This window comes from Panicum virgatum, chromosome 1K (assembly GCF_016808335.1).
Source record: "Panicum virgatum strain AP13 chromosome 1K, P.virgatum_v5, whole genome shotgun sequence".
Taxonomy (NCBI): domain Eukaryota; kingdom Viridiplantae; phylum Streptophyta; class Magnoliopsida; order Poales; family Poaceae; genus Panicum; species Panicum virgatum.
The window spans coordinates 35,041,904-35,093,647 of NC_053136.1; the positions used below are offsets into that span (position 1 = coordinate 35,041,904).

The window sequence follows — 51,744 nt, forward strand, 5'->3', positions numbered from 1 at the left end:
CCAGCGCCCCGGCGACCTCCCGGCTCTTCGTATTGCCCGTTGCTACTCGCCGGTGGGTTTTGACCGACAACACATTCTGGCACGCCTGGTGGGACATTCATCAACAACAACACCCGCCGCAGAGATGACTGGACCTCAAGACCAAGCTCCCGTTCTGCCGGTCACCAAACCTGTCACGTATGAAGAGCTGACTCCAAAACACAAGCAAAAATACGATGAGGTCAAAGCTCAGTTCGAAGCCGATCTCATCAGCTCTTTCAAGAGGACCCGCAACCACGGCATTAGGTGGAAGGGGTTCTCACCCGAGGGCGCTCTCGACAACGTCGATCTATCCGTGCCATCGGAGGAGCGCACCAGGGCCCTACGCTAGGAGATGAATTATATGGTGGCTCACACGCTTCATCGGCACTCAGAAAGCCTGATGAACGAGCTCGAGCGCGTGGCATATCGCGTTGTCCAGGAGGTGATCAAGAACCAGTACTCCCCATCGAGACCAGTCCTGGGGAGCCACAGAGGGGAAGCTGCATTGCAATCTAGGCCGCCATTATCATACTCGCTCACAGCAGCAGGACCGCAGAGTTCGCCGATCTACATCGTCTACAAGATCGGTGGTGACCCCGGGAAGGGATAGTTCCTGAGCGAACCGCCCAAGGAGATCCTGCACGGCTACACGTGCGTGTACATACCTGACAATATCAACCCAACACGCGCAGGGCAGCTGGTGAGTACAGGGGCCTCAGGGGCAGACACGGAGAAGCGGGCATGGCTGGCGAAGTACGCTACTGGACCGAGTGCTGAGCCCTCGGCCCCAGGAGTTCTTAGTGTGGAGAAGTCAGTGCAATACTAAGGGACCAGTTCGGCATCTTGCCCAAGAGAAAGGCGATCGGCTATTCTAAGCTATATCCAAGTGACTACGACTTGATCCCGTTGCCACCCAAGTATCGGCTCCCGGAGTTCACCAAATTCAGCGGATCAGAAGGAGCCAGCTCTATCGAGCATGTAAGCCGATACCTAACGCAGCTCAGGATGATCTCAGTGTCGGATCCTCTAAGGGTCCATTTCTTCTCCCAGTCTCTCGCGGGTTCAGCTTTTGGATGGTATACATCACTGCCCCTAGATTCGATCCGTACTTGGAGGCAGCTGGAAGATCAGTTCCACACCCAGTATCATTCAGAGGCTGCTAAAGCTGGGATTGCTGACCTCGCCTAGGTCAAGCAGAAGCGAGGGGAAAGTGTGTCAGAGTATGTCCAGCACTTCAGAGAAGTTAAGAATCGATGCTACTCATCGCGCATCACAGAGAAGGAGGCAGTCGATTTGGCTGTCCTGGGGCTCGCTAAGCCGATCAAGGATCTGGCACTTCAGTTGGAATTCACCTCTCTGGCACACATGGTGCAGAAGCTTACGGCGTATGAACACTATCACCCTGAGCTGTACCAGGAAAAATTCAAGCGCCATGTCAATATGGCACAAGCAGGTGATTTCGATGATTCTGGCGAGGAACAAGAAGTGGCTGTGGCAGAGTGGACCTGGGGGGCAAACCCCGTCCCGTGCAAGTGGGTCAAAGAGAAGGGGCTTGTGAAGGGCTTTGACTTTGACGTGGTCATAGCAGAGCAGATATTTGATCTACTGCTCAAAGAAAAGCAGTTGAAGCTCCTAGAGAATCCCAAGCTTCCAACGGCACAGGAGCTGTAGGGAAGCCTGTACTGCAAGTGGCACCACTCGTTCACTCATGCCACGAATGACTGCAAGGAGCTGCATCGGCAGATCCAATCGGCTATCGAGCAAGGCCGATTAATTCTGGCCCAACACACGATGAAAGTGGACAGTCAACCATTCCCACACGATAACATGGTGGAACTGTCAGATCTTGGACCCGAGGGCCAGAACTTGGCGTTCCAGATCAACATGGCGGGACCCATGTGCCGCCGTGTCAAGCAGAGGAAAGCGGCCGCTTCTGGCAAACGGCCCCAGGATGAACACGAGCCGGAGCAGCAATATGTCACTGAAAGAACAAGTGCGTCACATCCGCAATCAACTCACAGCTTCTAATCGGCTTCTGGAAAAATACCAGTATCGGTACAAGTTGCGCCGCCGATATGAATCGGAAGAGGAGGAGTATGAGCATCGCACAGGGAGAATGCTGGGGAGACGCCAGGCTATACGCGACCACTGGCATTGCCCGTTCTTCAGGTACTGTTGGAATTCCGGCATGAGCTGATTGCCTACTATCGATGATTGCTTGGAGTGCAGGCCTCGGGGACGCCATCCAGGTGAGACGTCGGTGTTCCAGCGCTTAGGGCCCAAAATACGTCATGATGATCATATTGAGTGGCAATCCAGGGACGATCTTGAGCTAGAAGAGGAAGACAAGTATCATCGTCCACGATGGTGTCCTGACGGGCTCCGCCGCTCACAGAAGCGCCGTGTGCAGCGTCTACGCAATCTCGAAGAGGCAGAAGCAAGGTACCTCGACGTGCTGAGGAAGGCGCGTCCGAATCTTGCGAAGCAAGTCAGGCACCCGCGAAGGGTGGAAAGGCGTCCTCCAAGGAGGGAGTGGTGCCCCAAGCAGCCAAGAGCCGATGAAAAGCCATCGGCTGATGTGAATATAGTGTTCGTGCTCCCGTCGGAGTTTCGAGCGCCCCAACCGAAGGAATTGGCCATCGCGCAGTAGGATCTCGGCCCACAGCCGATCATCTTCGAGAAGCCCAAGGAGAAAAGCTACAAGCACCTGAACGGATTGTATCTCAAGGGCCTCATCGACGGCAAGCCTGTGAATAGGATGTTGGTCGACACTGGCGCCGCAGTCAATCTGATGCCGTACTCAGTGCTGCGCCGATTGGGCCGTTCCGCTGCTGATCTTATCAAGACTAATGTGATGCTCAATGATTTCAACGGTCAGCCGTCGGAGGCACAGGGTGTCCTCAATGTGGAGTTGACAGTTGGCCGCAAGACCGTCCCAACTTCATTCTTCATCGTCAATAGTAAGAGTACATACACAATGCTGCTTGGGAGGGATTGGATTCATGCCAATTGTTGTGTTTCTTCCACGATGCACCAGTGTTTGGTCCAGTGGGATGGCGAAGAAGTGGAGGTGGTCTGTGCAGATGACTCCAGCGAGGTTTCGCTCGCAGATATGAATGCCTGGGACGCGGAAGGGCAAGAGCCGATTTCAAGGATCGCGCTGGAAGACTGTGATCGGATTGAAGTGACAAAAAACGGGCTGAGGCTGGTCTTATCCACTGGCCTCACAGAGTAAAAACATCCTGGCAAGCTACGGAATCCAGCAAGATTAGAGAGGCCGGTCCCAGCGACCGGCCCCAAAAAATGAGTAATATATGTTTGCAGTTAAAATTGTTACATTATGAACAAACAATGGCCTGCTCCGGTAGTTGGTCAGTTGCTGTGCATTCAGTTTTGAATGATAATGGAAATACAGGAACGGCCAGCCCGTGTGGTTGGTCGGAAAATTTTTCTTGTTATCTCCCTGTGTTTGTTGTCGATGTCAATCTTTCAGACGGTGGCAAGTTAGGGTACGGGTTTACGTCAGCTGACGATTTGGAGGAAGTTGATATCGGTCCCGGGGATAAGCCGCGACCGACGTTTATCAGCAAAAGGTTAGACCCAATCTTGCGTGAGTAGATGATAGCATTGTTGAAGGAGTACCGGGACTTTTTCGCATGGGATTATACTGAGATGCCCGGCCTGGATAGAAACATCGTCGAGCAACGGCTTCCGCTTAAGAAGGGATTTCGGCCGTTTCAGCAACCAACATGTCAGATGAAGGACGAAGTCCTGGAGGAGGTTAAGAAAGAGGTGCAAAAAATGTTAGATGCAGGATTCATCAGGCCATGTCGGTATGCGGAGTGGATCTCTAGCGTGGTCCCTGTACAAAAGAAAGATGGCCGATGGCGAGTCTGCGTGGATTTCAGAGACCTTAACAGAGCAACGCCAAAAGATGAGTATCCGATGCCTGTTGCAGAAATATTGATCAACGCAGCGGCAGGTCATAAGATGATGAGTTTTATGGATGGTAATGCCGGCTACAACCAGATTTTTATGGCCCAGAGGATATACACAAGACCGCGTTCAGAGTACCAGGCGCGGTCGGATTGTTCGAATACTTTGTTATGACCTTTGGATTGAAAAATTCTGGTGCAATGTATCAACACGCTATGAATTACATTTTCCATGATCTCATCGGCAAATTAGTAGAGATCTACATTGATGATGTTGTGGTCAAGTCCACGTCGGCCGGGGGATATCTGGAAGACTTGCGTCAGGTCTTGGAGCGGACTCGAAGGTTTGGGCTCAGAATGAACCCAAAGAAATGCGCCTTTGGTGTATCGGCCGGTCAGTTCTTAGGATTCCTGGTGCACGAGCAGGGAATCGGGATCGGCTTGAAAAGTCAAGAAGCTGTAAGGACAATGAGGCCGCCTACTACGAAGAAAGATTTGCAGAAGCTCATCGGCAAAATTAACTTTGTCAGACGATTTATCTCCAATCTATCAGGGCGCATCGAGCCGTTCATGGGTTTGGTGAAAATCAAGACCGATGCTGAGTTTCACTGGTGGGTAGAGCAACAGCAGGCTTTTGATGAAATCAAAGAATATCTATCGAAGCCTCCAGTGTTGGTTCCACCCCAGCAAGATAGGCCTTTCTACGTGTACCTGTCCGTGGGTGACACTTCCATTGCTTCGGTATTGGTTCAGAAGCACAACGGCCAGGAGAGGGTGGTTTTCTACCTCATGAGGCGCATGTTAGACGCCAAGACCAGGTACCTCGAGATCGAGAAGCTTTGCCTCTATTTATTCTTTACATGCACCAAGCTTCGTCATATTTTGCTCTCGGCGAAAACGATTGTATTCTGCAAGTCGGATGTCATAAAGTATATGATGTCGGCTCCGGTTCTGAAAGGCCGGCTCGGGAAATGGATGTTTGCATTGTCAGAGTTCGATATCCGATATCAGCCTGCGAAGGCAGTCAAAGGACAGGTACTGGCGGATCTCGTGGCAGACAGGATCAACACCGATGTGGCTGCACTGTTTATATGTGCCTGGGCCATGTTTTTTGACGGATCGGCATGCGATGATGGGTGCGGCGTGGGAATTCTGTTGGTATCACCTCGAGGGGTTACTTATTCTTTTTCCATCAGGATGACTGCTCCATGCACCAATAATTTGGTGGAGTATGAGGCCGTTCGCAAGGGGATGGAATTACTCCTGGAAGCTGGAGCAGAAGCAGTGGAAATATTTGGGGATTCGAAACTGGTGATTTCTCAGTTCACGGAAGAATATAAATGTAAGATCGAGGCTCTTTTCCCAATAAGGATGCAGTGTCGTGAGTTGATGTCACAATTCAGGTACATTAATTTCCACTGGATACGAAGGACTTTGAACAGTGAAGCCAATGACTTGGCACAGATGGCTTCCGGTTACAAAGAAACAGCCGATGGGGTCAATGTAGAGGTTCGGTTTCTAGAACCTGGAGACTGGAGAGCCGATATCTTCAATTATTTGAAGGATTTGGCTCGGGGGGCACCCAGAAGGATAAGATTCAAAGCTATGAAGTATGTTCTGATTGGGGACGACATGTTCTACAGGACTTTGGAAGGACTGCTACTTAAATGTCTGGGACCTGCAGAGTCGAATCGGCTCTTGCATGAGGTTCATGAAGGAGCCTGCGGCACTCATCAATCGGCTCATAAGATGAAATGGCTGATTAGGAGATCGGGATATTACTGGCCAACCATGCTTGAGGATTGCTTTAAATATTACAAGGGATGTCATGCATGTTAGAGATTCGGCAAGATTCAGATGGTGCCGGCATCAGTAATGAATCCTATTATTAAGCCATGGCCGTTCAGGGGTTGGCCCATGGATATGATTGGCCAGATTAACCCGCTATCTAGCAAAGGCTACCAATGGGTGTTAGCCGTTACAGATTATTTCACAAAATGGGTAGAGGCAGCACCCATGAGATCGGTGGCGTCAAGAGATTTGATCAGTTTCGTTAAAGAGCACATCATTCATAGGTTCGGGATTCCTCAAACCATTACGACTGATGGAGGATCGGTCTTTATATCGGAAGAATTTAGAAAGTTTGCCGATGACACAGGGTTCAAGCTGATCAGATCGCCCCCATATTATGCCTGAGCTAATGGACAGGCTGAAGCATCCAACCAGAGCCTTATCAAGCTGATCAAGAGCAAGATCGATGAATATCCTAGGCGATGGCATGAGGTATTATCAGAAGCTTTGTGGGCATATCGAATTTCGTGTCACAGATCCATCAAGACGTCACCATACCATCTGGTCTACGGTCAAGACGCTGTGTTACCATGGGAGATCACGGCCGGATCAAGGCCTGTTGAGTTTTAGAATGATCTATCGGCTGAAGAGTATGCAGCCTTGATGAACGATAATGTGGAGGATCTTACAGAGCTAAGACTTTGGTCACATGAGAAGATTAAGGAAAACAAGGCTAAAGTTGCTCGTGCATACAACAAAAAGGTTAAGCCGAAAGAATTCCAGGTTGGAGACCTAGTTTGGGAGGCAGTGTTACCTTTGGGAACTAAAGATAGAAAATATGGCAAGTGGTCTCCAACTTGGCACGGACCGTACAAGGTTGATTAGGTTTTGCCTGGAAATGCATACATGCTTGAGGAATTGGATTGTGTCAAGTTTCCTGTGGCGGTCAATGGCCAACACCTCAAGAAGTATTTCCCAAGCATGTGGGAAGGCGAGTGATAAGAGCCGATGAGATCCATCTGGCTGCATTATAAAAGGCCAACACGTTGAGTTGGCCAGTAAAAAAAAGAAATAGGCCAACACGTTGAGTTGGCCAGTAAAAAAATAGAGAAAGAAGGAAAGGCCAACACGTTGAGTTGGCCGGTAAAAAAAAGAGAAAAAGTATATATGAGAAGCAAGATAGTCGATATGCAGCCATCGACTTAAGATGTTTTTAAATGAGTACAAGTTTCAAGTTTAATAGGCAACATTAAATGTTTTCTTAATTGTTCTACTAGTTCAGGAACTCTTCTATGGCATGGATGGCTTCTGCGCGTACGGCGTCGGCTCTTGCGATGATCGCTTCGTCATCCTTGTCATCGCCTGTTACTATCTGTTGACTCAAGGTCCTTATCTCTACAAACTCTGCCCGTATCTGCTCGGTCAATTCTTGGGCTTCTTGCATGGAGTTTGCAATCGAGGCTTTCTCCTCTTGGATCAATCTTTGGGTGCTGCGGACCTTTTCTTCGAGTTCCATCAGTTCCTTCTCCAGGAGGTTGAGTCGCCTTGTACTCTCGGAGATGTTAGCTTTAGCATCCAGAGTTGCTTTCTTTTGGTTGAGCAGTTTGCATTTCTGAGCAATGTCGTCTTTCAGAGGGATCTGAGAATGACGTAACTCTATTCTCTGTTGTGCTGCTTTCACCTCTGCCCGAAAGAAAGGAAGATGGCCGGTTGGCCAAAGCTTGACTCGAAGTGACTCTGGAAGTTGGGATTCTATCTGCTCAAGGATTTCTTTTATCTTGCTGGAATCATCAACCAGAGTATTGATTGGAGCAGAGAGCAGATCCTTGATGAGTTGAAGCTGATCTGCCAGGCTAGCCAATTGCTGTAAAGACGGTACCTTTGCTCCAAGGGCATTCAGACCCATTGATGCTGGGTCAAAGGAGAGTAAATCTAAAATGTCAAAGCCCTGTGGAGATATTTGGAGTTAGTTTCGGGAGCAAAGTACATTGATGAATTATCGGCTGATTTAAAATTGATTTTTGTAGTGTTACCTGTTCTGAAAAAGAAGTAATGGTCGGTCCACATGCGATCGTTCCAGTTAAGTTTGAGGCAACAACAAGAACATTGGTTGTGTCAGCTTGTTCGTAACGCGTCTCCACCAGAGCATCAGGAGTTGCAGATGATTCATGTTGTTTTGGGCTTTCAGTACTGGGGATGTCTTCGGCTGTGTCCTGAAAATAGAATTACGGTCAACCAGGATATATATGCATAAATAAGAAGTTTCAGGAAAGGTAGCCTGGTTGGAGTTAGATTCTGATGGACTCGGGGAAGGTTGTGCTGTTTTCTTGATGATTCGTCTCGCGATGATCTTCCTTTTCTTGATCGGGACTCGGGGGGCAACATTTGCAGAAATTTGTTTCCGCTTCGAAGCCGACAGGAGTACGTCTGGCTGAACAGTTATTATTACTTTCTTCATCGGTGGTGATCCCTTACAAAAAAGAACATCAGGAGCAGTTGGAAGAAAGTGGAATGGCTCCCCGTTATTGGCTACAGGTTCTGGACCATCTTGTTGTTGTGAGCAAAGTAAGTAAGGATTAGCCAAGAAAAGGGGTAGAGGACTCAGAAAGAATAAGTGCACAGATTCAGTACCTCTTCTCCGGGGATTGCATATTCAGGATCAATTTGCTGCAGTCGAGGACCTAAAGCTTTTCTAAATACATGAGTTTTCCACATTCCCCACCAAGTGCTAAAGTCGATTGATGAGGGGGCAAAGGATAGATCGGCTGGTATTGGAATGTGGAGGTGGTCAAACATGTTGTAGCATCTTGAGCTGGTGAGACCATCAAGCAGATCAGCTCTGCTCTCCACCAAGTGGTGAATATGGATGTGGGGAGGGACTTTTCCTAAGCCAAATTGCCGAGCTGCTACGACTGGTTGATAAGCCTCATAACCTGGTTTGATGATTCTGTTGGAAGTGCTGATGCCAACAGGAAGGAAGCCAGGTCGGATCATTAAAGAATATAGATGCCGAGTGCTGTCGTCATCGGCAAAATTATCCAGTCTAAAGGCAGTTGGGTTCTCAAAGGCTTCAGATTCAGTAAATGGAAAATAAAAGGGATTGTCTAGGCCTTTGTAGAAAATTCTAAACCAGCTTGCTGCATCTGTTGAGTTCAGTTTACTGCCAGGAATACTGAATAGAGCTTGGCCATAGCTGGTACATCTAATTGGCTTGCCATTTTAATCAGAGAAGGAATTCTTGGTTAGGCTTTGAAAGTTTGGGATTTGATGCTGAAAGTAGAGTTGTGCCCATAACTGAAAAAACCACCAAGGGCCTCCAGTTTTGAGTTTCTTTTGGTTGAGCAAATTAGTTGTCATCAAATGGAGATATCTGTATGTTTCTCCAAAGAAAAGTTTGCCTAGGCCGGTGCGGTTGCCATGGGCCAGATGGTAGGCCAAAGGAAGGTAATTCTTAGTTGGAGCTAAGGAAGGACCACAGAAAATGAAATGTTCTAGCCAGAGATTTAAGAAGGCTGTGTGTTCTTTTTTAGTTACTGAGCATTTTGTCTTCATGTGCTAGTTCATGTAAGTGCTCCAGTTTGTGCAGTCTGCCTTGGATGAGAGTTTGAAGGGGACTTCTATCATTCTGTGAGCAGCAGGATTGGGAGATTCGATATCAAGGCCAGTGATCATGGTAACGTCTAGCAGAGTAGGGGTTATGGGTCCGTGACCATAGAGAAAGCAGTTCAGAGCGTCAGGCCAAAAATAGCCGATGGTCTTTAGAAGGTTTTCAACTTTGTCGAGAGGAGACAATGATAAACTAAGTGCATCAGCTATGTTTAACTCCTGCCACAAAGGCATATGAGCTTTTGCTACTCTGCTATACCATGTGGTCGAGCTTTCAGGTGGATTGGGCCAGGCTCTTAGGCAGTCGGCCCAGGAATTCAGATCAATGTTTTGACTTATGAAAGAAATCCTATTTGATTCACAGGAGATTAAATCTGTGGGATTTTCATAAGTTCGTGGGCCAAGACAAAAGGATTTGGGACCGGATGGATGCGGTAGAAGGATGTCTAACACCTAAATTTCAGAGATTCAGAAATTTACATGTGGTGTCATATTCCAGAGTTTAATTTGTTGGAGGCTTAACGAGCTGAAGAAAGTTAAAAAAAAGGCAGGCTGAATATTACCTTCAGGCCACAGAATGTCGCATCATCGGTTGCAGAATTCGTTGTCGGAGCTGCAGAGTCCGCCATGGTTCAGATTTGCTGACTTAGGGTTTGGTTGTTCTGCGAGCTCTAATTCGAATTCTGGACGCTTGGAGAGTCCTTGCTCGAACTTATAGAGTGGGATTTTCAAATTGCCCTCGGATTTGGAGTATCTATTTCGAGTTGGGTTCAAAGTGGAAGTAGTGTTCTGTTCTTATGCGGGTTGCTTCCAGTTTGAATTCTATCGGCTTTTGGATATTAATGAAGCCTGATGTGGTGCCATCGGCTTTTTTGGGTGATGATTCAAACAAGTGAGATTAAGGAATAATAAACTTCATTAAAAGTTGGATATTTACAGAAGAGCCGATTTGACAAAGGAAGAATCCTTCGGCTTTACAATACTACTTCTACACTACTACCTACATCTACCGCTCGTAGGTACCTAGTACCTACGGCGCTTGGGGCTTCGAGCCGGCGCGTCTCCGCCGTCACTGTCGTCGTCGTCGTCGCTGGCGCCGTCAAAGGTGCTGCTGCCGCCGTCGGTCTCGGCATCGCTGCTCCGGCCGCTGCCGCTGCTACTGTCTTCCTCGCTGTCCTCCTCGGAGGACCCGGGAAATCGGAAGGGCTTTCCTCCCATCGGGTCGTCGTCGCTGGAGGAGGAGCCGATCTCCTCTTCCGAGGAGGAATCGGCTCCATCCCAGGAGGAGCCTTCTTCGCTGCTGCTCTCCAACTCCTCCTGGAACAGGAGTTGGAGGTCTTCGCCTTCAGTTCGGGGCTCGTCGTCTTCGGAGGCGATCCCGAAGTCGAACTCCTCTGCATCCGAGTGCAGAGGAGCGAGCACTTCGTGCACCGCCACCGGGTTGTACTCCGGCGTCGGTTCCCGACTCTCAGGAATGGAGTCGAGGGAGGAGGCAGAGAGGTTCGAAGAAGAAGGGGAAGAAGGAGGGGAAGAAGAATAGCCGATGGAGTTGGAGTCGGAGGAGGAGGAAATCGCCATGGCTAACGAAGGTTGGGGTTTTCTGTGCTACTTGGCTTCGGGAGGAAGATGAGTTTGCCGTGAAGAGAGTCGATTCGGGATGATATTAAATAGTAAAAGAATGGAAGATGGATCGGCAGTTTCACATTCTACGAGGAGCCTGTTGCAGAGACGTTGCGTCTTCCTTAGTGGTTGCAGCGGTTTTAATGAGCATTAACAGGAAGATGAAGCGACGGAGTGGTTTTGGAATTATCATTGCCAAAACCAAGGGGGCATGTATTATCGCCATAAATTAACAGGGTTAATTAATGGGCCGCAAGCGAGTTGGGCTTAAAGCAAGGATTAAAGAAGAATTGAGAATCGGCTCCTGCGTGAGTATTTGGGCCGTGCAGGCCATATATCTTTAGATTTAGTTCAGTTTGGATTAGAGATAGAGTCTGATTTGGTCCCTTTAGGTTTAGTTTGTTTCCCAAGTCTCCGGACTATAAATATGTACCCTGTGATATTCGTAAAAAGAGAACGTCATCACATTTTGCAACAACACCTTGGCGCAACGCCGCCCCTAATTCTAGGGTTTTCATCCAAGTAAGCGTCATGCTGCCCTGATTGTCTTCTTGCGATCAAGGCAGCGTTGTTCTTGCCTTTACCTTGGTATTACTCGTACTGAAGCATTTTTGATGGCGAGTAATGCTAGTTATCTTGATGTTCGTAGTATGATTTTTAGTAGATTTATTATGCTTTTATTGTTTACCATCTACGAATATTATGTTTTCTCTATGCGTTCATGCTTGATCTTAAGCTAATTCTCGTCACAAAGGATTAGTTGCATAGAGTTAACACCTTGCTTCTTTTCTATCTAGTATATCCAATCTGTTATGGTTTGTTCTTATTTTTATAAGGATTAGCTCAATATCTGCTAGGTTAGGCCTTGCAAACGGATTGGATGTTCCGGTGATATAATAGATGCTCTGTTCTAGCCTTGATAGGGATTGTTCCGGGAATCGACTCTTGCTAGTTCTTAGGCCTCTGTTTTTTTTTGTTATGGTTTAGTTATCTGTTACACTCGCTAGGGCTAGTTACGTGTAGGATGTTCCAATCTAGCGGTGAAGCTTTTACTGTCGTGGGTTGGATTAACTAGATTCAATTGAAGCAAGTTTTCATAATTATTTGCTTTATCCACTGATATCCGGATATACAGATCAGATCTGACACCGGAACTTGATCGATTCTTTGAAAGCCGATGCAAGAGTCGTCCCGGGGAGCCGACTACGGTTCGGACTAATATTTATACGTATTTATGCATGCAGGCAAATCGTTTGAAGCACGTTCCCACCTTCCTGATCAGGTATAGGTCAGGTGGCCCGCCTTACATTCTCCGGAATCTTCGGCGTGTGCCGGATTGCGGGCCGTTGTCCGAGGAAGCAGTGCCTTCCACCGCCCCGGCGACCTCCCGGCTCTTCGTGTTGCCTGTCGCTACTCGCCGGTGGGTTTTGAGCAATATTTCCAGCAAAACTTTGTCGCAAACCAATCTGAACGAAAAAAGTTATGCAAAATAATATTTTTCTAAAAGAAATATATTGATATAACTTATGCAAAAGAAGCAAAAAAGGTTATATAAAACTAATGTATATAACTTGTGCAAAGAAAAACAAGACAAAACTTATATATAAAAGAAAAGTTATATACATAACTTCTCCAATACAAAGAAGTAATATTGATATAACTTATGCAAAAGAAGCAAAAAATAAGTTATATAAAACTAATGTATATAACTTGTGCAAAGAAAAACAAGACAAAACTTATATATAAAAGGAAAGTTATGTACATAACTTCTCCAATACAAAGTTATGTGTCTGTTGCATTAACTTTATGGAAGAAAGAAAAGGAAAGAAAAAAAAAAGCACTCCCACCTCCACAAGCTTGCCAGGTTCCTGCCTTTTCACCTGGTTCGCCACTCTGCCGAGATAGTGCGTGCGAAGCTCCGGACCGCACTGCACCAACCACCGTGGGCAGCGTGCAGGGCTGCAGGCCTCTGTACCCGCTGTGGCGTTGTGAAGGATAATGATGAAAAAATATATGAGAAAGATATAAGACACATCCAGCAGAGAAGGGGAAAACATAAATACAAGCTGGTACTTAATAGGGTCCATGCCTGTGGAGGCTGGTCGGGAAATCGCGCACTGGAACGCTCGCTAGCGCTCGCGTGTAAAATTAGATTTGTCTCGCTAGTGCTTGCGTGTAAAATTAGATTTGTGATGCAGCACCCTGGCGAGTGCCACATGACCTTTGAGTTGTTGGTCCAGCTTGTTCGTCACCCTGTACTGGAGCTCTGCAGATAGATTAGGAGATGTTTTTGGAGCTGGGGGCAACCTCCGGGTGCCATACCGAAGGTCCAATCCCCAACGGGAGGACCAAAGATGCTTCAACCGTGGTTGGCTGATAGCTGCAGAAAAATCGTATCCATGGTCAATAGCATTATCCTCTACGTTAATCAGCCAACTCTATCTACACTACACTGAAGGCTCCGGAGCTTCTTTTTTATTTCTTCTGGTGACGTGCTTATACGATGTGTGCGGCCGGCTTGTTCTGCAAACTAAAGCGACTTGGTACAAAATTCCACCCTGTCGATGGAGTAGAGTGAGTCTAGAGACCCAGTAGAGACGGCGGAGTATCTAGTACGAGAAGTGTCGCATGAATCCCGCTGGTTTGTTTGTAGTCGAAGGATCCGGCGGGGATATGATCCAGATCCACGAGCTGAATTCCGGACCAAGGAAAGATTAAAGCTCGCTCGAACCATCACAGCTCGATCGAAAGCATCATCATCTCGCGGAACAGTCAGACTAAAGCAAAGGATCCTTGGCATCCTGCTAATAGTCGACTCGACGACCGGCTTCCCCGGCTAGCTAGCCTCGCCTGCCACTGCCAGCGACCAGTATGGACGGTATAGCACGATCCGGCTTGTCTGCCGCGCTGAAGCAAAGTCAGCAAAAGATACAGTAAATCGTGTCTGTGTGAACAGTAGCCTACCGTTAGTACTGTAGTGGAGGTACTGTGCCGATCTCACTGTTCACAGATTTACTGTACCATGCTCTCTGTAGCACTGGATCTTATCTATCCATCCGCAAATGAACGGCCGGGAATGAATCAAAAGTTACCGCTACAGTAATTCACTGACTTGCTGAACCTTCAGCAAGTCAGTGAATCCCGATTGGGTATAGCATCGGCTGCTGTGCGATGCGAGTGTAAGGATCGATGGACCAAGAGGGGGGGTGAATTGGGCCTTTTTCAAATTCTAAAACAAAGTAAAGCAACCTTAACCTATGCAATGCTAGTAGGGCACCAATTCACCAACCGGATAACTAAGCTTCAAACACAAGCTAAGAGAGCTAAAACAAAGTAAAGCCTATCAAGGTAGAGCTAAGTTATGATCTCTAAGTCAAGCACATGAGTAAATTGCATGAAAGAAAATGCTTGAATAAAAGGAATGGACAAGAGACAACCGGATTTTTTCCCGTGGTATCGATGTGTTGGCACACACCCCTAATCCACGTTGTGACACTCACAAAGAGTATTGTCACCTCCCAAGTCACCGAGACGAGGGCGCTCACTAAGAGTCTCCGTTCACCATCCCGGCGTGGTGGAGATCAAGCCACGTACAATCTTCTTCTCCGGGCTCCCACAATCCTTGGCAAGCTCCGCGAGAAAACACCTCGATCACCAAGATCGCCTAGGTGATGCCAATCACCAAGAGTAACAAGCTAAGGCCTTCACTTGAGCAAGAACCGATCACAAAGAGCGGATGCACACTAGCTTCTCTCTACTCAAGTCCTTAATCTTGCTTCTTGATTGATTGAATACACAAGTATGTGAATGATGAAGCTCAAGGTGGTTCTTGACTATGGTATGAGTGTTTGGATGTTGCCTGGTGTCAAGAGTGGGCGAAATGACCCATTGGAGGGCTATATATAGGCAGCTCACACAAATAGAGCCGTTGGAGAAAAGCTGCCAGAAAACTGCGTAGCGCCGGTTAATCCGACGTACCCCCCATTGTCATCGTCGGTTTAACCGGTGAATGTAAACTGCCTCTTCTGAAAACTAGCCGTTACAACTGGGGCAGATTAACCGACGTAGCATCGGTTTAACCGGTGAGTGTAGTTGTCCACTGAACCACTGAAAAATCAAGTCTCTGGACAACTGCACCGACGTTAACTCAAACCTATCGTCGGTTTAACCGGTGAGTACAACTTTTGAATTCCTCTGAAAAAAAAAACATTTCACTGGTCAATTGCACCGACGTCTTGATTCAAACAGCGTCGGTTAATCCGGTGAATAGAACTTGAATTTCCCTGGAAAAACCAACTCTGGACCAATGCACCGACGTTAAATTCAAACACGTCGGTTTAACCGGTGTATTGAATTTGTCCAGACTCTGCTGACTTCGTTTAACCGACGTATGGAAAATTGAGAGCGTCGGTTAAACCGGTGTATAGACTTTTTCTGATTTTGTCTTTTCTGATTTGAGTCTTGAATGAAATCCAAATATTCTTGAGATATAGTTTGAGAACCACTTATTTGAACTTCTAGAAACCTGAGTGACCATAGTGTGCATCCATTTTCAAATGACCATGTCCATGCTCAAGTTACTAAGCTTTAACCCCTCTTAATAGTGCGATCACTACAAAACAATAAAACCTATACTAACCTAAGTGTCCTTCTCAACCTTGTGACACTTAGGACTAGAAAGATCCTTAGCCTTGACATAAAATTGAGTTGAATACCGAGATCGCCTTTTTGAATAATGAAATTTGAGGGGCCTCTTTTGACATATGACCAAATGAGCGATAATGATCTTTTAAGCTGCACAAACTCATTAGTCACAATAATGGTTGTCATTAATCACCGAAACATACCTTGAGGGCCTAGATGCTTACAATCTCCCCCTTTTTGGTGATTGATGACAACACAAACATAAATAACGAGAGAGCGAGAAAGATAAAGCAGGATAAACACAAGCAAACTCGAAAAGAAGGACCAAAAAGCTCAACGGCTCAAACGAAATTCATAGATATGTCTCAAAGCACGGCATACTCAAGCGACAAACGTACATATCCATGAACTAACACCAAAAGAGATACAAAGAATCAAAAGAATCAAAGTCCTGATAACTACGAGCTCTCTCTAGCTCTACCCTCCCCCTAACTCTGGTGCTCCCCCTAACACCTCTCCCCCTTTGGCATCAAAGCACCAAAAGGCGAGCTACGGGTCGTGCTGTCGTGGTACGGCGACGAAGCGGTCCGGGTCGTCGTCGTCGGACGGAGAACTCTCACCCTCGGTGACAGACGGAAGCTGCTGGTCTGGGTCTGAGCTCACTGGGGGAGTAACTGTCGTGGAGGCTCTCGTGCTGGCACTGCCTGGTAGAGGATCCGTAGAAGTCGTAACCGGGTCAGCAGAAGAAGTATCAATATCTGAAGAGGTGACTGCTGAGGCTGCCGGCTGCGTCGACTGTGGAAGCAGGGACTCCTCTACTGCTCCTCCCCCTGAAGGTGCTGCCTGAAGTGAGGAGGGGAGGGCGACCGACTGAACCGCTGGCGGTGAGTCCTGAAAGAGTGTGGTCGCCGGCAGTGGTGAAAAGAGCGGACGACTGGCAGACCCAAAGAGTGCTGACATCGAGAACGTGGTCTCCGGTGTCGCTGAGGTAGCTGGAGCTGCAGTAGGAGCTGGAGGAGGAGGAGCTGGTGTGACGGCAAGCTGAGGTGCTCCAACACCCTGAAGGCCTGACTGTCCTGGCTGCTGCGGGGCGAGTCCGGTGTGAGAGTAAAGCTGTGAGATCATCCCGAACATCGCCATCATCCCCTGCTGCATCTGCTGAAACTGAGCGTCTGTCCTCTGTGAAACTCTGTCGATAAGCCCGACAAAACGCTCCTCGGTCGCAGCCCGCTCTCGGGCGGCCTCTCTCTGTATAGCAGCAATCTGGGCCTCATGGGCTCTCCTGGCCTCCTCCTGAGCAAGCCTGTCCTCTCTCTGCTGGGTCACGAGCTGCTGTAGTAGTGAAGTGAGCTCGGACGGCTGAGTCACCTGAGACTCAGAGACTGTAGCAGCTGCTGAAGTCGGAGGTGCTGACTGTCCTGAACCTCCTGCCTCGTGATCGTGACTGGCTGGGGCAGCTGAAGGAAAGTACTCAACGTCATCGGAGGAGTCTGACTCAAGCTCAGACCAGTGAATCTCATCATCTCCCCCGGGAAGCTGTGCCTCTGCTGCTAGGAGTGCCTCATCCTCCTCTGCCACTCGTGCCTGAACCTCCGGTGACAGTCGAGCCATCGCTGCTCTATCTGCGTGTCTGCCCCTCCTCCTGTCCTGTGGAGCTGTGGGTCGGTAGACGGGGAACCTGGGAGCCTCGTCGTGACGGTAAGGAGCACTGATGGGTGACTCTGCTGGCACTATCATAGAGCATATGTAACTGATCCAGTGCGCATAGGGAAACTGTCGCACCACACCCATCCCGTCTGTGATCACATCCTCTATCTCAGCCAGAATAAAGTCAACTATGTCAAACGGCTCGTGAGTGAGGATGTGTAGAAGCAGGAGCTGCTGCAGTCCCGTAAACCCCTCTGGGTAGCCACTCCTCGGTAACAGAGTCCTCCGGAGTGCCATGTGAATAGCGTAAGCCTCTGGGGTCAGCAAGCTCGGCACTCTGGCGTAAGAGGCTGGGAACGGCTGGCGGAAACACTGAGTGATCGCCTCGTGAGAAGGAGCAATCCCGCCAACCATCGCCCTGCGGGGTGGATCTGAGTCCCCGTAAACCCTCTCGTGCAGCGAGACGTCGACCAGGTCAACTCCAAGAATACCAGCAATGGTCGCCCTCGACAAACCAAAGTCCTGCCCTCCAAACATGAAGTGTACAGCTCTGCGCTCGGGGGCTATCCAAGCTGTAGCGTAGAACACTCTGACCCAGTCCTCGATATAACGGTTCTGCTCCATCTCTAGCAGTCTAGGCAGACCTCTGAAATGAGCAAAGTGTGCTCTCACATCTGCTCCCCCTGCGGCTGTCCTCAGTGAGACCCAGTCAAGAACCCTGTGCTGAAAGATCCGGTGGCCCCGCCTCTGGTAGGTCTCGTAGAAACTGGCCTGTAGCAAAGTCCAGAACCTCCTGTCGACTCTGCTGTCTCGGGTCACCGGGAACCAGACCTCCTCGTCAACACTCCACCTGAGTCTCTTGACCTTGGCCGCATTGGCTCGGGTCAAGTTCTGGAGCAGCACACCTGGCTCCAGACGCACAACAGTGTCCATACGGAACACTGCGCGCTCGGCCTCTAGGGCCTCGGCTCTACGAGCTGCTGCTGCTGCAGCTGTGGACCTGCGAGGCTCCTGTGGCTGGTGACCTCCTCGCGTCCTCGGTCCAGTGCGACGCTCGGTCGCTGGTGAAGTCTCTGCTGCTGGGGATGTCTGCCGAGTGCGGCCAGACCGTCGTAGAGTCGGTGACTCCTGTGTGCTATGCCCCTGAGACTGCTCGGACTGCTCTGCCTCTGAATCTGAATCTGCAGCTGTATCTGACTGATCTGACTCTGCTGCTGCTGCTGTCGCGGCTCTGGTGGCCCTGGCACCTCTCACTCTGCCCATGCCCCTGCCTCTGCCTCTGCCTCTGCCTCTGGGGTCCTCCCTGATCTGAAACGGACGAGCACGGCCTGATGCCTGCTCCTCGGCGGCTTTGGCCACCATCTCGGCCCTCTCGGCCTCCTTCTCTGCACGAGTCCGCTTGCGAGCGGGCTTCTCGACCACAACTTCTTTTCCCTTTCTCTTTTCGCGACCCATCTCGAACAAGCAAATTGTCGAGCACCTGGTGAGCGCTGATCGGGTGCTGCTGCGACGTGGGACAGCAGCTGCGGCGTGGGGCTGCGGCTGCGGCGTGGAGGCGTGGAGCACGGCGGCGCTCGGCAGTGGCGGCGTGGAGCGGCGTGGAGTAGCGTGGAGCGGCGGCGGCGGCGGCTACGCGCGCAGGCGGCGGCGCAGGCGCGCACGGGCGGCGCTGGGCGAGCGCGAGGGCGCGGCGGCGGCGACTTCGTCGTGCAGGCGAGCGGCGGCGCGGATGGCGCACGGCGGCGCGTGGGCTGTGGCGGAGCGGCGACGGTGGTCTTGCAGGCGAGCGGCGGCGCGGATGGCGCACGGCGGCGGTTCGAGATGGAGGGACGCGGGTGAAACAGAGAAGGAAGAGAGGCGGCGGCTCGAGCAAGACTCATATATGACAGACGGGCCCCACGAATTTCCTTAACACCGGTTAATCCGATGACTAGGTTTAGAACACCGGTCGATTTCATCGGTGTAGTTCACCCGACACTCAGCACAAAATCCTTCTGAACGCCGGTTGATCCGACGATACCAAAAGTGTACTCGTCGGTTGATTGATCAAAACACCGGTTGATTGCTAGGTCTGATTTGCATTTACTATCACCGGTTGATCCGATGCTCTGACTTTTGTATACGCCGGTTGAACGCCTGTAACTTGACTGAGCTGAGACAAAACTTAGTAACGCCGGTTAAACCGATGATGATGCTCCATTGAACGTCGGTTTAACCGGTGAAGCCAAAAACCCCACACTCAGCTCACTCTTCTATGCTAAGTCCAATAAACTTATAAAATTCAAATAAACTCAAGTTAATGGACTTGCATAGGCGACTTTACCCCTCAAAATAAATAGGATAGCACACTTGCTTAAGTAAATTTCTTTTCAAACACAAGGAAAAGCCGCAAGAGAGACAAAACGCCAAATAAAATGTATGACCCATGTCATAGGAATATTGAAGATAGAAAGCTTCAAACTCATCATGACATTGCTCACTAGGCAATAACGCACCTAACACTTTGCTCTTTTCACTTTTCATGAATTAAGATCTTGTATATGAAAACAAGTCTCATTTTCATCAAGTGATCTCCTTTGTGACCCTTACGCATGCAATGATGATGCAAACTACAACCACATGCGAAAGTATAGTAAACATGAAGTGCACATCTAGATGACAAGAAATGCATAACAATAAATTAAGATCTACTTGTCAAGTTTGAACCCACGGGAAGCTTCTTCATGATGAGCCTTTCTACAAGCCTAGAGGAAAAACAAGTGGACCACCACCTCTAGCTAAACCCTTGCTCATCACTATCTTACCATGGTTAGACAAGTGTCCTATATGTATGCATTTTTCTATATGACATGGCAACTTACATGACGTTTGCCGCATCTAACACATTTAGCTCATTTCTTAGCCTAACAAAGGTACTCTCGTCTAAAGGTTTTGTGAATATATCCGCCAATTGCTCCTCGGATCTCACACCTTGAAGGGAAATGTCCCCCTTGGCTTCGTGATCACGAAAGAAGTGATGGCGAATATCAATGTGCTTTGTGCGAGAGTGTTGAACTGGATTCTTGGCAATTTTTACGGCACTTTCATTGTCACAAAGGAGTGGGATCCTATCTAGTTTCACACCAAAGTCCAAAAGGGTTTGCTTCATATATAGGATTTGGGCACAACATGCACCGGCCGCTATATATTCCGCTTCCGCGGTGGACAAAGCCACGGAATTTTGCTTCTTACTCGACCAAGAAACTAGAGAACGCCCAAGCAAGTGGCAACCCCCGGAGGTACTCTTGCGATCCACACGGCTTCCGGCAAAATCCGAATCCGAGTATCCCAAGAGATCTAAACTAGCGCCTTTGGGGTACCACAAGCCTATGCTAGGAGTGTGCTTGAGATACCGAAGGATCCTATTCACAGCCGAAAGGTGTGACTCCTTTGGGTTAGCTTGAAAGCGGGCACACAAGCACACACTAAACATTATATCGGGCCTAGATGCGGTAAGGTAAAGCAAAGACCCTATCATAGAACGATAGAGAGATTGATCAATCGGTTTACCGTCCACATCCAAGTCGAGATGCCCATTGGTTGCCATGGGTGTCTTGATTGGCTTGCACTCATCCATCTTGAACTTCTTCAAGATATCTTTAGTATATTTTTCTTGATGGATGAATGTCCCTTCCTTCATTTGTTTGACTTGAAAACCAAGGAAGAAGGTCAATTCGCCAATCATGGACATCTCGAATTCCCTAGACATCATGGTAGCAAACTCATGGCTTAGTAAATCATTAGTTGAGCCAAAGATAATATCGTCAACATAAATTTGACAAATAAAAAGATCCCCGTTGACGTCTTTTGTGAACAACGTGGTGTCCACCCTCCCGATCTTGAAGCCTTGCATGATTAGGAAGTCACGAAGCCTCTCATACCAAGCCCTTGGAGCTTGTTTGAGCCCATAGAGTGCCTTGTGCAACCTATAAACATGGTTAGGATTCCTCGGATCTTCAAACCCGGGAGGTTGCTCAACATAAACAAGTTCGTTAATAACACCATTTAAGAATGCACTTTTCACATCCATTTGATACAACTTAATGTTATGATGTGAAGAGTAAGCAAGAAGGATACGGATAGCTTCAAGTCTTGCGACCGGAGCAAAAGTTTCACCAAAATCCAAACCTTCGACTTGAGAAAACCCTTTTGCCACAAGTCTTGCTTTGTTGCGTACCACCACCCCATGTTCATCTTGCTTGTTCCGGAAGACCCACTTGGTGCCGATGATGTTCTTGTCTTTTGGAGGAGCTTCGAGGACCCAAACTTCATTGCGGGTGAAGTTGTTCAACTCATCTTGCATGGCCATCACCCAATCCGAGTCCTCAAGCGCTTCCTCTATGCTAGTGGGTTCAATACAAGAAACAAACGAGTGATGTTCGCAAAATGAAGCATGTTTAGAGCGAGTTCTTACTCCCTTTGATGGACTACCAATGATTTGACCAATTGGATGATCCTTGGAGATGCGACCATGCTTCACTAGCGGTACTTGCGTGGATGCTTGTTGGGGTGGATCATGGGTGACTTGTGCTTGTGGTGGAACGTTTTGCTCTTCTTGTTCTTGGACTTGGGGTGTTGGCGTTGGCACATCTTCTTGAGGTTGTGTATCATCTTTTTCTTGATCTTTATCCATTTGGGGTGCCGTGGAGGTGCTTGGTGTAGATGAGGAAGATCCTCCCCCTTGATCATTGTCTTCATGCACCTCTTCCGGCTTGATATCCCCAATGGACATCTTCTTCAAAGCTTCATCAATCTCCTCATCACCTACATTTTCATAGCCAACAACCTCCTCTTGGGAGCCATTAGATTCATCAAACTCCACATCACATGTTTCTTCAACTAACCCGGAGGTTTGATTGAATACTCTATATGCTTTGGAGTTTGATGCATAACCAAGAAAGAAATCTTCATCACATCTACTTTCAAACTTACCGAGCCTTTTCTTCTTATAGATGAAGCATTTGCAACCAAAGACTCGAAAGTATGATATATTTGGTTTCTTCCCGGTGATGAGCTCATATGGAGTTTTCTTGAGGAGTCGGTGAGGATATACTCGGTTGGATGCATGACACGCCGTGTTGATTGCTTCCGCCCAAAACTTCTCGGACGTGCCATAATCATCCAACATTGCTCTAGCTAGGGTGATGAGAGTCTTGTTCTTTCTTTCCACCACTCCATTTTGTTGAGGCGTGTAGGTGGCGGAAAACTCATGCTTGATGCCCTCTTCATCGCACCATTCTTCAATCTTCATGTTCTTGAACTCGGTGCCGTTGTCACTCCGGATCTTCACAATTGGGGAGTTGTACTCCCTTTGAGCTCTTCTTGCAAATGTCTTGAAGAGTTCCGGAGTTTCACCCTTATCGCCTAGAAACATAACCCAAGTGTAACGTGAAAAATCATCAACAATTACTAGGCAATAGAGGTTACCACCAATGCTCTTGTATGTAGTTGGACCAAAGAGATCCATGTGAAGTAGCTCGAGCGGCTTGGAGGTAGACAACATCGTCTTGATGGGATGATGTGTTGCAACTTGCTTCCCGGCTTGACATGCTTTACATAGCTTGTTCTTGTCAAAGGTGACGTCCTTCAAGCCGGTGATCATCCCTCTCTTGTGGGCTTTCTTGAGGTTGCTCATGCCAATATGAGCAATTCTTCTATGCCAAAGCCACCCAAGAGAAGACTTGGTGAAGAGGCATGTCATGGTGCTTGTTTGCTTTGAAGAGAAATCCACCAAGTAAATGTTGCCATGCCTAAACCCCGTGAATACCAATGACTTGTCTTTTTCATGAGTTACTACAACACCATTCTTGTCAAAGGCACACGTTAGTCCAAGATCACACAATTGAGCAATTGAAATAAGATTAAAACTAAGTGCTTCTACAAACAAAACATTAGAAATAGATAAATCTTTAGAAATTGCTATTCTACCCAAACCTAAAACTTTTCCCCTTGAGTTATCACCATAGGTGACGTGTTCATGATCGCCGGGGTCTTCAAGGGAGGTGAACATGCTATCATTGCCGGTCATGTGTTGAGAGCAACCGCTATCAAGTACCCAATGTTTTCCACCGGCTTTGTAGTTCACCTACACACATGAGAATTCACTTTTGAGTTTTAGGAACCCAAACAAGCTTTGGGCCTTGCACATGTGTGACAAGAGCTTTTGGGACCCAAAGTTGCTTGGGGAGCTTCTTCTTTGACTCCTTAGTGAGTTTGCCAATGAATTTGGCCTTCACCTTGCCCTTCACTTTACTCAAGAGAAAATGGTTATTTTCAAACATTGAAGAGTAATTCTTGGGTAATTTAGGAAGAGGACGTGATGGTAAAGTGCACTCCCTAGTGTGGTGCCCGGTGACTTGGCAATGTTGGCAATATGATCCAACTTCCTTGATGAAGCTAATCTTGATCTCCGGAGAAGGAGTAGTGCCTTGATTTGGCTCCGGAAATGAACCAAGACCTCTCTTGCCATAGTCACGTGCATTGTTGAAGAGAATTTCCTTGTGGATGTATTCTCCTCTTGAGAGCTTCTCCACACTACTCTTGAGGCTTTCAACTTGATCCATCAATTCCTTTTCCCTAGAAGGTGCAAGCTCGGGCATAGCATTAGTAGCATTTGCATTAATGAGTAGGTCATCACATGAAGTAGAAACATTGACCTTCTCAATAGTTTCATGAGCAAAGTTCTCAAGACTTGGGTCAATTGCTTCATAGGCAAATTCAAGTTCTTGATACTTGTGAGCCAACTCCCTATGCTCTTGTTTAAGCTTTTTGTGGCTCTCTTCAACTTGCTTAGCAAGTACAAGTGACTCATTGTGCTTTTTGAGCAAGTCATTGTACTTGCCAAGCAAATCGGAGTGGGCAAGCTCTAACTTGGCACGAGTGCTCTCAAGAACCTTGACTTTGCCCTTTTCCCTCTTGATGACGGATGTATACTCATTAATGAGATTAGCAAACTCATTAGGGTCAAGCTCATCATCACTATCATTTTCACTCTCACATACCTTAGAGTTACCTTTGGCCATGAGGCACATTGGAGGTAGAGGTAGTGATGGTTCTTCATTTGTGAGAGCGATGGTGACTATGTCTTCTTCATCACTTGATTCTTCGCTTGATGAGACATCGGTCACCCACTCTTGCTTTTCCACCAAGAAGCTTCTCTTGGTGTGCCCTTTCTTCTTTGGGAAGAGCTTGGTCTTCTTGTCATGGCTCTTTTTCTTCCCAAGTCTCTTGTTTTTGTTCTTCCTTTCTTCTTCTTCATCATCGCTTGAATCATGGCGATGCTTGCTCTTGTGATCCTTGTTTCTTTTGTCCGGCTTGGGGCAATTTGGACGGATGTGACCTTTTTCTCCACAATTGTAGCAAATTTTGTTCTTGACATCCATTGGCCGGAACATTCCCTTCTTAGAGTCAAAGTTGAACCCCTTCTTGTTGATCTTGTCATTCAAGCGGGTGAACTTTCTCATCATAAGAGCAAGCTCTCCATCATCTTCAACATCGGATGAGCTTTCATGATGATCATCTTCTTCATTGCTTGAGCTTGAATCTTGCTTGATCATCTTGAGCTTGCGGGCTTTGTTTGCCTTGGTCTTTAGAGCAATTGATTTGCTTGAAGTTGGCTCTTCGGTCATACCAAGGATACTCATTTCATGGGCGCGAATTTCGCCCACAAGCTCTCCCACTTCCATTGTATCAAGATTCTCCTTTTGAAGCATAGCATTGATAATGTTGTACTTGGGCTTCGGAAGGAGCATGAGAATCTTGCGGTTGATGGAGCCACTGTCAATTTTGGAAACTTCAAGAGCATTAATGTCCTTGACAATGACATTCAAGCGAGAGTACATATCATTGCAATTTTCATGAGCTAGCATTTTAAAGGAATCATACTTAGCTCTAAACAAGTGATATTTTTGTTCACGGACTTTTGTGGAGCCTTCATGAATTTCAATTAGCTCTTTCCATATATCACTTGCTAAGTCCATGCCATTTACTCTAGCAAAGACTTCCTCACTAATGGCTTCGAAAATTGCATTTCTAGCCTTTGCATTCCATTTTAATTGCTCGGCGGTGGGAGTTCCGGTGAATCCGGTCTTAGTGGCCAACCACACTTCGGGGGCAATCGCATCAAGGTATGCGGCCATGCAAACTTTCCAATAAGCAAAGTTCTTGCCCTCGAAGTGAGGCGGCGAACCACCCATCTTGGCCATAGCTCTAGACGGTGAAGACTAATGATCCAAAAGAGCAACGAGGCTCTGATACCAATTGTAAGGATCGATGGACCAAGAGGGGGGGTGAATTGGGCCTTTTTCAAATTCTAAAACAAAGTAAAGCAACCTTAACCTATGCAATGCTAGTAGGGCACCAATTCACCAACCGGATAACTAAGCTTCAAACACAAGCTAAGAGAGCTAAAACAAAGTAAAGCCTATCAAGGTAGAGCTAAGTTATGATCTCTAAGTCAAGCACATGAGTAAATTGCATGAAAGAAAATGCTTGAATAAAAGGAATGGACAAGAGACAACCGGATTTTTTCCCGTGGTATCGATGTGTTGGCACACACCCCTAATCCACGTTGTGACACTCACAAAGAGTATTGTCACCTCCCAAGTCACCGAGACGAGGGCGCTCACTAAGAGTCTCCGTTCACCATCCCGGCGTGGTGGAGATCAAGCCACGTACAATCTTCTTCTCCGGGCTCCCACAATCCTTGGCAAGCTCCGCGAGAAAACACCTCGATCACCAAGATCGCCTAGGTGATGCCAATCACCAAGAGTAACAAGCTAAGGCCTTCACTTGAGCAAGAACCGATCACAAAGAGCGGATGCACACTAGCTTCTCTCTACTCAAGTCCTTAATCTTGCTTCTTGATTGATTGAATACACAAGTATGTGAATGATGAAGCTCAAGGTGGCTCTTGACTATGGTATGAGTGTTTGGATGTTGCCTGGTGTCAAGAGTGGGCGAAATGACCCATTGGAGGGCTATATATAGGCAGCTCACACAAATAGAGCCGTTGGAGAAAAGCTGCCAGAAAACTGCGTAGCGCCGGTTAATCCGACGTACCCCCCATTGTCATCGTCGGTTTAACCGGTGAATGTAAACTGCCTCTTCTGAAAACTAGCCGTTACAACTGGGGCAGATTAACCGACGTAGCATCGGTTTAACCGGTGAGTGTAGTTGTCCACTGAACCACTGAAAAATCAAGTCTCTGGACAACTGCACCGACGTTAACTCAAACCTATCGTCGGTTTAACCGGTGAGTACAACTTTTGAATTCCTCTGAAAAAAAAAAACATCTCACTGGTCAATTGCACCGACGTCTTGATTCAAACAGCGTCGGTTAATCCGGTGAATAGAACTTGAATTTCCCTGGAAAAACCAACTCTGGACCAATGCACCGACGTTAAATTCAAACACGTCGGTTTAACCGGTGTATTGAATTTGTCCAGACTCTGCTGACTTCGTTTAACCGACGTATGGAAAATTGAGAGCGTCGGTTAAACCGGTGTATAGACTTTTTCTGATTTTGTCTTTTCTGATTTGAGTCTTGAATGAAATCCAAATATTCTTGAGATATAGTTTGAGAACCACTTATTTGAACTTCTAGAAACCTGAGTGACCATAGTGTGCATCCATTTTCAAATGACCATGTCCATGCTCAAGTTACTAAGCTTTAACCCCTCTTAATAGTGCGATCACTACAAAACTATAAAACCTATACTAACCTAAGTGTCCTTCTCAACCTTGTGACACTTAGGACTAGAAAGATCCTTAGCCTTGACATAAAATTGAGTTGAATACCGAGATCGCCTTTTTGAATAATGAAATTTGAGGGGCCTCTTTTGACATATGACCAAATGAGCGATAATGATCTTTTAAGCTGCACAAACTCATTAGTCACAATAATGGTTGTCATTAATCACCGAAACATACCTTGAGGGCCTAGATGCTTACAGCGAGCGAACACTCTACACGCGAGATCGACCGGAGCCCGCGCGATCCACGGCGACCACCGCTTTTCCCGGCCCGTCAGTGCGCGGAGAACGGCGACGAGATGCCAGATGCGGACGGGCACCACCTGTTTAACAATAATGGACCGACTAATCCTCCGTACGCGAAGCGAGCACCGCCGCCACGTCGGCAGCGCGACGACGGCCGCGTAGGAACAGGGTTAACAATTTCGTTTTTACTGTTTGGAATTTTGTTTGTTCGACCAAAATTTGACTTTTATATTTTTAAATTTGGAATTCAAATATACAATTTTCCGGACTGAAATTTGTTGGAACCGAGGATCGACGAACGATCACAGAAACACGAGACATAGCGACGAACGCCCCGGCCGCCGAACGGTCTGTATGTTGGCTTGTCTTATTCCACTCGGCTCAACCCAAACGAATCAGATTACATGGCATTTTATAGCCCCAGGCGACCCAGTGGCCGAGCATGCTGAGCCCGGCGACTCTCACGCGCACGTACGTGGGACTCCACGCCGGACGTCGCTCGCACGATCTGCATGACGCCGCGCACATCGTGATGAGCCACTCGCTCCACCGCACGACCCGGCCAGTCTCATGCAGATCAACACCACGGTCACCAACTGCCTCCGCCATTCTCTCTGCAGCTAACCTATCTAAGCACACACGAACTAACTCAACGCATGCACGCACACACGCACGTACACGGCTCACACAACGCACACAGCCATGTCAAGATTAATGCTAACAATCACCCCCTAAGCTTGACATGGCGATGCCGAAGTTGCCGCAGCTGCCATCATCTTCGTCTTCAGGGCCGCCGCTACGGCCTCCCGACATGACGCGGCCACCACTGCATGCCTCATCTCCACGCGAACGCCGCGCGCGCTTGCCGTCACCGGAGCTGATGATGTTGCTCTCGTCGTCATCGTCGCCACGGCCGCCACCACGACCTCCACGCTCGACGCGACGCAGCACATGCATCGCCTCCGCACGCACCTGACGGCCTTCGTCATCTTACTCAGCGACACACGCTGAGCTCCTTCTCCGCCAGCGACACACGCCGTCATGTACGGCACCGGCGACACACGCCGCTAAATGCATCACGCCGGGCAAGATCGACACACGATTCACTGCCGCAGCGCCACCACCGACGAGCACGCACAGGCCGACACACAGCCTGACGACCTTGCCGCACCTCCGCCAACGCCCTCACGTCACCAGCCACCACCAGCGCACCTCCGGCGACGGGAACGAATCTCATGACGAACCTACGCTCTTGATACCAATTGTTGGAACCGAGGATCGACGAATGATCACAGAAACACGAGAAAACAGGAAAATGACCGAAATTTCGGTCTTTCCGACCGAAATTGTCAACCCTGGTAGGACCCCGGCCGGGTCCGGCCCTGTTCCCCGGCGGCCCTGGCCGCGCGCCTGTTGCAATCATGGGCCAATCTTTGACTCCGAAGCAGCAGGGGGAGCCGACGAGGTCCGGACGGCCGGAGGGGGGACCGACCGGGGTGGTGGTGGCGATAATGGAGCGAGGCGCGCGCGCACAGCACAGTGGAACGCATCGATCGGAACAGTGGCGTCCTGCCCGGGCCTCAGGTGTCGCGGCGGGGGCGCCCCGGCGACGACGGATCGGGGGAGCCACGCCGCCAGCACGAGGGGCCGATACGGCGGCCGCGGCTTTACGCCTCGCTTTGCCCGGCTGCTCCCCTGCCGGTGGGTAGCACGGCGTTACTGTGCTCTTTTTTCAGGCGCGGCCCGGGGAAGCAAACAACATAGCAGTCCGGTCCAAGTCCACGGCGAGGGTGTGTGTGCAGTGCAGGGGAGGTGGCTGGCCCTGGCTCCTGGCTGCCTGGCTGCCTGGCCGGCCGCACTAATGAGTGACGAGCGGCGGCGTCGGAGCGGGCGGGTGGTCTTGGCAGCTCCGCTCGCCAGCCAATCCGGTCAAAAGGGGGAGCAGGCGCCGCAGGGGAGGTGCTGCAGCTATTTGCTGCGGCCAGCGGCAGGTGCCCAGCCCACCCTTTCTCGCTCGCTCGCTCAGCCAGCAGCAAGCTGCGAGCGCCTGATGGCCTGATGCCATGCTTGTCTATCTCTAGTCTGGGTTTGCGATCCCCATCCCTTCGCCACTGCTCGTACGCATGCCATGCCATGCCATGGTCCTCCTTTTCAAACCGCATGATCCGCCTCTGTTTCACTGCCTCCTGTAGTGTGTGTCCCTTCTGCCCTGTCCATTGTGAGTGTGAGTGTTCATGAATCGTGAGAGAGAGAGAGCTGGAGGAGAGGACGGAAACAAAAGAAAAACAAAAAACAAATGGCGGAGGGAGGAGAGGAGAGGGGATGTGATAATTTCACGGAGCCACAACATTCCATTCTGCAGAAGCATCCTGCAGGCTGCAGGAGGGGGCAGCCCCACTCCCCCACCGCCACCACCGGCCAAAGCTCTGCCTCTGCCTCTGCTGCCGCTGCCGCTGCCGCTGCCCAGCCCAGCTTTCAGGCGTCCGATTTCAATCGCCTTGGGTTGGATGACACTGCCTGGCCGATGAGCTGCCTGGCAGGCAGCAACCAAACAGGCCTCTCGCTGCCTCGCCTGTACTTTCACTGACCCAAACACACACGCACTGCACGCGCGCGCCTGGTGGCAACAAAAACAAGCATTAGAGGTTTTTGCTTGCGACCAGGGGAAATGCTGCTGCTGCTACTGTTGATCGAATAAGGTGGTGTTTAGTTGCGCTCCGTAAATTTTTGAAAAGACATCTTTTTATATTTGAAGTACTAAATATATACTAATTATAAAAATAATTACAGAACTCCAATTTTTGAAAAGACATCTTTCTATATTTAAAGTACTAAACATAGACTAATTACAAAAATAATTACAGAACTCCTCTGTAAATCGCGAGACGAATCTAATGAGCCTAATTAATCCGGCATTAGAGGTTGTTTACTGTAGCATTATTGTAGCAATTTAGCGTCCGGTTACAGCCTGATTAGGTTCATTAGATTTGTCTCGTCATTTACAAACAGCAGTCACAATGCGTTTTTTATTTCGTCTAGATTTAAGTCTCCATGCAGGTGCCGGAAAAAAATTGGAATTTTGAATTTTGTAACTAAACATGGGCCAAGAACCCATCCTCCTCCCCTCCCTGCCAACATTACGTACGTACAAAACTGGACAAACATTAGGGAAAAAAATTCTACCGCGTTCCTCCACCATTCATTACATACACGCCGCCGGCGCCGGCGTGCCGGACGCCGCGGCCGTTGCGTTGCTCGCACGGCCAGGCCATACAAGCCGGCAGCTTCTCCCTTTCCTTGCGTTTGCGGCGACTGGCGAGCGAGTGAGTGATCTTCCTCACTTCGCCCTTGGGGAACGGAATCCACCCACCGAGACATGGGCGGGCGAGCGATGATGATGGTCAGTACGGCTGCAGGAAGTCGTCGGAGTTGGCGATGCAGTCGGTGGTCGGCCAGGCGGAGCGGAGCAGCTTGAGGAGGTGCTGCGCCTTGCGCTTGGCGCGCTCCGAGCACCCGCCCTGCACCATGAGCAGCAGCTGGCTCATGGCGCCCGCCCGGACCGCCTCCACCTGCAGCGCCTCCGACCCGCCCACCACGGCCACCAGCGCGCCCGCCGCGTGCTCCGCCGCGCGCCCGGACATGGCGCGCACCAGCGCCGCCACCGCCGCCGGCCCGCCCCCGGCCCCGGCGACCACGGCGTCGCGGCCGCCCTCGGCGCGGCACAGCCGCTCCACGGCCGCCAGCGCGCGCTCGGGCTCCCCGGCGGCGCCGCCCTCCGCCACGCGCCGGGCGAGCGCGGACGCGGCGCCGGCGGCCACCGCGCGGGGCCGGTTCTCCTTGGCCAGGCAGAGCGCGAAGAGGCCCCGGATCCCGACGCGGACGGCGCGCGCGTGGGCCTTCTCCTCCACCAGCGCCACCAGTCCCTCCATGACCCCCTCGGCGGCGCCGAGCACCGCCCGGGCCTCCGCGCCCGACGCCGACGCGGCGGCCTCGACGACGGCGCCCGCGTTAACCCTGGCCTCGAGCGGGCCGGCGGCGGCGAGGAGCTTGCCGAGCCTGGCGACCCGGTCCTCCCGGGCCACGACCTCGGCGGCCTCGGCCTCCCCGAGGCCGACGAGCGCGAGCACGGCCATGGCCTCGGCCTGGAGCTCGTCGGCGGCCCCGGAGGCGAAGGCGGCGTCGAGGAGCGCGGCCCTGGTCTCGCGCGTGGCCATGACGAGCCTGTTCTTGTCGGACTCCCTGGCGAGCGCCCGGAGCCTGCGGAGCGCGGGGAGGCCCGGGCCCTGGGCGACGAGGGAGCGGATGAGGTCCGGGTCGGCGGGCTGCTTGGGCGTGGGGATGCGCTCGACGCCCATGGAGCGGTGCGCGACGCACCACTCCTGGATGAGGCGGCGGAGGGTGTGGTTGGGGATGAGGGTGAAGTCGGCGAGCGGGGCGCGGGTGACGGGGCAGGTGGTGTTGCCGGTGGCGACCCAGGACTCGATGCTGGCGCGGTCGTAGGTCTGGCCCGTGGACACGGTGACGGGGTCGGCCATGAGCTCCAGGGAGATGGGGCAGCGGAAGTACCAGGGCACCTGCACGCCCGCCGTGTCCAGGCCCAGCGCCAGGGGCACGCTCCCCGGACCCGGCATTGTTGCAGCGCTGTTGGTTGTGGATCTGGGCCGATCGAGCAGCGAGCTAGCTCTCGCTGGAGAATGGAGACGGATCGGAGGTAAGCTAAGCCTAAGCGTGGTGGGGGAAGAGAGAGAGAGAGAGAGAGAGAGAGAGAGAGAGAGAGAGGAGAGAAGAGGTGGTGGAGTGCGTGGTGGGTTGGTGGGTGGAGAGGATGGTGCTGTGCTAACCGCGGGTGCGGTGGGGAGGGAGAGTGGAGGAGGAGACCGGCCGATTCGATCGAGGGCCGCCTGGACGAAGGGCGCCGGGTATAAGTAGGCGGGAGGTGGCCAGCACGTGTGCGGGTGGGGGTGAGGGGTCACTCACTACTACGACGACTCCTACGTGCGTGCGGGAGCTGGAGACTCGTTAGCCATGGGGTGGGGGGTTTTTTTTTTTTTTAAGTCGCCATGGGGTGGGGTTGCTTGGGCGCGAGCCGGATGCTGCCCGTTTAACCGGGTTGGCTAATGGCTAACCCTTGCCCAGATAGTTTAATGGGCTGGGCCGGATGCTGACGTGTTCTACCGCGCTGCGCCGCTGACTTGAAGTCTCGTTGGCATCCCCCGCAGGTTCTGCCCTCTCCATCCCGCCCTCGATCGCCAGGCAACAATATACAAGCCCCGGGCGTACGCAACGCGAGCACGGAGACGGAAGCCTGGGGGCAGGATCGAATCGAGGGCCTCCCCACTCCCCAGCTACGACGACGTGATCGATCTGCGTAGCGTGGCACGGCACGGCGGCAACACATGGTCACATGCGCCTTGTTCGCTAGCTCGACCTCCCCCCCCCATATGCCTTTGGGTGGCTCTGAAGAAACAACTAACAGAGCGCGCGGGAAGCGAACGGCCGGGGGCTAGCTACCCCTACGGCGTAGCCTGTTTCGGCGTGTGCATGGGGATGCCGACGTCTACGCTAGAGTGGTCACGCACGCACCACACAGCTAGATCATCATGTGCCCAGCCACCGACCCTCATGGCAACAAACGGTGGATTCCTTCAAACGTTGTACTCCAGTTCGGTGCTGGTAAGTGCTAACTACTTTAGCTACTGCCCTGACCTCCACGTACTACGTACGCCTTTGCCTTTGTGTCCTCGTCAATTTTATCTCGCGCACGTCGACGACGCTACCTGCCCCGTGCACGCAGTGGCAGTTGTACTCCAGTTGCTGAATGCAGCTCATCCCAGGGAATCTTACTATTACTAATTGGATGCTCCTTTTGAAGTCTCCAGGTGATGCCACCTAAGATCCTAGGTGGACAGTCTAAAAAATAGAGAAATTTTATAAATTCTCACAAAAATCAGAAATATCTGGCCATCAATTCGGCAACTCTAATCATAATAACCGTTGAATCTGTTATCTTTTTTTAATAAATTATCCACATTTGCCATTATAAAAATAAACTAAAGTAACCCCTACACATGTATCTAAATTACCCACCTCTTCCATTATAAAAATAATCTAAAGTAACACCCTAATCTTCATGTAAATTACTCACTTATGCCATTATAAAATAATATCTAATAACCCCCTAAATTTTTGTATATATTATCCAATGATATCATTATAAAAAGTTAAAATAAACCCCAAATATGAATCAAAATTATATTATTATTATTATAAAATCTTAAAGTGCATCAATATAAAATTCTAAATTACTATTTTTATCATTATTAGTATATTATTTATGTTATTATTTATATAAAAATACTAACCATAATGTGTGTGTCACCATATATTCATGTATAAGAGAAGAGATAAGAATATCAATTTTCATGTTGTTCACATAGCTCAAACAAAGTGTTCAATTAAATACATATCAAACATATATGGAGGTATGATGCAAAGTGAGAAAAAAATTGTTAGTAACTAAACCTATCACATTTATTACAATTACATAATGATAAATATGTATCTTTATAATACTGGATTAGAATATTTAATTGGTTAAAGAAAGCGTGAGATAGATACTTATTATATATCTCTAACTAGCCCGAGCGGTAGCACGGGTTGACAGGTTAGTGGCTCTAATCGCGGCAGTAATTCCTCTACAGTAACAGTAGAGGGACTACCCCACTGACGTGTGGATCACATACCCACGGGTCCGCACGACAGTGGAACCACACCCTAATCGCGCCGAGTATACGTGCTCTCGTGCTGTGCCCGTACCCTACACGCACAGTGACCACACGCGTGGGTCAACTCAGTCAACTGCGACGTGTCACGGCACCGGGTCCACCTGACGGCCGTTCTCCAGTCAATGTAGTGTCGGTCGCCGGGCTGTCCGGCTCGCCGTTTAAACCTGTCCGCTTCACACGGGGCGCCCACACGAGCTAGCTAGCTACTCCCTTGATTTTGATTTGAGGGTGATCCATAGGCCGGGCCAATTAATGACCTGGCGACAACTATTCGATCGGTGAACGCCACGACCTGTAGGAGTTTCTGCACATTTAAAAGGCCTGTCTGAAACACAAGAACGGGACTACCACTATGGCATTGGGATGGCAATGGATGGGGTTCGAATTGGGTGGAGTGTCGGCACTCAAAATCGAAATCCGAACCCGACCCGAACACCGATTCGAATCAAAATCCATCCCCGAAACCGAAATCCGCAGATACCCGAAACCCGAATGGATACCCAAAACCCGCTTTTGTATGGCAATATAGTAAGAGCAATAAATACTTTTTTAAAAACGTATACATAATATATATATAACATTTACATGTATAAACAAGATGCAATAAATAGTAAATAATTTCCTAAGGCAACATAGAATAAATTTAATAGTATAAGAGCTATTATTAAGTATACTATAAAACATGAGGTTTTACTCCAAACGGTTATCCATTGGGTATCCGCGGGTGAAAAATCAAACCCGAACCCGATAAGTTTAGGGGCCCGGCCCCGAAAACCGTGGGTGAAAAATCATACCCGAACCCGAACCTGCAAAACCCGAAACCCGCAGATATCCTACCCGAAACCGAACCACTGCCATCCTTACTATGGCAGCTGGGAGAAAACAAAAGTAGAATTACTTAACACCTAAAGTATGGTCGTCTTCTGTTACAAAAATCAGGACGTACGTGTGACAAATGAAAGTTGGAATTGTTTGTATCCTTGGACTTGGATTACGCACATAATGAATTAAGGTAATCGTCACAATAATGGAGCTAGCACTATGCCAGAAAAAGAAATAGAAATAGAATTCAACGCATATGGTTGTCTTTTATTACAAGTGCATGTTTGTATTATCAACGGCAACTAATAAAAAGCTCTACCTAAAATCTAGAGCTACTCCATCCATTTTTATTTATATGTTCATGGCCCTGTTTGGTTAGCGTTGCGCTACTCGCGCTACAAAAAGAATCTTGCATGCATGGAGTACTAAACGAAGTTTATTTGCAAAATCTTTTCACGAATGGATGTAACTTTTTGCGACGAATATAATGACGGTAATTAATCGATGATTGACTACAGTAATGTTACAGTAACCAACCTCTAATCGTGCGATCAAAGACCTCATTAGATTCATCTCGCGAAGTAGCGCAGAATTGTAGAGTTAGTTTTGGTAAGTGGCTTTATTTAATACCCATTATTGGTCAAAGTTTGTGCTACTTCCTAGCACACACAAACCAAACAGGGCCACATATTAGGTTTATCATGAGTTAAATATTAGCTAGCTTTCACCAAATCTATTGAGAAATAGAACAACAACAATACTGACAGCAAACATATATATACACTATTATTTATTCAACTATTCACGATGTTTAATGTTTTGACTGTTGTATATTATTATTGGATCGTTATGTTTAATGTTCTTATTTATAAAAAAATAATTATTTATTCATATTGTTAAAATATTTATTCTAAGTATCTAAAATCAAGTATTTAGTGTTAAAGATTTTTAAAAAGAAATATTGTGCAAACATGGCCAAGTATGGTTTTATTTTGAAGATTTTGTCGGAAGAAAGATAATGGTGCAATCTAAATTTGATATGGATGCTAGGTGTAATACTTTTATTTTTTTAGTTTTGAATTTGTATGTATGTGAGTGATGTCATCATCACTGCACAAACAATCCTTGTATATATGGCCCTGTTTGGATCTCATGGCTATTTTCTAGTCCTCCCCTTTTTAGCCCCAAATAGCCTAAGAGCAGCCAAATAGGTGGCCTCTTTTAGATCTATTTGCAAATAATCCACCCAAAAAAAACCATCCCTCCATTGGGTGTTATTTGGACTATTTGGGGTGGAGTCCAGTGGAGCAAGAAAAAGCCAACATTGTGATGTTTAGATCCATCTAATCCGCACAAGTTCCGCCCTATTCGGCTTGGATATAACCCATGGCTGATCACTGTAGTGGCTGATTTCTGTGAGAGAGTATGTACTGTAGCAGATATCTCACGTGGAAACTCGATTACTCGTAGGCACACCTACTATGCGGTACTGTAAGAGCATGTTTTATAGTTCCGCCCGCTCGTCGCCAGTTGCGGGCGGCAAGACGCACGTCAGAGGGTGGGTCCCGTTGCTGTTTAATGTTTAAATTTCCTTCTCGTCCAATCGCAACACGCGTGGCGCGATTTCGCCCACCGCAGCCGACGAGGAGTTACGCGCCTGTTCTCAATTTCTCTCCCCCCACGTAATTATGTGCCGGCTATCCACCGGCCATAATATCTGCTCTGATCTTTGTTTCTACTGTTACGCACTCCCAGCTACAGTATCAGCACAGCTGGCATACGGGGCCCGCGAGCACGGTTCAGTCTGACCGTACTACACAGCAGGTTCAACGCACCCGTCGAGGGAGCACGCAGTGAATGTCCGTCCACTGTATAAATAACGGTTGTCAGAGCCGCCTGCACGTCCTCGCGGTGCCCAAGATTATCCAAACGGCAACGCCTCCGCTGGGCTCCCGTCCGGTCCACCCCGTCCGCGGACTCCGACGAGTTCTGCCCGCACGGGCGCGTGGGTTTCCGGGCGCCTCGCTGCGCGTGTCGGCACCCCCGCGCCCAATCCGGGCCGCCCATCCGTCCGCTGGCCGCCGGGGACCTCCGGTCAAACCGGTCAATCCCCCGCTCCCGGGGCCGCGGGCCCCGGGCCCCGGCGAGAAGGAAGCTGGAAGCCTCGCCTCCCCGCTTCCGCACGTCGCTGGCTCGCTCGAGACCCGGTGGCTGGCGACGCACCAGGCCGGGGGACCACCGTCCTCCGGGCGCAAATATTCCCGCCGGGCCCCACGCACCCACGAGGCCGCGAAGGACGCAGCCCCTCGCCGACCGATGCCGCCGACACGTCGGAGTCGGATGCCGCTGCGCTCCGCATCCGCGTTCCGCGGCCATCGGCGCCAGGGGCGACGTGTCGCCAGCTGGGCGCCCGCGCGGGCGTGCGGGACGGGGGCGCCGGTCCCTGGCGCGTGGGGTCCCCGGGCGGCGGGCGCCTATGAGTGGGGCAGGGGGTGTCCCCGGTCAAGCGGGCAGCGCGCGGGGTCGGGGCCGTCGTGGGGCTGGGCCGCCGGGGGCGCACGTGCGGGACAGCTGGTGCGAGCGCTCCGAGTTTTGACCGCATCGTGCTCGGCGTGGGGTTCTTGGGCGCTCGGCTCGCCGGCCGGTACGGAATCCTCGGCCCCCGCCTTGGATGGAGCCGCTGCAGGCTGCACGTTGGGGCCTTGGGGTACTAGTTTCTTTTTGTGTGCTGCACGGTCCTATCCTCGCCTTCCATCTACTCTCAACTCGTCTGTTCTTTTTGGTTTTGCTACCAGGCAGCTCGATCCGGATTAGATCGAGAGTTGACGCACGCGAGCAAGAGTCGTCAGGCCCGCGCGCATGTGATCTGAATGCACCTCATTAGTCATTACCATACCACGCGACGATACAGCATGACCATAAAACAAAACCGGCTACCCTGATGGTGATGAACAATTACTACTGTTGCAAAGGTGTGCGTGCGTCGTCCTTATCATTGTTTGCCTTCCTGTTCACGATGAGATGCCCAATCCCTCTTCCGGTGATAGGAGTATTTTGTTTATTTAAGAGTAACACTACAAGAAAAAAGCCCCATCTAAGGTTCGAACTCGTGATCTGGGGTCTCACGTGTAATATCCTCTACCATCCCACTCACATAGTACATGTGAGTGAATAGAATATGCTATTCTTTTGAAGTAATCAAGACGAACCATTTAGTACTGGACCATGACCATTTAGTACCGGTTGGTGTTATGGCCCGGTACTAAATGGTTGGGGGCCCCGGGAGCTATTTAGTACCGGATGATGTTATGACCCGGTACTAAATGGCTCCGGAGGGCACTATATTATAGAACCGGTACTAAATTGGCATTAGTACTGGATTTAAAACAACCGGTACTAACTGGAGGTAGACGAATGACTCTTTTTCTAGCAGTGTAAAAAAGGTGGGGTCGCCCTGCCCCATTCATTCAGAACAAAGGATAAAACAGTTTACAACGTTTATTTACAGACTCGGACAAGCACAAGGTGTTGCTACCAGAGCAAAAAGTTCAAGGCAGACAACCACGCCAATGCTTCAGCAGTTTAAAGTTCAGAACACCAACAAGAGAGACAACCACGGCGGGTGCCTAATTAAGCAGAGGAAAAAAACTAGCTAGCTACGCCAGCAGAGAAGCTACCAGCTCTCCAGCTTCGGCAGCCCCAGCGGCTTCAGCTTCTTCATGCAGATGCGATAGGATAGGAGTAATACAGGATTCAGGAAAACAATGTGGCCTTCACTAACGCAAAATTGGGATTTAATGGGAAAAAAGGCCGTGCTTAATTTCTACTAAAGCCGAACCAACTGACAAACTAGTATAACTACTTCTTATTTTAAATTCGATGCAGGTATGCATGGAGTGGGCCGCAAATGCCGTTGTGGCTATCTTCTGTTCCATATATGCATGATTATCTTTTCACGTTTGTTTGTTTTTTGTGTGTCTTTGATCTATAGTTCTTGTTATGCTATGATTGCTCCTCCTTTTCGCACACCAAGCAGACACGCACGAAGCTCCCATGCTCATGAGTCATGACAATAAGGGCCATGTTGATTTCGTTGTGAGAAAGAGGGAATCATTGTCGAGCCATCTCCTCCATGCTGATTTCGTTGGTCTGCTCAATGCACAACATAATCTAGGCTATCTTTGTCATTATTGGTCCACATGAATGATTAATTGCGTCGCCTCCACATGTAATATGCTGGTGATTTATTAACCGCCGACCAAAAAATACTCCCGTTTTGATCAGATCTGCTTTAGGTGAACCTTGACTAGCCAAGGAAAAGGAATCGTATGTGGTTGAGTGTTCGGATCCTTGGAAAAAATTTCTTCACTGCTGTCTTTGGGCTAGGCAAATTCAGCTCACCTTCTAGGCAAGGTAATAAGCTAAGACACTATTACAAGCCTATCCCGGGGTGGCAGGGTGAGTGATGGTACATGGGGAATATATATCCTTTATGGTTTGGATATGGCATGGTCTTTAATAAATGTGTACCACTGATGTTTAATTAATTCTATTTAATATATTTACAAACTTTACTAAAATTTGGAGCCTAAGCTTTTAGTGTCTTTGAAAAGAAAATTACTACACATATACTACTTTCATGTTACAACTTTTAAATTTCCCATCTGAGGTGTTATCCCACAAGTTACGACTTTTTTTTTTTTGCTGCAAGACATTCTTACTCAACTTATTATATAGTATACTCCTAATACTAGGCAGTGGATACTAAATGGTACACCCGGTACTAAGTTTGTCTGCAAAAGGTGGCGTGGAACCAATGTGTCATCCCAATTCCCACCATATAATATAATAATTCACCCATGTTCTTATTCACTGCTGATAAAATAAAATAAAAAGTAATAAAGCCAACGGGGGAGCACGCCGCTGTCCGGGTTTGGACTGTGTGTCGCTGTTGTCAGGGACTGATGAAACAGCGCTAGGATAAACCTGCGTGTCCGCGCGTGCCGACCACGGTGTGTGAACGCGGCGCGGGCGCAACTGTGCCCGTGCAGGGACCAAACTGGAACCCGCGTACCCATCAGGCGTGCGCCACATGTTTCACGTACGGAGAGGGAGTAGTAGTAGCTATCTTTGCATGTAGCGCCGGACTTTGCATGCAGTCCAAGTTGGAGAGGGACGGCGGCGTGCAATGCAACAACAATCCAGTCCAATCCCCATGCTTGTGTCCAAAAAAAAAAGTCCAATCCCCATGCGTATGCAGCGGTCAATGCGAGCACCGACGACACTGGTGTTTCTTTTCTTGCATGGCTGCATGCATGCCCTGCGGCCTGCCTGCTGCAGCGCCGTGGACTGGGTGATCAGGTGGTGGCGAGGGCCTGTGGGCTGTGGGCAACAAAGGCCGCGCGCCCCTGGAGCTTTCACAGTCTCACGTCACATGCATGGCACTGGCGTCCAAGCGGGAGCGTGCATGGACGGCGCGGAAAATGTTGGAGCGAGCTCTCTGCTGCTGCCTGCTGGTGCAGATAAATAGCCTCTGGGGATTACTCTAGGCTGGCACGGCCGTGACTCGGTCCACCCTACTGTACGATGGATGATCAATGATGGATGGGTGAGAGGTATTGAAAGGCTGGCATCCGGCCGGGCCGCCGGGCACCCTCCATCGGGACTCGGACGTGTGAGGAAACCGTCGTGTCACTCATTATCACGGCAGGAGCGAGCAAGGAGCACTGGAGCAGCAGCCGGCCGCCCCTCGGCCCCTGGCTCTCTGAATTCTGAAGCTCCCAGTGCCAGCGCTATGTATGGTTTTCTGAATTCTGGGCCATGTTTGGTTTACACACAGGAAAAAAATTTCATAAAAAACGAATGCGTGCATATAGTACTAAACAAAGTTTATTTGCGAAATTTTTTTACAGATGAGTGTAATTTTTCGAGACGAATCTAATGAGCCAAGTTTCATCATGATTGATTACAGTAATGCTACAGTAACCACGTCTAATCATCCTCCAATCGTACGGTCAAATGCTTCATTAGCTAGAGTAACTGTTACAGTACTATAGTTGTGGAGTTGTTTTTGTAATTAGACTTTATTTAATATCTCTAATTAGTGATTAAAACATCAAAAAAATTTCATGAAAACTTTTTCAAAGCAATACAAACACGGATCAATGCTAGCATGCTACAGTGGTCGCGGCATGTGAACCACTGCGCCTTGACTACTCGCAGGGGGGCCAGCCGCGCAGGGGCTGATCTTGTGAGGCGCGGCCGCGGGTCGCTCCAGCGCGGGGCATCTCTGTGGCACTGAATAAGGTCCTGTTTAGTTGCCTTTTATAAAATTTTTGAAAGAGCATCTTTTTATATTTAAAGTATTAAATATAGACTAATCATAAAATTAATTACAGAACTCGTCTGTAAATCGCGAGACGAATTTAATGAGCCTAATTAATCTGTCATTAGAGATTGTTACTGTAGCATTACTGCAGCAATTTAACGTCTAATTACATCCTAATTAGGTTCATTAGATTTGTCTCGCGATTTTACAGGCAAACTGTGCAATGAGTTTTTTATTTCGTCTAGATTTAAATCTCTATACAGGTGCCGAATTTTTTTTTGGAATTTTGAATTTGGGAATTAAACACGGCGTAAATTAACAAGACATGGCTTCTTCCTGGGCGCGCTGGGTCTGGCGGCTCTCACATCACCCGGCATCCAATTGGCCATCAGATCACTACGATCACATCGACACCGCTGTGCCGCACGCGTAAGGATGGATTCGGATGGCTGAACATCCGAATTATCTGTATTCATATCCGTTTAAAATGTAAATATGAATATCTATATTTATATTTGATTTTAATATGGATGTCATATGGATGCATTCGAATTTGATTTTAAGAACTTTTCTCCATCCGATTTCATATTCGTATTCGAGGAATATCCGATCACATTCGTATATGTCCGTATCCGCAAAGAAAAAATGACTACTGAGACAAGTTTAAACTTATCTTTATACCTAATTATTTGATGATGTATACTATTTAAATTATTTAGAAAGCTAGATAACTAAAAATATATTTATTAAAATTAGTAATGATATAAAAATTAACTTTAACTATTTAATATATTTATTTCATGATTAAAATTATTTTATACGAGTCAAATTAATTATTTATTTAATGATAAAATCTTTTTATATATCTTAATTATTAAGTATTTAAATATTTATTTATTTTACCTTTAAAATTAGTATTATATGTTTAATATAAAAGTTATACATAGATAATTATATACTTTTTTTTATTAGCTATCTTCTAATCTTTTACTCCCTATTTGTATAATAACTTTGATCTACGATAAATTGTTGATAAAATAAACTGATACTCGTGATAGCTCTATGTTTCAAATCGAGAAGGTATCCGGATTCGAATTTGGATTCGAACTATCCGTTTTGTATTCGTATCCGATGAGATCCGCATTCGCATTCGTATTCGGATTAAAATATGGTAAAAAGTGACATTCGGATCCGATTTCATCCGTATCCGATTCGAATCCATCCTTACGCACGCGCGCGTTTGCGCGCTCCAGGCGACCCCACCCCAGACCGGGCCGGGGGCACGGGACCCGGAGCCAGGCAGCGCCCGGATACCCGCGCCCGCGGTGGAAACGCGTAGCGGACTGAGGAGGAGAGCGTCGTTCGTGCGTGCCTGCACAGGGAAAGAAAAGATGAGAGCAACTCCAACAGATTAATTTTTCCTTTTTCCTTTTCTACTTTTTCTCAATATAGGAGGTTGATGTTGAAAAAATCTATTTCAGCAGATTGATTTTCCATCTCCCTTTTCTCTTTATTTTTTTCAATCCCCAATAATTTCTCTCCAATCCCCAATAAAAAGGGGAGACAATAATTTCTCTCTAATCCCCAATAAAAAAGGGAGACATTGTATCTCCCTTTCTATATAGAAAGTGGGGAAAATCAATTTACTGGAGCACTTTTTATATATATATATATATTGAAATTGAGAAAGGAAATTTCTCTATATAGTGAGAAAAGGGAAAGAAGAATATTAATCTGTTGAAGTTGGTCTGAGGCCGAGGGAGTCGCGGGAGCGAGCCGAGGAGAGGTGTGCGTGGCCCAGGGAGCAGGCAGGCAGCGAGGTGCCGCCTCCGTTCTGGGCCGGCAGGGCGCCCCGACGCGCACGCTCGCGTCGCCCACTCGCCCGGACGGTCCCAGGTTGGCTGGCTGGTCTGCCGTGGCGTCGCGTGGCACCCACCGTTTCGCAAAAAAAATTTTATTTAATACTTTATGCATATATTTGTCTTTTTGTGAAAAAAAATTTGAGGGTGGAAACTGAACATGGCCCAGGTGGTTCTTAGCTCTCATCTGCGGTCTCGTCGCCCGTCTCGGCCGTCTCATCTGGACGGCGTGCGATCGCGATCAAAATCCTGCACCGACCGGTCCGTGGGTATATTTTTTTTAAAAAAAGCAGGAGCACTGCATTGCATTTAAGAAGAAAGCAGGTCAAGATGGCAATGGGTAGAAAAAACCCGCAAATCCGCGGATACCGAACCCGTTGGGCGTGGATTCGGATTTGGGTTTATATCCGCGGGCACGGGCGCGGGTACAACTTCAAACCCAATGGGTATTTGCTAACGGGTTTCAAAATTTGATATTTGAATCTGCAAACCCGCAAATCCGCTGACATGTGGGCCCAAACTACATCCATATATAAAACAGCTTCTAGGGTTTCCTCATTCCGCGTCCACCAGACCACCATCCACTCCCGACCCAGACCCAGCCGCCACCCACGCAACCAGCGGCCAGCGCTCCCCACCCCATCCGCTCGGGCGCTCCGCGCTCGGCCCCCAGGCCCCAGGACACCGCTCCCCGCCTCCCCCTCCGGGCTCCGGCCGTCGGCCCGCCGCTCTCCCTCCGGCTCGACGTTCCCCTGCTGCCATCGCGCCCTCCACCCTCCGCCTTCCTCGCCGCCGTCCCCGGCCGCCGCCGCCCTCCGCCTTCCCCGCCGCCGTCCCCGGTCGCCGCCGCCCTCCGCCGTCCCCGGTCCAGCGGGCTTGTGTTACCTGCGGGTACGGGCATGCCCGCGGGCTTGTGTTACCTGCGGGTAGCGGGCGCGGGCGTAAGGTGGTGCCCGTGGCGGGTGACGGGCACGGTTTTTGCTCCGCGGGTTCGGGTTTACAGAGTCACTATCCGCGCACTATCCGCGCGGATAGTATCCGTTGCCATCTATAGAAGCAGGTCCGTGGGTATATCAATGCTACCGTACTCCGAGAACGGGATGCTTATCGTGCGCTTCAAGTACCTTATTACTTGCGCTAATCTTGCTTTGGCTTCCCTTATTTTGTACAGTACTGTATGTTTTTTTTTCTTCTCTACTATTGATTTCTATTTGTTGCTCTGCGTATACAGTTATCCTGCTACAATATGATGACTTCACCGCACTTCTTTTTTACCTTTAAGCACAAGGCTAACACACCCCGGTATATACATGGGCCAATTTTGCTGTTTAGTGAATAATATGGGCCTAAAGAAATGCATTACAAATTCTAAACCCAGAAGCCCAACGTCTGTGCCGATAATATACCCGCTTTCTGCGATTTGGGGCAATCCAATCGCAGAATGATTTTGGCGGGTGGGCGGGGCGCTGCTGGGGGTATGGGTGGGCACAAAACCCGAAACCCGAAGTCCGAACCCGAAAAACCCGAGCCCGAACCCGAAATACCCGAACCCGAAAAACCCGAACCCTAATTCGGGTTCCAACCCACGGTACCCGAAATTATTACGCGTAATTCGGGTATTGGGCCACGGTACCCGAAAAACCCGAAAAACAGCCCAGCCCAAGTTTGTTTCATTGCAGTTTCAGCCCAGCCCATCAAGCTCCACCCTAACCCTAGGCAGCCCATCAGGCATCAGCCACCCACCCCCGCACCACGCACCGCACCCCCCAGACCCGACCCCGCGCCGCCCGCCCCCAGACCAGACCCCTACGCCAGCCCCAGCCGTGCAGGCCCCTAACCCTAGGCGGCGACCGGCGAAGCCCCTTCTCCCCGTCGCCGCCACCCGCCAGCCCCCGTCTCCCCGTCTCCAGGAGCGAGTCCGCGCCCGCCGGATCCGCCTCCACGCCCCGGCTCTTGCAGTCCCATCGACGGCGGCGGCAGCCGGCAGGTGGCCAGGAGCTCGAGTCCGCAGCCGCCGGCGCCGGATCTGCCTCCCTCACGCCCCCGGCTCCAGCTTCAGGCTCCCGCAGTCCATTGGCGGCGGCGGCGGGTGGGGCCTCGGGCCTTCGGCGGCGGCGGCAGTCGATTCCGGGCGCGTCTCCTCCGCCACGCGAGCCGCGAGCGCCTGGCTGCCCGGCATGCCTACTCCGCCGCGCGCTGGGAGCCCAGAGCCGCGGGGGCCGGCAGCCGGTCGGCCGCAACGCCTGCGCAGAGGGACGGCGTCAAGCTCGAGCGGTGGCGTATTGCACGGGGTGGTGCTGGTTCGGGTTGTTCGGGTAGACCCGAACCCGAACCCGAATTTTCGGGTACCCGAATTTTCGGGTTCTTCTTTTCTCTAGCTAAATTCGGGTAGTATTTTTGGAAACCCGAAATACCCGAAACCCGAAATACCCGACCCGAAATTTTCGGGTAACCCGAATGCCCAGCCATAGCTGGGGGTCACACGAGTGACCCCAGCAGACCTATCACCCATTACAAATTTAGTGTTGTTAGGTCTAAACTGGTCCAATAAACTGGCTCATAATCAAATTTATTTTAGAAAAAAATTATTTTGTCCTGGAACAATTTTTTAATTGTTCTAGCAATACAACAAATTTATCGAGAACAAAAAAAATTGTTTCGGAATAAAAAGTAGTTATTGGGCCTTGTGCGATGGTTTAACTGCCAGTAGCCCGAGCGACTCCTAACATTTGCCGGTGGGCGGGCTGCCAGGTTAATCGACGCGTGCACGTACGGATGTAGGAGATGGAGGCCCATTAATTCATGCACAAAAGCAATTTAAAGTGCTGCGCATTAAACTGCAAGCCCATTATGCTGGACATCGAAGCTTGAAGGAAAAGCTGGAGACCGGCCATTTGCTGCGGGCTTTTTCAAATGTTTTTCAAACACTCCAAAATGTTTTGAAAGCTCGAGTGTTTGCAAAAACTTTTGGGAACAAATTAAAGTGTTCTAGAAATTTGTTTTCCACTTTTCATAAATGTTTAATAATGTTCTGAATGTTCTGAATCTATGTTCTGGAACATATGAACATCTGTTCTAGCTTCTCTTGGAACATTCAAAATTTATTTAATCATTTCAAACATTTTAGAATATTTGAAAAAATTGTTTTGATCTAAATAAATTGTTCTAAAATAAAATTTTGTATCATTTCAACAAATGTTTCAAAAAATGTTTCGAGATTTTCAAAAAGTTTTGTAAACACTTGAGAATGTTCCAAATATTTCAGAATTGTTTCAAAACAATTCAAATTGTTCCAAAAAATGTTGGCCAAAAAGTTCCCAAAAATTGTTTCGGGCTTTTCCAAAAGTTCTCTAAACACTTCATAGAGTTCCAAATGTTTCAAACATTTCAGGATTGCTTGAAAAACAATTCAAAATGTTCCAAAAAATGTTTTGTCTAGCAATTTGAGATTTATAATAAAAATTTACATAAATAATACAATTGCTTTCGTTTCGCAAAAAAATTGCTTTCAAACAAATTTGTTTCAGGTGAAGCTGAAGTCAAAAATAAGCCGTGCCAAATATATAGTTTCATGTGGACATTAATGCAAACATGAGGACCGAGGAACGTATTCCATGCTTCCCATACTACACTTTGAACAAAGCTAGCTAATTGTGCTCAGAGACAAATGAATAATGGAAGACAAAAGCCTAATCAAATTACTGAAATGAACTCATCTCCTGAAGGAAGGAAACAAGCGAGAGTAAATGAAACATACCTGCCACTTTGTATAAGCTAATCGAAGAACAATACCAAAACGAGTACAAAATCAGAATCTGGATCTCTTTCTGTTCGAAAATTATAACTGACGAATTGCCGAAATATCCATGTTCTGAAGAATTGAAGAGAAAGCAGAATAAAAGAGAGAGACATGTGTTGAATATGGACCCGTCCTCCCTAATGGGCTTTGGAATGGAATGACAGCACATCACAACGCATCCAAGGTTTCTACGACATGACCTCGCGGGGTCGTGCGTGCGATGAATAGTATCTACCCAAATTAGGGGCGCAGCTATACATCACCGAAGGTGATGGAAGCGCCATCCATCGCCTGAAGACAGGCCCACGTGGCCCACCAACACCCTCCCGTGCTCCCACACAGTCGCCCCCGCTCCCGCCGCCCCTAACCTTTCTCGCCGTCGCGCCGCCTTCTCTTCACCCCCGCCGCCCCTAACCTTTCTCTCTCCCACGCCGCCTTCTCTTCACCCCCGCCGCCCCTAACCTTTCTCTTTCCCACGCCGCCTCGCCCTCCGCCACCCAACTAGCCACCACCGACGGGCCGCCGTCGCCCCAGCTCCCTCCTCTAAGGTCGGTGGCCATGGAAGCCCCAGCAATTCGGAAAATTAAGTTCTGCCGCCGCCCTCCACCCCCTCACCGGCTACCCCCTCACCCTCCCCTAGCTCGCCGCCATCACCTCCCCCTCTCCTGGCTCGCCGCCGCCGCCCACCGGAGCATGAGCAGAAGAAGGGATGCCATTTCCCTTGAAGCGATGGCTTCAGGTTTTGTCACGCGGGGGATATATAACTGTGGTGACTAATTAGCTTCTACACCGTAGGGCTGTCACAAGACCTTTCCCGGCCTGCTTGCGGCGTGCGCATGGACATGGGATCGACAAGACAAAGCAGCTCGCCTGCTGCAATTATGTATCTCTATTATTTTTAAAGCAAGCAATGTTTTGTTGATCCGTCAAGCGGAATTCAGACAAATCAATTGGAAACCCATTTGGAACACGAATAATCAATATCTCGCACATTACAACACAACCTGCACATGAAGTGAAAGAACACAAAGTTAATGGTACTAATAGTTATGTTATATTACCCTTAGCAAAGCACAAGTACTATGATAGTTAGATTAAAAAACATTTTTTATCACCATGTCTTCAAAATAAGGTTATTGTTCTTAAATATAAATATATTTGAATGGTTGTTATAGTTGGAAGAATTATTTATCTGAGTTGGAACAATTTTATTGGAAAGGTAGACCAATTGTTCCAACTTCAAAAATAGAAATGTTGCTCTAGAATAATGTTCTAAGAAAAAAATGGTCCAAATAAGAAATACAAATGTTCTATTAGAAAATAGTGATTATTTCCGGAATGAAAAAATATTCTACAAAGTTATTCTGGAAGATTTCATAGGTTTTGCTACACGTCACATAGGTTTTGCTACACATGTCACATAGGCACACAGCCCCTGCAAGCGCGTCGGGCGGGCCGCTGCATGCACGCGCAACTGCGCAAGCGCTATTTGTTGGACCTCCTGCACGAATCAGGCGTGATATTTCCGTTTTTTTTTCTTAGAAGAGGCCTGGCAGATGGCAGCCCAGGCGGCCCTCACATCAACCACGATTAGGCGGCCCTCTCTGCTCGCTGCCTCACTTGCGGACCTCCGTCTGAATGTCTCATCGACCGGGAACAGCACACAGCAGCAAGGCACTCACGAGATGAGACCGGGCGCACCAAACTTCAAAACTATTGGGCTGGAAGTAAATCAAGCCCAGGCGAGTTTTGATGGGCTCAAAAGGGATCTCCCTTGAAAAGGTCCAAAGGAAATAGAGCCATATTATCTAGGAAAAAGTCCTTTTTACCTCTCTGAACTATGGGTCGAATTTGAGTTTCCTCCCTAGATTCGAAAACCAGAAATGTTTGGGCCCCGAACTTAGGAAACCAGGCATGCGACCTCCCGGAGACCGTTTTTAGGCGGTTTTGTCCGACGTGGCGCCCTGTCACCAGTCCACCGTGGAGAGTGGACCGAAGGCGTGGCACGGGGCCCACCTGTCAGTGAGACGACCTGGGAGTCCAATAAAAAATGGCGACGCCACCGTCCCCTGCCTCTCGCTCGCCATTCCCCATCCAGCCGTAACCCTAGCGGGCTTCCATTCCCGTGCGGCGTAAAACCTAGCAGGCGCCTGCGCGTCGAGCAGTCGGGATGGCAAGTTCGCAGAGCTCCAGCGATGCTCGTGGTCCGGCGAGCGCCGACGGCGGCTGGCGCCGCACCTCACCAATCCCCTACCGCAGGGGCCCGTTCGACTACGAGCCAGCCGTGTTCTGCCACTGTGCGAAGAAGGCAGCGCTGTGGATCTCCTGGAGCGATGACAATCCAGGACGGAGGTATTTCAAGTGCTACCATGGTCGGGTAAGTCCATAGTGCTTAGTTGATTTTGTTTTGTTTGTATTTGAAGTGCAATGTTGGGTTGAATCAACGGATTGGGTACACATTGCAGTCTGGAGGTTGCAATTTCATGGGATGGTATGAAGGCCCTGTTGATCCGTTCGTCGCTTCTTTGCTCGTCGACTTGCGTGACGCAGTTTGGACTCTGAAGCGTGAAAGGATGGAGCTGAAGGCTGCTATTGCTGATGTTGTGGTGAAAATGGAGCAGCAGAAGAAGGAGATATGTGGGCTGAAGCTTGCAAATGAAGCCTTGATTGCTGGCGACAAGACAAATGCGCGGAAGCCAGCGATGGCAAGGTTCTGGATCTTTGGTATCCTTGCTTCCGTTGCTGCTGGAGCAGTGTTCAAGTGCTTAAGTTAGGAAATGGTCCTGGTAACATGGTTAGGGGTGACTGACAATTGTAGCTGAATGTGGTAGGTTTTGGTATGTGAACTGTGTGGTCAATGATCGAGCTGAAGGTGTAGTAGGTGATCTGTGTGTTTTGTGAACAATGCTGGTATGTGTTGGATATCTATCTAACAGGTTTGTGAACCTGTGATATTGTGGTATTCTGTGGTTTGCAATTTGTGGTTTGTGCTATTCTGTGAAGCAATCTGTGATATTGATTTATGTCCAAGTATAGTAGAGTGGTAGTTATGTTGACAACAATGTGAAACATAGAAAATAGCAGGCAAATTGTTTGCATAGAACACAAATTTGTCTCAGATACATCACATGACAACCAAAGCCATAAGTTTGGCATACATGACATCACAACCAAAGCCATAAGTTTGGCATACATGACAACCAAGTGTAGCATAGATGACAAGCTCATCTTTTATCAAAGCTTAGCAGAATCCCAGGGAGGGAGAAAGAGGATTGGTGCATTTGAAGTCGATGGTTTCTGCTGCTGTTGCTTCTTTAAGGGTTGTTGTGCAGAGCACTGGGCTGATGCTGATCCAGCTTTGATGTTGATTGTAACATTGGAAGTTGCTGCAGAAGCATTTAGGTTGACAGTAGCTGTCCCAGTTGAAGCAGTGTTAACCCTGGCCTTTGCCTTGGTATGCGCAAGGCCTAATGTTTTTGACTACAAGCATTGGCAAGAAAAATGTCATATAATTATGTCCAGTAACTCAATGTTGTAAAGTTTGTGACAAAATGAATTTACCTTTTTGGTGACAGTAGGTGTCCCAACAGTTTTTTGACTTGCAGTTTGTGAGGGGACCTTCCTTTTACTGTTGTTGGTGCTTTGATTTGTGGAACTTAGAGGAAGTGTAGGTGGTGCAGATGGAGCAGGAGCAAGTGGCACTGTTGTAGACTGGCCACCAGATGCAGCAGCTGTGGCACTCCTCTTCTTACGAGATGACCTATTGTGCCCAACACCTTTACACTTCTGACATCTAATAACAGTCCCCATTCTTGACATTTTTTTTGCCTTTGGTTGTTCATGAGGTTCCCTTCTCCTCTCTATCTTGGGTCTCCCAGGCATTTTGATGTATCCTGGAGCTTTGAGCTTGGGCCTATCAGATGTTGGCCAGCTATCCTGGCCTTCAACCGGCTCCAAGCAATAGTTGTATGTCAGTTTAAAGCTATCCACTGAATAGCAATCTGCAATGAAGTTCTCAAGAGATCCTGTCTTGAAATATATACTGGATATTGCATGGCAGCAAGGCAATCCAGATAACTGCCAGTACCTACAAGAGCAAGTTCTGTCATGGAGGTCCACTGTGAACCTGTGATCCCAATGCATGACCTCAAACTTGTCTGCCCCATTACTTATTGCATGGCAATATCCTGAAAGTTTTATGTAGGCATTCAATTTCTTGAGAATGTTTGGACAAATTCTTCCCATCCACCTTTCTGATTTGGCCCTTTGTTCCTGGATCCTAACCATGACTTTCCTTCTAATGGTCTCAAGCATGGTGATGATAGGATAGAACCGAGCCTCAACTATCCACTTGTTGAATGATTCACACAAATTATTATCTACTGAGTCACAGTTTGTCCCTAACCTGAAATAGGCCCTGCTCCAGTGCTGTGGATGAGTCCTCATAATGGCTTGAGCTCCTGCTGGAGTGTACTGAGCTAGCCTGGCTCGAGCAAGATTGAACAACATTGGACTTGAAGCCTTTGCACATGCCCAGAACTTCTTCTGCCATTCCTTCTTGTGGAATTCTTTCTTCCAATTGGCATAGATATGCCTTGCACAATTCCTGTGTTCAGCTTCTGGTGCCCACTTTTCAACAGCATTCAGAATACCCTACAAGAACACAAAGAGTTAGAAAGATATTAATTTATAATTATGCAGACTTTTAGAAGTTAGAAGCAACACATACCTTTTGCTGGTCTGAAATGAATACCCAGTTTCTTCCATCTCCAACTTGTATGTCCCTAAACAGCAAATCACAGAACCAATCCCAGTTGACATTATTCTCTTTGTCTACAACAGCCCATGCA

At 48.8% G+C, this 51,744-nt stretch overlaps 1 protein-coding gene across 1 annotated transcript; it reads right to left on the reverse strand.

Annotated features, from left to right (window-relative positions):
• Positions 1-30,357: 30,357 nt before the first annotated feature.
• LOC120704166 (U-box domain-containing protein 26-like) lies at positions 30,358-32,204 on the reverse strand. Its single transcript, XM_039988461.1, has one exon. The coding sequence runs from the start codon at positions 31,930-31,932 to the stop codon at positions 30,703-30,705; it is 1,230 nt and encodes a 409-aa protein (XP_039844395.1). The 5' UTR covers positions 31,933-32,204; the 3' UTR covers positions 30,358-30,702.
• Positions 32,205-51,744: the final 19,540 nt, after the last annotated feature.

Bases quoted from the DNA above. Each gene is read 5' to 3' on its own strand.
- LOC120704166 (XM_039988461.1), bottom strand. From the start codon at position 31,932: ATGCCGGGTCCGGGGAGCGTGCCCCTGGCGCTGGGCCTGGACACGGCG.